Here is a 72,089-nt window from a genome sequence, read left to right as displayed (position 1 = left end):
CTTCAGCCATCTCTTTCAGAGCGCTGGGGTGTAGTCCATCTGGTCCAGATGGCTTATTTAACTTCACACCATTCAGCTTTCCAAGCACCTTCTTGTTAGGAATAACAACTACAGTCACTTCTGCCCCTTGACACTCTCAGATTACTGGCACACTGCTGGTGCCTTCCACAGTGAAGTCTGACACAAAATACCAAAATGCTTGTTAAGTTTATTCTCTATTGCAACCTCTCTGGTGTCATTTTCTCATGGTCTGATATCCAGTCTCACCTCTCTTTTAATCATTGTATATATGAATAAAAATTTGGTATCCTCTTTTAGATTATTGCTTAGTTTTTTTAATTACCTTCTCTTAGTTTTTAAATGCTTCCCAATCCTCTAACTACACACTATTTTTTGCTAGATTATATGCCCTCCCTTTTGCATTTATTCTACCTTTGACTTCCCTTATCAGCTATGGTTGCCTCATCCTCACTTTAGAATACTTCTGTGGGATGTATCTATCCTGTACATCTGAATTACTCACAGAAACTCCAGCCATTGCTGTTCTGCCATAATTGCTGCTAGTGTTCCCTTCCATTTCCATAGATGCTGCCTGGCCTGCTGAGTTCCTCCAGCATGTTGTGTGTATTGCTCGTGTAAGAGGTTTCTTCTTTCATGTTACTTGCTAAGGCTAATAAAATGGCTTCTCTGTAGTGTTATAATAAAATGGCTTCTCTGTAATTTTAACTGATGAGGTAATGTTCTCTGTAGCAGCATGTTTGGGTTATAATTAGTGATAACGGGACTTGTATTTGTTTGCTAACCAATTGGGATAGATGTTATTCTTTCTTGTGTATCTGAAAGCTGTTGTTTGAGTGGGATTTGGGGGAGAAGGCATGAGGAGGATGAAGAGAGAAGATGGGGCTTGAGGAGACGGTGGCCAGACCCGCTGGGCCTGGGCTCGGGGCGGGAGCCCAGGGTCGACGATGAGTGGAGGAGGATCAGCGAAAGAGAATCCGTGAGCTCCAACGTTTGTGCACTGGACATGTTTATGGGATTATTGGTGCCTTTTATTTGTTTTCCTTTTCTTTTGTTTCTCTACTAACCCCATGCTTAAATATAAAATCTTAATCGTTTAACCCCATGTTGTGGACTGAATGTTATTTTGGGGTACTGGTGTTACACAGGGGACACAACACACAGCATCCACCCAAACAAGAGTGCTAAAGTTTGGCCGGGTAGGGAGTGCCACCCCCGAGATCATGTCACTAGGCAAAATGAGTCTTACACTCAGATTTCCAGCATCAGCAGATTTTCTCTTGTTAGTATCTCCTTCCAATCAACTTTGCCAGTTTCTTTCTCATGCTTCTGTAATTCTCTTTACTGCCTTGTAACACCGGTACATCTCATTCTCAAAGGATGAATTATATTATATTATGATCACGGGCTCCTAATGGTTCCTTTACCTTAAGCTCCCTAATCACTCCTGGTTTATTCCATGGCACCCAATCCAGAATTGTCTTTTTCTCAATGGGCTCAACCACAAGCTGCTCTAAAAAGCCATCTCATAGGGATTTGACAGATTCCTTCTCTTGGGATCCAGCACCAACCTGATTTTCCCAATCTACCTGCATACTGAGATCCCCCACAACTATAGTATCATTGCCCTTTTGTCATGCCTTTTTTTATCTCCCTTTGTAATTTGTACCCCACATCACGGCTGCTGTTTGGAGGTGCTTAAGTCCCATAAGGATCTTTTTGTCCTTGCAGTTTCTTAATTCTACCCAAATAAGGATCCTACATCTTCCATTCCTGTCACCTCTTTCTAGCAATTTGATTTCATTGTTTACCAACAGAGCTATCTCACTTCTGCCTATCCGTCTGTCCTTTCAATACAAATGTGTATGCTTGGATGTTAAGCTCCCAATTATGATCTTCTTTTACCCATGACTCAGTGATGCCCACAACATTATACCTGCCAATTTCTAACAGTGCTACAAGATCATACTACCTTATACCGTATACTGTTGCATTCAAATATAACACCTTCAAGCCTATATTCATTACCCTCTTTGATTTTGCACCCATTTTACACTTTAACTCATCCCACTGGCCGTAATTTTGCCTGATCATCTACCTCTCCTTCCTTACAGTCCTATTACATACAGCTACTACTTACAATGCCTATAAAAAGTATTCATCTCCCTTGGAAGTTTTCATGTTTTATTGTTTTCCAACATTGAATCACAATGGATTTAATTTAACTTTTTGACACTGCTCGACAAAAAAGACTCCTTTGTGTCAAAGTGAAAACAGATTTCTACAAAGTGATCTAAATTAATTACAAATATAAAACAAAATAATTGATTGCATAAGTGTTTCACCCCCCACCCCCTTAATATGACATACCACATCGTCACTGGTGCAGCCAATTGCTTTTAGAAGACAAACAAACACTCCAAGCAACTCTGCAAAAATGTAATTGAAAAGCACAAGTCAGGAGATGGATACAAGCTAATTTCCAAGTCACTGAAAATCCTTTGGAGTACAGTTAAGAAATGGGAAGAATATGGCACAGCTTTAAATCTGCCTTGTGCATGCTATCTGCAAGAACTGAGTGCAAGAAGGGGACTAGTGAGGGATGACACCAAGAGTCCCATGGCAACTCTGGAGGAGTTACAAGCTTCAGTAGCTGTGTTGAGAGAGACTGCGCATACAACAACTGTCGTCTGGGTGCTTCACCAGTCAGAGCTTTATGGGAGAGTGGCAAAGAGAAAGCCACTGTTGAAAAAAAACTCACATGAAATCTTGGCTATAATTTGCTAGGGAGGCCTGAAGTAGGTTCTATGGTCTGATGAAACCAAAATTGAGCTTTTTAGCCATCAGACTAAATGTTATGTTTGGTGTAAGCCAAACATGACCTATCATCAAAAACACACCATCCTTGCCGTGAAGCATGGTGGTGGCTGCATCATGCTGTGGGGATGCTTCACTGCAGCAGGCTCTGGAAGACTTGTGAAGGTAGAGGGTAAGACGATTGTAGCAAAATACAGGGAAATCCTGGAGGAAACCTGATGCCATCTGCAAGAGAACTGTGGCTTGGGAGAAGATTTGTTTTCCAGCAAGACAATGACCCCGAACATAAGCGAAAGCTACACAGGAATGGCTTAAAAACAACAAAGTTAATGTCCTGGAGTAGCCAAGTCAGAGTTTGGACCTCAATCCAATTGAGAATTTGTGGCTGGACTTGAAAAGGGCTATTCACTCATGATCACCATGCAATCTAACGGAGCTTGATCAGTTTTGTAAAGAAGAATGGGGAAAAATTGCAGTGTCCAAGTGTGCAAAACTTTTACACACACATATTCAAGGCTGTAATTGCTGCCAAAGCTGCATCTACTAAATACTGACTTGAACGAGGTGAGTAATTATGCAATCAATTATTTTGTGTTTTATATTTGTAATTAATTTAGATCACTTTGCAGAGATCTGTTTTCACTTTGACAAAAAAGTCTTTTTCTGTCTTTAGTGTCGAAAAAGCCAAACTAAATCCATTGTGTTTTAATGTTGTATAATAATAAGACATGAAAACTTCCAAGGGGGTTGAATACTTTTTATAGGCACTGTATATTTCTATCACTCTGGTTCCGATCTCCCTCCAAGTTAGCTTATACCCTTCTCAACAGCTCTAGGAAACCTGCTTGCAAGGATATTGGTCCCCTTTCTGTTCAAGTGTAATCTGCCTTTTTTGTGCTGGTCATACCTTCCCCAGAAGAGTTATTAATGATCCAGAAATCTGAATCTCTGCCTAGTACACAATTCCCCAGCCAAGCATCAATCTGCCAAATCATTCCATTCTTACCTTGACTGGCACGTGACATGGGCAGCACTCCAGAGATTACTATCCCTGAGGTCTTGCCTTTCAGCTTTCTACTTAACTCCCTATATTCTTTCCTCAGGACATAAACCCTTTTTCTCCCTATGTTATTGTTCCCAATATGTACCATGACTTCCGGCTGCTCACTCTACCCCTTTTGATTACTGTGGGCCCAAACCGAGACATCCATGACCCTGCCAGTTGGGGAGGCAACGTACGACTCGAGTATCTCTTTCATGTCTTCTGTAACCATGAAATCCACTATCACTACTGCTGTCCTGTTTTTCCTCTTCCCTTTTGAGCCACAGAGCCAGACTCCATTGTATGGCTTTCCCCTCATTCCCAATCCCACCAAAAGTAGTCAAAGCCGTATACTTATTATTGAAGGAAAAGCCATGGGAGTACTCTGCAGTGACTGCTTCTTCCCTTTCCTTCTCCTGACAGTCACCCAGTTCCCTGCTTCCAGCAACTTTGGGGTGACTAACTCCCTCTAGCTATGTACTAATAGACAAAGAAGGGAAGAAACTTACTAGAAACTTACCAGAATCTTAACCTCTTCTCGCCTGAACCTCTTGATTTAAAGTCTAAAGCTAACCACTCTAACATTATCCCACTCCAATGATGGCCACTCGACAATGGCAGTTCTGCTTAAATCTCATTCCTTTTTATTGGTTTTTGACAAGTGTCTAATAGACTGTGATGACAGAAGTCCACTGAAAAGGACTGTAAGGCTCCAAGCTCTTTTTAAACCTCACGCTGCCTTACCAACAAGCTACTGCTCATGATGATTGAAGCCCACCGAAATGTCCTGAAAGCCCCAAGCTCTTTATAAACCTCACACCTCCTTACCAACAAGCAGCTGCTGGAGATGACTGAAGCCCACTGTCTCTGTTCACTGGTTCAGCAATTTAAGTGCCATGTTGCCATGCTATTTCCCACCTTGACCAAATGATGTAATTTCTTTCATGAATATTGGAAACATTTTGCTGCCAAGTTGCATTGCCTGCAGATCAACTTTGAGAACATACCAGAACATTGTCTGGAATTATTCAATACCCCAGGCAGTGTAGACTTTGGAAAACTTGGCCACCTGTTTCACAATAGAAGCAAGCACACTATATGGTCTACTGTAAACAGTATTTCTGGGGTGAAGTGAAAGTCAGGGTACATGTAATAACTTGAATAGTAGTCAATAACAGCAGCAGATGGCTCATAAAGTTTATAGAAAACAAAACGCAGACAATGTCATCTGTCACAAGTGGCAGAGTAATTCCTGAAATGGTGGTCTGGCAGAGACATCCTAATGTAATCCCAGGTAACCTGAGGAGCTGTAATGAATCAAAAGACATCTCAGATTGCCTCAGGTTCAAGTGGCTCTGGGAGGCATCACCCATGTCAATACAGCAATCAAAAAAAGCACTATTTCAGTCAACAAGGAATAAAAGTATCAATTGTTAAATTAACATATAATGACTGATCCAGTTGAGAATCCTGACAATATCTATGCTTCTCCGTACATTCAATATCTTTGCCTGTGGCTTAGTTTATAAGTATCAAAGATATCTGCTTGAGCTTTTTCTTAGCATGATTCATAAATCTTCTAGCTGTCAAGTATTTTCCTCTCTCATTTTTAGTAGGATCACAGTTGTTTCCCAGTTACACGTTTGAGCTGAGACAGGCACTGTAGATTCTCACCTCAGAATAATATTACCCCAGCTAATGCCCTGTGCATTGAATAATGTTTCTTTGTACTTTCCCATTTACAAACCACAAATTTAATGCCACCTTTGTTGTAGTGAAATGCAGGAGAAAATAGGAAAAACTGAAGTCATCCAATCAAGCAGAAGATATTGGACATTCTGCCTGTTGTCCAGGAACATCCTAAAATGTGTGACACAAGTAAGTCATAAACTTGACCCACGCAATTTTTAAAAAGATAGTGCAAACATTGATAATGTTTATTGAAGTGTAAAGGAAACTTTATTAGGACCGGATATATGTTGTATTTAGAGGCTTTTGAATTGGTAAGAACTCTTTACTTGGAAGGAATGTCTTTTTTTTGGAAGTTAGTATGTTAAATCACCTTTTGAAGTGAACCACCATTCCTTTATGAAGATGTCCACTATATTAATATAGGAGTGACATTGTAAATTTATTTTCAGAAAAGAATTATTTCTACCTTGAAGTAAGTTTTGATTCATCCACTGTAGGCTCTATCACAAAGCTGACTACATCTGAGTTATGAGATTCTGGTAACTGATTACCTTCCACTCACTATGAATATCAACTACTATTGTTGAATTCTCTTTGATTTTACCATGATGTTGAATTTCAAAACAGGTAAAAGAAATTAACAGTAAAATGGGATCAAAACATTATTCATAATTCTTTAAATCATCAATACAGTTGCTAATCCTATAGTAATGCCAGTCAATTTTGTGTAGAGGTTTGATGGTGATGCTGGCTGTTATTATTACTGTTATATTTTGTAACTCCAAATATTACAACTAATTGGAAGGAAAACAAAGGAGCTGGGAATGCATTTCTGATTTCATTTTCACTTTTAGCTCAACGTGTATGTATGTCATGGTGGCATGATGACGTATGTCATTTACATACTTTTACAAATAACCCATAATGAATTGTTTGAAATCAAAGAATGCTTAATAAAACAATATATTTACAATATTACTGAAATATTAAATGTACAGCACTCCTCCCTGCTTAGCTATAAACTCCAACTCAATATAGAATGCATCTCAATTTATATACACCCAGACATATATAAGTGTGAATGCAAGGGACGGCCCAGGAACAGTTTAGCTGGTGAGTTATTCATTTTGGAATGTGCTGCATTGTGATATACAAGGAGGAAATGGGTGATCTTCTGATTCAGTGTCTGTGTAGTGTGTTCTGCTGACTTTGTTGGCAGTGCATAGTCTAGACTCTGAACAAAGCTTTCTGCTAAGGCATTTGTATCTGAGTGGCATGGTGCAGATGTAATATGTCTTGTTCCTTTCATTTTCAGGAATGACTGAAACTGTTCCACTACAAACTGTGATCCATTGTCACTGTCACACCAATCCTTGAGAAGAGGCTTTTCAACATGTCAACAGTGTGCAAGGCTGTAGCTGAGGCTATTGCGAACACTTCTGGCCGCTTTGCAGCTGCATTCACAAGAAATTTGTGCTTATGAATGGTTCAGCAAAATCTACACAAAACATCTTCCAGGATAATGCAGGACATTCTCAGGGATGAAGAGGTGCTGCACTTGCCATCTTCTCGATGTGTTAGCATCCCAAAGAGCCCATGTCAAGCTGTTCGACCCACTGATCTTTCCCAGGCCACCAGACAAAACTTTGACATAATGCTTTCATTTGACTCTCATGCAGGGATGTGGCATGCAATTGGTGAATGAATCTCCAATTAAGTTGTAGTTGTATCAGACTTTTCTATCCACTTAGAAGCCCAATATGGCTTGTTGGTTGTTGTATCTCACTGTTACAAATGTCAGTCCCATAGGAGTTAAATTCTCTGCAGTATAAATTCTTTGTTATGTATCTGCAGGCTACTGTTCAGTGTCTTTGAAATGCCATTCAAACTCATTTTGTGGAATGACTGAAACAGCTGAGCTAGTGTCCAATTCAAGTTCAAAGAATATGCTGTTTACTTCAGGTGTAAACCATAATGCTTATCTATGATTAGTTTTCGCATTGTAAATCTCAAGGCTACTTAGTCCGGTGTCACTCTCATCATTAACAGATCTTTCATCAACAGCATACAGATTAGTGCTCTTTTTGAAACTGCAACTTGACTTTTTTTTATCATTTTCTCTTGCCTGTGAAGTCCATCTGTTTTGTCTGCCTGACATACTATTTGTATGCGTCCTAATTTGTTGCATTTTCTGCATTTGGCCTTCAAATCTGCATTGATATAAGCCACTGCCACAATGGTGACACAATTTGTTTGGCTAGACTGTTTTCTGTTTAGACATAGCAATTTCATTCATACTCACTTTCATTCCTGACTGCAACTCAATTGTGTCTCTGTCTGCTGTTTCCATTGATACAGTTATTTCAAATGCTCTCTTAAATGTAAATTGTGCTTCAGTTAGTGGCTATTTTTGAATATTTTATTGTAAAATTCCACAAACTAAATGATCTTTCAGTGCATCATTAAGCTCATCGCTAAATGTTCCTGCATTACTTTCAATATCAACAAAGCTAATTCCAGTTGGTTTGGTTGGAGCAGTCAGACATCTAAGCAAACTGTTATGCCTTTAACTCCAAGGCACTCAGCAAAATTGGTGCTCATTTCTCACTGGCTATTTCATTTGCTTCAAAATACTACTCAACTTGCTCAGTATACAATATCCGGTTATCTCTTGTGCAAATCAAATGTGTCAATCTTTCCAACATAGCTAGCTATTTTTGCTTTGTTTTTATTTATGATTATCATCATCCAGTACTCACTGTTTTTGAACCCATGAATTTGTCTCTTTTCTGCCTTTTTTTAAACTTGACCATGTTTGTCCTTTCAAAAGAAGCCTGTGCTACACTATTTTTTTTTTGCTAGACCATTTCTTGCTGCGCCTTTATTAAACTCAAATGTCTTGCGGTGTTTCAACACATAAGTAGTCATTTCATGTTCTTTTAAAACTTCCTTATCACCACTGTTATGTTTTATAACTCAAAGAGACAAAAACTAATTGAAAGGAAAACAAAGAAGCTAGGAATATGTGCCTAACTTTGCCTTTACTTTAAGCAAGGTGTGTAATTATGTTGTGGTGACGCGATGATGTATACCTTCACGTTCCTTTACATTTAACCCAGAATGAATTATTTAAACAACAACAATTTTTTAAATCAAACAATATATTTAACAATATATTTACAATATTACTCAAATATTACTGAAATATGAAATACATATCAGTTCCCATTTTAAAGCTGCAGTTGTTAAATTCTTACTCTACTCAAGAAGAGACGCCCAACCCTCACAGTATACTGCAATACACACATGAAAAAGATATAACTTTCTTTGGCTAAATATGAGAATAATTAGCATAAAATATTGAAGTCTGGCCTCTGTCTGGCTCACCAGTGTCATAATTCTGGTGATATTCTGGACTATAAAACATGCGTTATAAAGCAAAAAAAAACAATGCCAACTGTCTTGTTTTATCTTTTGATCAATTCTCCACCGCCAACTTCCTTCAACAGAAAGCTTCTAATTGACTGATAAATACCTCATTTGTGATCACCTTAGCACAGACAGAGGAGACTGGACTAAACATACAGTAGCTCGACTTCAGGAGCTAGAATTGGCATCAGTGTACCAGATACAAGACTACTTATTGACAATCACAAGCAAAATACTGAAAATTAAGAAATAATATTGGATGGCCTACTGACATATATAATGAGACATTGGCCAGATGAAATGTCAACCTGAAAGTGCTGGTTGAATGTTGCTATATTGAAATCTATATTCATTCTACATCTCTGTTGATGCATAAGTAATATAGATTTCAATTTGGTAATGAAACTGTGTGGTTTTATACATTGCTATATGTTCAATATATCCAGATATAAAAACATACATTTTTATTACCATGTCTACAAAACCATTCTGAGTATGCATTCCCCAACTAGAAACCAAGGGATTCGTAATCTGTTGGGGGATAGATCCATGGTGTTCAGGCAACCAGAGTCATATGAGAAAACCTAGTATAACCTCTGGAAGGTCATGGTATTCTGAGCTCAACTAGAATGAAGTATGGATGCTCAACAGTATTACTTTCTACAAGGAAAGATCCTTCAGATAAAGTGGCAACAGCCCATCTCTCCCTGATGAGCTCAATGCCTTTTATACACACTTCGCTAGGGAAGGCTATAATGTACCCACACAAACCCCTAGATCTCCAAATGACCCCTAGGTCTCATTCTCTGAGGCTGGCATCAGAGTATCCTTCAAGAGGGTGAACAAACAGAAAGTGTCCAGTCCAGACTCTATGCCTGGCTGCGTATGAAAGATCTGTGTGGATCATCTGGTTGGAGCATTTATCAACATATTCAATCTCTCCTGCTGAGGTCTGAAGTTCCCACCTCATCACTCTTACATCAACCTTAATGAGCTTCTTCAAAAGGTTGGCTTTTGACACACATAAATTCCTGCCTCTGGGCTGACCTGGATGAACTACAGTTTGCCTTCCACTGCAAAAGGTCAACAAATGATGTGATATTTCTGGCTCCTCTGGACCATTTAGACAACAGAAATACACACATCCGCTTACTGACCATCAACTACAGCTGGGCACTCAACATAATCATCTCATCCAGACACTTCATTAAGCTTTAAAGCCTGGCCCTCTGTACCTCCCTCTGCAACTGGTTCCTCAACTTCCTTATCTGAAGACCACAGTGATAACATCTCCTTCTCACTGATTGTCAACACAGGTACACCTCAAGGGTGTGCGGTTAGCCCACTGCTCTACTCTCCCTACACTTAACACTGTATAAATAGGAACAGTTAAGATACATCTATAAATTAACTGATAACACCACTATTGTTGGTAGAACCTCAGAATATGCAATCTCAGAATAAATCACAGAGCTTCAGGAGGCGTACAAGCGTGAAATAGATCACCTGATTGAGCACTGTGGCGACAACAGGGGTGACATGGTAGGTTAGCGATTAGCGCTAAACTATTACAGCTCCAGCGTCAGAGTTCAGAGTTCAGTTCCTATGTCATCTGTAAGGAGTCTGTATGTCCTCCCTGTGGAATGCGTGGGAGTTTCCTGGGCACTTTGATTTCCTCGCACAGTCCAAAGACATACCAGGTGGGTTAACTAGTCATTGTAAATTGTCCCGTGATCAGGTTATGATTAAATCGAGGCTGTTGATTTTGCTGGGGTGGCACGGCTCAGCAGTCCAGAAGGACCTATTCCACACTGTATCACCAAATAAACAAATAAATAATAACTTCACACTCAATGTCAGCAAGACCAAGGAACTGACTGGAATTCAGGAAAGGGAAGCTGGGGGAACGCACATTAGTTCTCACCGACAGTGCCAGTGGAGGGAAGGGTGAGCAGCTTCAAGTTCCTGGGCATCAATATCCCGAGCCCAGCACACCAATGCAATCATGAAGAAGGCACAGCAGTGGCTCTATTTCATTAGGAGTTTGAAGAGATTTGGTACATCACCAAAGACTCTTGCAAATTTCTATTGTTGTACAGAGCAAAGAATTCAGACTGGTATCTTCACAGCTTGGTATGTAGCCTCCAGTGCAGGATCAGGTACACAAGAGGTTATAGGCTCTGCTAGCTTAATCATGGGCATAATGTCCCCAAAACCAAGGACAGCTTCAAGGTCTTTATTAGCCAAACCTGTACACCTGCTCATTAATACAAATACCTAATTAGTCAATGATGTGACAGCAGCACACTGCATAAAAGCATGAAGACATGGTCAAGAGGTTTAGCTGTTGTTCATATCAAATATCAGAATGGGGAAGAAATGTGATCTAAATGACTCTGACCATGGAATGATTTTTGGTGCCAGACGGGGTGGTTTAAGTATCTCAGAAACAGCTGATCTCCTGGGATTTTCACGCAATACAGTCTCTGGAGTTTACAGCGAACAGTGTGAAAAAAAACCAGAACATTTAGTGCATGGCAGATCTGTGGGCAAATACAGTTTGTTAATGAGAGAAGTTGAGATGCCATTGGGTTTGTGATCATGAAGTTCTGAATTCACACGAAAATCTTAAGTTCTATCGATATAGGTCCTCCAAGAGGACCAGAACCTTGCCATGGGTTTGGAGTCTTGCATGACTCAATGATCCAGTGCGTTATGTCAGGGCTTTATACTTTGGATCTTGGAAGGGTCACTATACAAAAAAGGCAGAGGGCAGACTAAGTACGGTTCATTGGTCCTCCAGGTGCGAGGGGTCAGCTTGGGGCTAACAACCTTGATTAGTAAAACAAAATCATTATGGAAAAAGCAATGAAGAATCCTTCTAGATCTGAGTGTGATGGTAGTCCTGAGTCTCCACCTGGGACTTGCATGACTGGCAGTAATGAAAACAGAGGAAGCTACAGATGCAATGAAGGAAGCCTTGACTGCCGTCAGAGATGGAGGACCTTCACTGGTAGTTGGTGCCTTAAATGCCAACAGAGTAATGGGCAGTAAATCAGTATCGATATAGGTAGCTACAGATATTCTCACGAAAGAGAGGTTATACTGTAATAACATACTCTTCAAAGGCTAGTTTACCTCCCGGTTTGCCCTCAATGGCAACATTAGCTTCAACTTGCACTACTTGAGCAGTGGGTCCCCCTTTTCTACAAAAACAGAGAAACGTCCTGCTAACAAAGTTGTTTAATTTATTTATTTTTTTCATTTATTTTTGGTGAAGTTCTGCTTTTGGGTGGATGGAGTGGAGGTGCTTGATGAAACAGCCCCCCCCAATTTACAAGGTCTCAACAATGTAAAGGAGGCCACGTCGGGAGCATGGGACATAATAGATGATCCCAACAGATTCACAGGTGAAGTGTTGCCTCACCTGAAAGGTCTGTTTGGGACCCTGAAGGGAGTTGAGGGAGGAGCTAGTTTGGCAGGAGTAGCACTTAGGCCACTTGCGGGGTTAAGTGCCGGGAATGAGGTTAGTGGGGAGGAATGAATGCTCAAGGTAATCATGGAGGGTGTAATCCCTGCAGAAAATGGAGAGAAGGGGAAGAGGTAAAGATATGTTTAGTGGTAGGATCCATTTGGAGACGGAGGAACTTGCAGAAGATGGTGTGTTGAATAGGTAGGCTGATCGGGTGGTGTGTAAGTACAAGAGGAACAAAACCTGGCTGTTCTGCTGGCATATCTTTTTTTTCAGACTATTGATTAAATCTCATTGTAGACAAGTATTAGATTTTGATTTGCTGTTCTTGTCATTTAGGAGAGATTTCCACCAGGAATAAAACTGCTGGGAAGAGCATGCATTCCTTCTGCAGGCAAAGTCAAGTGCGCACATCATTGTCTGTACTGATTTCAACAGCACAGAACCACTTTTTCTTTGGAATTGTGTAATTGCATTTCTAGTTCACAGTATCCACCAATAACATTTAAGTGGATGTGGTGCTATCTCTTATGACCAACGTTATCTTTCATTCTCAAAATCAATGCCATTCCAAACTCTTTAAAATTTTCTCTGCAATCCTACTAGCAGGCTAGAATGTAATGTTTGCCCCATCTTCATCGTCTCTGTCTTTGCTGGCAGAGATGATGGAGTACTTTTTTTTTGGTACGTCATCGAATGTGATTTTAAAAATGAAATCACTTTATATATGGCTTTTCTCTTTTATTCTTTTCTTTATTGTGGCGTGTAGCAAAAAGCTTTGGGATATTGGAACTTTAAGCATCAGTTTCTTCCAGTTCTCGAAAGAAAAGCGAGTTCTGACGAGAGAGGAGACAAGTACCAATCCCAGGACATTACCATTCTGATCCATTGTAAATAATTAACACAAAAATCAGACTGAGTTCATACTTAACTGAAAGTGCAAGAAATTATCTTTTATTAGTAAAACCCTGAACAGAAAAAAAATCAAGTGATTTCAATGAATCATTTCTCCTTTTCAGTTATAATTATCTGTTTAATGAATGATTCCTGCAAATGAATAGAGAACTTGTAACTCTGGGCCTGTGGTGAGTTTTTGTCAAACTTGGAATAAGTGTGCAAAGTTTGTGCTGGTTGCTCAGTGTTCTTTCCTGACCTTAGTTAATTGCCTGCGTTTCAGATGTCTTAAATTTTAATATTCCATTATTTGTATTATATTGAGTAGCATTTATTCCTTAATTGCATTTTTAAAACATTTTCTGCCTCTTCAATAATGAATTTTGCCAGTGTGTACTCTGCTATTCTTTTGGGGCACCATGATGTCTCAAGTGTAATAAGCTTAAATCTGATGCTCCTCAACACTGAACTTTTGATATATATTTTTTTCATTTTGCCTTTGAATATAATCTTTAATTTTCCATCAATGAATTTAAAGACAAATTACTGTGGTAGTAGCAGATTATTAAGAGTTTATTTGACAGCATTGAAACTGCTCCCTTCCCCAAAATGGACTCAGCAGTTAATTTGATGTAATCTAACATAAGGCTCTATGCTAATACTAATGCAAGTGGTTTGCAGTTCCTTACACCTTTAGTGGTGAAAGACACAATGCCATGAGCTTCTGTGTTGTCTATTTTTTTCAAGGCGACCATAGGGACATCATCAACCCCATTGTAATTACTGTATGTAAGTAATGCATGTAATTGACAAAACAAAAATATCCAACCTTACTTCATTTTGAATGTTTTTTATTCTGATTCATATTCATTAATTTATCATGTACATTGAAACATATAGTGAAATGTGCTGCTTGCATTAGCATCCAACACAACCTTAGGGCATGCTGGGGCAGACCACAAGTGTCGCTACACAATTTGGCACCAACATAGCATACTGAAATGCTCAGCAGAACCATGCAGAACTCAACAAGTGACAAAACAATGCCCCCCCCCCACACACACACACACAGACACACACGCACTCTCACACACACGCACACACACGCACACACACGCACTCTCACACACACGCACACACACACAGACACTCACTCACGCACTCTCACACACACACGCACACACACACACACACACATACAGACACTCACATACACACACACATTCACACTCACACACACACACTCACTCACATACACACACACACATTCACACTCACACATACACACTTACTCACATACACACACACATTCACACTCACATACACACTCACTCACATACACACACACATTCACACTCACACACACACTCACTCACACACACGCACACACACATTCACACTCACACACACGCGCGCGCACACACGCATACACACGCAGACACACACACTCACACACACACACACGCACACACTCACTCACATACACACACACACACATTCACACTCACACACACGCACACACGCATACACACGCAGACACACACACTCACACACACACGCACACACAGACACTCACTCACACTCACTCACACAGACACACACACACAAACAGACACACACACACACACACACACACACACACACACACTCACACTCACACACACACACACACACACACGCAGCCCTCCATGACTCCAGTCTCTGGTAGACTCAGACACAGAGACAGGAGTTCCACTGTAGGATTTTTCAAATAATTCTGTGGAAGTTTCTTATGTTTCAGAAAAGTTGTAGCAACTCATTTATCGGACAACAAAAAAAATTAACACAAAGCCCTTTACGTAATTACGTAATCATCACGTCAGACCAGCCTCTTAAAGGTTGTGAATTATGTACACTTCCACCAGCAATGTTACCCTACAAAGCCCCCAACCCCCCCCCCCACCCCCCGCCGCCACAAAAATCACTAAAACAAGGCTGTCCAGAGCTTGGGATGAGCTGCTCGGCTCAGGTTCCAGTGGTGAAGGAACAGCAGGTGCCTCTGACTCGTCCAGAGGTGTGATGACACACTCATGGCCATGTCGCGATGGCAGGGGCATGGTAGCGGAATCCTCCAAATCCTGGTGGGCCTGTTTAAGGTGATCTACCATAATATGTTCAGGTTTACCCCTCTTATCTATGATGATAGTCTTTTCTCCCCATTCCAAAACACGTAACGTGCAATCGGAAGGGGGCCTGAGGGGATTTGGGTGTGCATCATGGTGGACGGAAACAAACGAAGCACAATGTAGGTCAATGGGAACCCAAGAGTGCTGTAGGCCATGATGGGAGGTAGGAATGAGAGCAAGGGAATTGAATTTACTGAGCAGGGTGGAATGCTGTTGAGAGGCCGGCCAGGCAGACATGATGTCAGGAATGAAATCACCTGGCACTTCTAAAGGCTGCCCGTATACCAACTCAGCCACGGACGACAGGTCCTCTCTTGGAGCTGTTCTGAGCACCAGCAGGTCATCACTCATCAGTCAGGAAAGCCCTCAGAGCAGCCTTTGAGGAGCAGTGAAACTGCTCACATAAGCCATTGGACTGCAGGTGAATCACCGTGGTGTGACGTAACCTAAAGCTGAGGTTCTGGGTCATCACAGCCCAGACGTTTGATATGGATTGAGGACTGCGCTCAGAGATAACATCAGATGGGGTGCCAAACCGAGTAAACCAGGTGCTTATGAATGCCTTAACCATGCCTGTGGACAATGTCAATGCTAGAGAGATGATCACTGGCCACCTGATGATATGGTCCACCATGGTAAGGAGGTGTGTGAAACTGAAGAGGTCCCACGAGGTCCACATTGACACGGTCAAACCATCGCTCAGGGAGCTCAAAAGGTGCTTATGGTGCTTGAAAATGACGGTTAATTTTTGCCAGCCGGCACTCCACACAGGCTGCAGTTCAACCACGCAAGTCCCTTCTGAGACCACGCCAGACAAACTTTAGTGTAACCAGTTTCTGTGAGGCCTTCTGGCCCAGATGCGAGAAGCCTTGCATGGAGTTGAAAACAGTCCATCTTCAGTTTGTGGGCACGATGGAGCGGAGGCCAACGGTTGAGACGTCGCACAGGAGAGATGCCCCAGCTTCCCTGAATTTAACCTCAGCCAACCACAGGCCAGTGGCTGCTGTTCAGTAAGCCTGGACCTCAGGGTCATGCCGGCATGGTCAACCCTTATATGTATGACCTCAATGGCTGGCTGTGAGAGGCAACCAGCCACAGTGTTATTTTTCCCCTTGACATGTTGTATATCAGTTGTGAACTCTGATATGTAGGCCAGATGGCATTGCTGCTGTGCAGACCAAGGATTCGATGTTTTGGCCACCATATGCACGAAGGGTTTGTGGACAACGAATACTGTGAAATGTCAACCCTCTGGAAGAAAATGAAAATGGCCGACAGCCAGATCGAGACCAAGAAGCTCATGGTCAAATGTGCTGTACTTCCTTCTGGGCGGTGGGGGGATGAAACTGCTGGCTGAAGAAGGCGAGTGACTGATACTCACCTCCAACCAAGTGTTTGTGCACAGTGTCCACAGCATAGTCTGGGGAATCAGTAGTAATGGCTATAGATGCATTGGGGAATGGGTCAGCCAATAGGGTCATATTTGAAAGAGCTCACTTAGCATCATCAAATGCCCTGGTCATGTCCGCTGACCAGTCAAGCACTTGATTAGGGGTATTCCCTTTAAGCGCACTATACAGGAGAAGTGTCATAAGGGGGTGGCTGGGAACAGACCCAAGTGCAAGACACAGACACTGAAGTACTAGGGACAGGACTAGGATATAGGGCGATGGCAAGGACATGGACAGGAAAAGCTAGGAGCCCAGGCTTGGACTCCGAGCCAGAGACTGGACAAGGACCCAGTACCTGGGTCTTGCCTCTGGCTCGGACCCCAGAACTAGGCAAGGATGAGGCTTGGCAGGCAAGCAGGACAAGGATGGAATCTTCAGCCTTGAGGCTAGAGACTACAGACTTGGCTTGGCAGGAGGCAGGAGGCTGGAGTCTTCAGGCTAGAGGCGAGAGACTTGGCTTGGCTTCGCAAGAGGCTAGAGGCTAGAGACTTGGCTTGGCTTGGCAAGAGGCTAGAGGCTAGAGTCTGGAGTCTTCAGGCTCGAGGCTAGGCAGGAGGCTGGAGTCTTCAGGCTCGAGGCTAGGCAGGAGGCTGCAGCCTTCAGGCTCGAGGCGAGGCAGGAGGCTGGAGTCTTCAGGCTCGAGGTTAGGCAGGAGGCCGGAGTCTTCAGGCTTGAGGTTAGGCAGGAGGCCGGAGTCTTCAGGCTTGAGGTTAGGCAGGAGACGACGCAAGGCTTGGCAGGAGGCTGGAGACTAGAGGCGAGGTGAGGCTGGAGGCTGGAGGCAGGAGACTTCGGGCGAGGCGAGGTGAGGCTGGAGGCTGGAGGCAGGAGACTTCAGGCGAGGCGAGGTGAGGCTGGAGGCAGGAGACTTGAGGCGAGGCGAGGCTGGAGGCTGGAGACAAGGCTGGAGGCTGGAGGCAGGAGACGAGGCGAGGCAAGGCTGGAGGCTGGAGGCAGGAGATGAGGCAAGGCAAGGCTGGAGGCTGGAGGCAGGAGACGAGGTGAGGTGAGGCTGGAGGCTGGAGGCTGGAGGCAGGAGACTTGAGGCGAGGCTTGGCAGGCTCCTCCTGGGTAGGGCGCGGATCTCCTGGACAGGGCGTGGATCACCACCCGACAGAGGCAAGGGACAGGAAGGGACAGAACCAACCCCAGGTAACGGCAAGATGGCCTGGCTTACCTGGGCGGAAGCAAGGGACATGAAGAGAGCTAGGTACAGGGTGGCTCCAAGACAAGACTGCAGGCGAGACGAGGCGAGAGTTACCGGCAAGACAAGGCAAGGCTTCTGGCAAAGCAAGGCGAGACAAGAACTTCAGGCGAGACGAGAGTTACCTGCAAGACATGGCAGGGCTTCAGGCGAGGAAGCAGAAGACAGAGGAAGGGATACAAGGAGTAAGGACAAGAACAATCCAGCAGCCACGCCTGGGTCTCTGAAGGTATTTATGCAGCCAGTCCCAATGAGTATCAGCTGCCTCAATTAGCTCAACAAGAACAGAAATAGGGTAGATAGGAAAACCTGGAGCAAGGGTCGATGGACCGGACCGTGAACCGGAATATGGACGTCACAGACTGGACCATGACAGGAAGCATTATTTTAGCACTCATGGAATGAAGAGGTGGTTCTTCCAGCAAGCATGACTGGTCATAGAGGCTTCTCCAGGGTCAACAAAAGGTTCTACCATTCTACTTAAACATACATTTAATGATTGCAGGATCCTGCTAGATGTTAAGATCTCAAAGAGCTGCTGCTCTACAGCATCTGTAAGTTGATCACTGGCAGAGATAATGAAGGAACTGAGCAACATGTTGCTGCCCAAGTCGTTGGAGGCTTACAGTCAAATGGCAGGAGGTTGTCATGGTCGCTTCTCTTGTGATCGCAAGACCCCTTTGGAGATAATTAATTTGGTATGCTGCAAGTTCGATTTGCTGATTTGTTGGATGTGAGCAGGGGCAGGCTCGGTTGTAGCGTGGACTCGGCCCGAAGCCACGGTGTTGCCTGTTTGCAGCCACCTGGAGTGAGGGGACAAAGATGCCGCACTTCACCGGGGGCGGTGCGACAGGATGACCAGAATGGAGTTGGAGCTGCCCTCCCAGGGTTTCGCTCAGTAGAAGACAAGCTCTGTTGCGGCTGATTGCAGATTTTTAGTGCCACTCATTGGACTCAGGCCTGAAGATGCAGGGCTGATTGTTTTTCAGCCGCTGAAGGTGAGGCATCCGAGCCTTCGTGTTCTACTGGGAGTGGTATAGCGCAGCTGTGGTGACTGAAGATTTGAAATGGATATATGCATATTCACTGTTGCTGTATTTTCACTGATATTCTATGTGGGTTTCTTGACTCGTATGCATCAAGCCACAGCGTTGCGGGGTGGTGAGGTGGGCCTTGGGAATCTTATTATCTGATTGTGATCTCGTGCATGCTTACTGTGTGTGACCATTGGTAATGTGTTTTTGCACCTTGACCCCATAGTAACGCTGTCTCGTTTGGCTGTATTCATGAGTGTTCATATATGATTAAATCACAATTAAACTTGAATTGAATTGAATTGAAATTCACCATTCCTAAAAGCTCCTGTTGTTTTTTAGTAGTACATGGTGGTGGGAAAGCCATACTAGCGGCTACTTTTGATGGGAGAGGCTTCACACCTTCTGTGAAAATGTGATTACCAAGAAAGTCAATGGTTGCTAATCTAAACTCGCATTTTGCGGGGTTAATAATCAACCCATGTTGGCTGAAGCACTTGAAAAGTGTAAGGAGATAGGATAAGTGTTCGGAATTGGATGCACTGGTGACAGGTGTGCCATCCAAGTAAAAAATCTTAAGTTGTTTTATACAGAGTCCATCAGCTGTTGGAAAGTCTGTGCTGCATTTTTCAGTCTAATGGGATGCACAGAAACTCAAAAAGGCAAATGGGGTTATCACAGCTGTTTTAGGAATGTCCTCCAAGCATACACACACCTGATTGTAGCCTCTAACTAAACTGACTTTGGAAAAATTGACTTTCCAGCTAAACATGCTGAAAAGTTTTGGATTTGTGGGACCGATATCGATCAGGGAAGGGGGTGGGGTGGTGTTAACGTTGATAAGGTGTTGGTAATCGCCACATGGGTGACAGCCACCATCGGACTTAAGGACCAAATGGAGGGGCAAAGCCCAGAGGCTATTCAACCGACGTATACTGCCAAGTCTTTCTATGTTGGCACGCTCAGCCTTTGCCAGCTTTTCTGGGTCCTGTCTACATGTAAGGACATGGACAAGTGGGCCAGTTGTGGAAAAGTAGTGCTCGACCCCATGTTTTGTTACTGTCATAGATAATGTGGGTTTGGTGAGATTTGGGAATTCACCCAGCAGTCGAGTAATCTCACATGTGGTGGTGCATGCACCTGACAGAGTCGTGGGAAACTTACTGGACGAGCGGGGTAATGATCCAAAATCTTTGATATCCACAATCTGGCAGTTCTTAAGATCGACCAACAGTCCTTGGGCATACAGGAAATCTGCATCAAGCAGAGGTCTAGCCATTTTAGCCAGGACGAAATCCCATGTGTAACATCGCCCACTGAGAATGTGTCCCTTGTCGTGCCCTGTAAGTCTGGATCTTGCTGCTGCTGGCACCCGTCAGTGAGATTTCGTTGCTCTTTGCCTTCTCATCAGTAGGTGACGCTGGCAGTACACTCAGTTGAGCACCCACATCACACAAGAAGTGTTTCTCTGAAAGGGTGCCCGTAATGAACAGTCGACAACCCTGGCAGCTGAAACCCACAGTGTTCACAGACCTCTGGGATCCAGATGTGTTGGCACTGTCAAAGCTGCAAGGTGGTCGGTACTTCCCAGCATTCCTACCAAAGCGATAATGGTAAAAACACAGGCCCGGTATTGTCTGTTTGGTAGCTGTGGGCCTTGTATTAGGGGCGTTGCTGACCGGGCTTATTGGGGTAGATAAAGGAGGAGGAATGATGCATTGCTGCCTGGTTGAGTGTAGACTATCAGCCATTTTAGCCATCTCCCTATAGTCGTTCACGGATGCATTAGCGAGGGCCATGCAAACTTGATCACACTTGCTGCATGAAGAATTCTTTAAAAATAAAACCAAGATACCCTTTGGTGTGCTCAGACACTGATAGGCCAAAAGTCAGTAAAAGATGAATTTTCAGTGATGGGTATTTATTGTGTTCAGTCGGGTGTTCTAGTAGACTCACCACTCTCGCAGCTGTGGAGTTGCTGAACAACATTATTACATAGAAATATTTGGCGTTGTCGGTGGAGATTTCTTGAAGCATGAATTGAACCTCTGCCTGTACGAACCAAGAGACGGCATTTTGCTCTGAAAAGTCTGGCAGTTTCAAAGCGACTGCATTGGGCAGTATGTTCAATAATTTTGGAATTGTCCAAGAGCATCAGGGTCACTAATGTAGGTTTTCGCAAATAAAACGGCGGGGGCATTTTATTTCTCAGAAAAACTGTAGCATCTCATTTATTGAACACCAAAATACTCAACCCAAAGCACACTAAAAATCCTTTATATAATTACGTCATCAGGTCAGACAAGCCTCTTAAAGTGAAACCCCAGCTCAATGTTGTGAATTATATGCATTTCCACCAATTACGTTAACCTACACTGGACTTCAGACTGCTAGACCCAGTGCTTTTACCATCAGGCTTTGACTTCCAGACATCCAAACAGTCTTTGGGTTTTGATCTTCAGTATCAACCTCAGGACTGAATGATGATAGGACCCTAAGCTCCAGGCCTTGAACTGTGGACTCACCAACTCATATACCGAGGGGTCACTGGCCCTTATGCCTCTTGTCTGCATGGACATCCGATCCCAGGACCAACTGACCTCGGCGACTCACTGACCCAGTGAGCCACCAGCCCACAGCCTCGCTGGTCCATCATACACAGCACATGCCAGCCCAAAAGTCATGGATGCCCTCTGTCACATGGCCACATCTCTGTCCTTCGAGCATGGAACAGAGGCCTAGAATCCAAATGTCCTTCATTGCATGTCACACCAATGGCCTTCAAGCGTGGATTGTGGAGCAAATGTCTGGACTCTGCCTCGACTTCCAACTCCTTCACATCCCTGTCCCTAAACCCGAATCTGACTTCTAACTTGCACACATTGCCATCTCTGAAAGCTATCCTGATCCCTACTCCTCCCTCTGTTCCCTAACCCATCCCTATGATCTTACTGTAAGTCTGAACCATGACCTTGTGGAGACCACAGACTACAGTGATACTGATGCTATTTTGGACAGTTTCATTTTTATTGAGCATGCTATTTTTTCATGCTGAATCCTACTCTGTACTGTGTGATATGGATCGTTAATAGGAAAACAAAATGTACAATTTTCTTTTGCAGATAATATAGATTTCCTTTGGCTTCAATACAAAGTGAGTGTAAAAGCTAATAATAGCAGAGTTTACGAAATGTTCTAAATGCTAAGCATGGCACTATCAGACAAGAGCACTTGTGTTGTGCAAACAATTATTAACATAAAGGATGTAATTTCAATGCTTGATGTTTTCTTTTGATAATTGACAGGGCAAGATAGAAATGAAGCTGCCCTTTTACTGGCCTCACTGACGCATTCTGTTTCATTATCAAGCTAATATTTAAACTGAATCTCTGTTATTATCATTGCATTAACCAAGGCAGATTGAAAAGGCTTTGCATGCCACCAGATGAAATACTGGGCAGCTGCAAACGTCACAGAAGTTCTGTATGTGGTCTGCCAGCCCAAGTGATGGACTTTTATCAAGCAAATTAGAATGTTCCTCAATGGTTCCAATTGCCTATCATTAATATTCCATATCCATTCCATTTACTGAACTAATTAATGGTGTTGTGATATTTACAAAAATGCAGTCATCTCAACATATTGCACAGTACAAATTGACTAATAGACTAATATAATTATCATTATTAATTTGTTTTTTTGTGTATATGATCAAAAAATTATTACAGCCAATTGTCTAGAAGTCATGGCTTCTGCTTGATGTGGTGTCTTTTTAGTAAAAGGTATTGGAAATACCTTTTTTTTTAAAAAAAGGGTTTTGAATACAACCTTGAAGCAATGCTGGCTGATATTACAATGATTTGTGTTAGAAGTTCTCTCAGCAAAGCATTTAGTCGGAATGCAAGATGCTCTTCAGTAAACTTCGTTGTGTGATCTCTCAAACTCAATGTAACAGCTATAATCTCCATATAAGCCATTTGGAAAGTTAACTCCCTACTGATGCTGTGGTCAGCATATACTCTTGGTAAAATCCATTAACATTCTATTCTAACATGTAGTAAGTGAAAAATGGTTGAAATACATTGGCTCACTTGAAAGGTGGGATTGGTTTATTTTGCTGAGTTCTTGAGGAGCACAATAGCTCTTCTCTATCATCTGGACACAGATTCTGGTAACCCATTTTCTATTCCTGTCCATAATACCTCCAGGGAAATGACCAGCAGAGGGAATGCTGTCCCTTTGAATTGAACATCTCAAGATGATTAGAGATCATATTAAAGCCCCTTTAGAAATGTGCTTGTACATGGTGGAAAACGATTCATTTTTTTCACTTTTTTCCTCCTGCCATCAAATTTCTGAGCATACCTCATTATTTTGCTCTTATTTGGACTATTTTATTTTTATATGTTTTTATTGTAATTTATTGTAACTTTTGCGTATTGTACTGTACTGTTGTGAAAACACAAATTTCACAATATAATATGATTCTGATTCTTACTCTTTTTGTTTGTGGGTTATACGTAATTTTAAATAATGAAACAACACCATCTGCCTTTCTACAAGTTGTATCAGATATTTTATCTCATTGAATGCTTTAATCAAAAGCAGAACATCAAAATTCTTTGTTGGCTGAACACATTGTCAAGAAAGAGACAGATTGAGAAAGTCTCAGGTCTGTGCTGAGTTACCAAGTTTATAATCATCAAACTTAGAAAACCACCCCTGTTGTAGTAAAGTCTCTGGGACAACGATCAGGTGAGGTGATTATTTGTTCAAAGTGGAATGCTCTCTCCCTCAAGGACACAGATGAAATATCAGAAGTAGATAGATGCATATTAACAGGGGCCAACAGTGCTTTCCTTTTTCCTTTACAGATAATACCATATAATTTGCAATCGACTGGAATGGAAAGAAAACCAGGTTCTGTTTTCAGTCCTGACGAAGGGTCTCGGCCTGAAACGTCGACTGCGCCTCTTCCTATAGATGCTGCTTGGCCTGCTGCTTTCACCAGCAACTTTGATGTATGTTGCTTGAATCTCCAGCATCTGCAGAATTCCTGTTGTTTCTGTTTTCAGATCTATCATTTTAGGCTGTTATCAGCACTGATCTGGCAATATATATTTCACTTAGTCTGGCACGGGTGAAGTAAATATTGGAAGTACTAGCATATCAGGCAGCATCTACGAAGCAAGAAGTACGATTAGTTTTCCAGCCCTTTTGTTGGAAACATGAAATGTAGACAATTGTTGTTGCCTCAAGATTCACCATGTTGGAGAAGCTCTCAAGAATTACTTATTATGATGCGGTTATTAATCCTTATAGTCTTTGGGGACTCTTGTCACGTTCCTGATTTTAAAAAACCGTGAGAAAAAGGATCCTGAGTGCATGTAGGAAAATGAGCTGTTATAATCAGAAAAACAGCTGTGTTTGATGAAGGAAAATATCTGGTGCTTAAAAAGAACTAGATGCTACAACAAGGAGGTATTGGGCTGGGTCCTGACAACAACCTGAAACCAAAAGGACAGCAGATCCTGCACAGAGCCAAGTATTAATATGTCCTGTTCTTGGAGTCAGCTCTTACAATTCCCAGACTCAACACCATCGAGGACAAACCGATACTTAAGAGGCATTTCTATAGTCACATCAATAGACAAGGCATACATGGATATGGTCCTAAAGTGAGCAAATGGAATTTGCGTAGTCGGACAACAGAAAGGGGAGCAATCATGCGGTGAGTTGAAAGGCCGTTGATGACTCTATGATTCTTAAGCAGCTCATTTAACCAAGATGCCAAACATACACTCTTTCCTTTCCCACTGCACACCATGGCTACACTGTCACTACTACAAAAGGCACTGCTGTTTTTAACAAGACTACTCCAAAAGCATCTCATACTCTCAGAACTTCTGCTACTAAGAGCAGCAGATACATATGATCACAATCACCTCTGCTTCCCCTCTAAGCCACCTACTATCTTGATTTGGAAATAAATTCCTTTATCCTCACTGTAACACAGTCCAACAGCACTGCAGGAGAACTTGACCAGAAAGGCTGCAGTGGTCCAAAATAGTAGTCCGCTACTGCCAAGAGCAATTGGAGATGGACCATCAGTGCTGGCTTTATCAATGATCAGCAAGTCTTGAATAATATGCATAAAATTTTGGTTATTTTCTATAAAGTTAAGGACAGATCCATCTCAAGGTAGTTGATAGTGAATCATTTAAATTGAACATGTGGGAGAAGGAGCTGTGAAACTTGGAATAAGCCATGGAGCTGGAAGGTGTGACGGAGACTTTAGTAAATTTTTGAAATCCGTTTATTTTAATTTACCTGTAGTTATAATAGAGTGGATCACATTCATCTCTAGTCCTGTCTAATTTCTCAAGACGATCCTTCAACAGATGCTTGTTTATATAACTCTGTCGTACACATTGGCCCAATATATCTAATTGAAGTGTGCAATAATTTAGGAGTGGAGATTGGCCCCACTGCAACAGTAAAACTAATGCCTAGCATTTGGATTATATGTACATCAAGTTAACTATTTCTACCCCATGAGATTACGAAGACAACTTTTGTTAAATGATTCACTGTCTACTTGTTAAGACGTGTAATAATACATTTGTATTGACTCGCTTCTTTTTACTAATGTTCCTGATGCAGTTAGATTGGACTGGGAAATGTCACATAAAAATATTCATCCCGAATAATAAAGATTAGCTTGGACGCATACACATTTGCCTGAGGGTTGCAAATTCAAGTTGAAACCATGGGCAACGGCTGCCATCTGACAGGCCAGAGATCAGCTCCAGTTAATGATATTGCATGATGAATAAATCCAAAGCATACATGACAGTGGTGCCTTTATCAAAGTGCCCTTTCACATGTGCTTCTCGCTGCCTTTCTGGACCCCAGCATTCGATGCCCTTTTAACATTTCACATCTTTTGCAAGCAGCCTCTGATGTGGCAAAAAGTGCTTTGATGTATGCTTGCTCTTCAGTGCTTGAACCTGCGGGCCTGCCTGAGGATCACATGGAAAATAAAAACTACGACACCCTGTAGATTAGTGTTCTTAGCAACCACATCTACCTTTACTTGCACGTGAGCTCTTCAGTGCTTTGGAATGCTACTTTCAAGGCAATTGGATAATAATTATAATCTTTTACCTTATTTGACATTGTAAATGAAGAACAATAGATAATTAGGAACTTAGTGACTGTTGTAATTATGTGGTAGTCACAGCTCAGAAACAGGTCTTCATTCAGAACATCTGGTCTTTGTGCTGAATGCTAGCCTCTTCCTATTCTACTATAGGCTGCGTTAGGAAAACATTTTGCTCTTTATCTGCTAGTTTGCACCTCCACTTCCCACTAGACCAGTCAGAGTCAACAGTTATCCATGGGAAGGAGGTGTTAGTTATGCTGCTTTCTGTGGTGACTTTGTTATTAGTATGAAATGCTTCATGTTCTGACATTCGTCATGTAAAGAAGTTGTTACAAAGCTCTTTACAGATTTAGATCAACTGGGTAGTTTAGCATTTAGAGTGAAGAACTGGACTGTGACTGCCACTTGGACAATTACCTGCTGCTTTCATATAATCACAGCTTTAGTGCAATTGTCTCCAATTTTCCACTGCTATGACCATAAGACCATGAGATCATGTTTTGCTTCTTCCAATGTTTGGCTATTGATTGAAAGCATGGAAAGGAAAGCCAAGATTTGTGAATTCATCACCTGGTCAAACCACCCCACAAGCTCTTCTTATTTACAAGGTTTGAAACTTGATTTCTGTATATCTGATCTCCTATGAAGGGATGGACATTGAAAGACATCTTGAATAAAATGAAGCAGGTAACCTGATTGCTAATGTTTCACCTGCACGTCATAAGATCATGATGTAGGAGAAGAATTAGGCAATTTTCCCCATCAAGTCTGCTCCACAGTTCAATCATGGGTGATTTTTATGTGCATGCAGCCTGGTACAGCCGTTCCAATCTATTCTTACTTTCTTCTTCTTACTTTTTAACTTACGCTATTTCTTGTATTTTTTTTCTCATGGTAACACGTCGAAGCTGCACCTTCTCTAACATGCTGGTAGAGAGAGTTTTATTTGGGTTCTTTTTAGCGCTGGAAAAGGTTACGTCCCGACACGTGGGACAGAAGCAAGGTCACATTGTGTATTCAAGGGACCAGCTAATACCAGCCGGTTTAGTGAGCAGAGCGGCGGACACCCCTGCTGAAATCCAGAGGAAAACACACAGAGGGGGATCACAAAGTCGAGGAAAGAGGACTGGGTCGAGACAACAGAGACTTATGGAGAAGAGGAGTTCAGTGGGTAATACCATTGCGGCTGACCGGAAGTGCACTGAGAGCGGTAAGCGTAAAGGAGTTGGGTGCTTACTGATCTGGTCAACAACAGATGGTGCAATCCGGGTCATATTACGATCGAGGAACATGTTTGTAGACCGGATATTGAACTTTTTACTGTTGGACTTCGGCCACATTCCACCGTGATACAACACTTGGCGGCACGGGAGGTCGTTCCTGCCTGTGGCCATCGAATGTGCAGCTCCTCCCGTGGAGGGTCAGACATCCTGAGCCAATAGACTGGTCCTGGACTTATTTTCCATCTGGCATAGTTTGCATTTTGTTGTTTGATTGTTTGTGGTTTTTGTATTGCTACATTTACGCTCTATTCTTGGTTGGTGCGGCTGTAACAAAACTAAATTTCCCTCGGGATTAATAAAGTATATCTATCTATCTATTTTGTATCCCTCAATACCATTCTCCTGCCTTCTCTGCATAATCTTTGATGCCTTGACTAATCAGGAGCCTATCAACCTCTGCTTTAAATGTACTCAAAGACTTGGCCTCCATGGCTGTTGATAGCAATGAATTCCAGAGGTTCACCACTCTCTGGCTAAAGGAATGCCTCCTCATCCCTGTTCTAAATGGACCTCCTTCTATTCTGAGGCTGTGCTCTCTGGCCCTAGACTCTCCTGCTATTGGAACCATCCACTCTATCGATGTCAATATCACACACACACACACACACACACACACACACACACACACACACACACACACACACACACACACACACACACACACACACACACACACACACACACACACACAGACACACACACACACAGACACACACAGACACACACACACACACACACAGACAGACAGACAGACAGACACACACACACACACACACAGACAGACAGACACACACACACAGACACACACACACACACACACACACACACACACACACACACACAGACACACACACACACACATACACACACACACACACACACCAGTCCATGTTGCCTCACTGTATCCAAGCTGCGGAGCAGCCTCATGTTACAGGTTGGAAGGTACCCGGTACCCTACTTGGTACTTAGTAACTGTTCAATCTCTAACCTCTCCAAAGCCCCATAGTTTTGATCAAACTGGCCCCTCACTATGTAGCTAGCTTCCAACATAGCTCAGCATGACATGACCATTTGCAATGATCCTGGATTTCAAATAGCCTTCTTCCCACAAATCTTATCAGCTCCAATACAATGGGAATGTGTGTTTTATAGGATACTCTGTTAATTCTGGATGCATTGGATGCTATGTCCGATCTTGATGACTCTTCCTGTATCATGTTTAGCACCTTCTGAAAGCTGTGAATGAATTTTTGAATAGGGAACATTTTTATTTCCTTCGTAATTTACAAAACTAATTGAAGAATAAAGTTTTATTATGAACTATGTTGGATCTGCCTGCTTCCATTTTCATTTGCAATAAGATGGAATGATGTCTGTCATGACAAGTGCTGTTTATGACTGTGTAAATTGCTGAAAATTGTTATGTCTTGATGAGTGACTTCAGCCAATACACCAGCGTGACATGCAGCTCAATAACACATTAATGCCTATGTACCATTTAATCTCTTGTGCCTATTCCAGCACTCAGTGAGGTTACGACTGCTGTGTGAACTTAGTCAATATATTTGCTTTTGCCCATATTCTTTGGTTAACAGATACTGTTTTTTGATTTGAAAGTAATGACCTACGTAGCAACAAATGGCATTCGTAGAGACAGAGAGGAATACAGCATGGAAACAGATTATCCTGTCCATTGAGTCTGCACCAACCACAAACCGCACATTTACACAATCCTTAAGGCCAATTTATACTTCTGTGTCAAATCTACGCCATAGGTACGGCATAGCCGCGTACCCTACGCCGTAGCCTGACGCGCACCTCCCCAAAAATGTAACTACGCGTCGCAGCGACGCAAACTGCAACAACTGTGATTGGTCCGCTTGGTAGCATCGCATTTCCTCCTACGCATTTTCGGTTGCTTCTTCTTGTCAAATCGTCAAATCTACCTGCCAATGTCTGAAAATATTTGAAACGCATTTTGTCGTCCGTGTCTGTTAGTGGCTCGACAAGCACAGAAAATTCACTCTCCTTCTGCCTCAATCCGTTCAATGGTCGTACACACCATCTCCCCCGATGTCTTCTCTCTTTTCTGCATTGCAGTAATTTCAATAAAAGTAACTCTTGTTCAACATTTATTAGCTCCAACCCCAACATGATGCGCTCAGTTTCAGTCACCATTGTTTGAAGTACACAAAGAAACTCAACATGAAGAAACTCAACACAGTGGCATAGAAACCCCACCACCAACTAGCATTTTGGCGGTGAATTTCAGAGCGACGCAGACACACCAACTCACAAGTATAAATGTTTCACAACGGCGTAAGCCACTTGCATAGGCTACGGCGTAGAGCCTACGCAGAAATGTAAATCAGCCTTTACATCAATTACACAGCTCCTCCAGATTCTAACGTTGGCTCATAACTTCTCACTCAATGTCAGCAAGACCAAGGAACTGACTATAGACTCCAGGAGAGGGAAACCTAATGTCTATGAGGTAGTTCTCAAAGGATCAGAAACTAAGTTCTGGGTGTTACTATTTCCGAGGGCCTGTCCTTGAACCAGCATGTAAGTGCAATTGTGAAGAAAGCACAGCAAAGCCTTAACTTCCTTAGCAGTCTGTGGCGATTTGGCATGACATCTAAAACTTTGACAAACTTTTCTTGATGTGTAGTGGAGAGTGTATTGACTGGCTGCAACACAGCCTGGTATGGAAACACCAATGCCTTTGAAAGGAAAATTCTGCAACAAGTTCTGGATTCTGCCCAGCACATCATGGGTATGAGAAACTAATTGAAATAGGGGCAGGGGAAACGTATCTACTTAATGAGGCACTCACATATGATGTGGTGATGTAATGGCATATGCAATTCACATACGTCTTACATATAACCTATAACGAAATATGTAAAGAATGCTTAATCAAATTATATATTTACAATATTACTGAAATATTGAATACACAACCGAAAGTACTTGCTGATCCCCCCAACCACCATGGAGCACATCTAGATAAATGCTGTTGGAGGAAAGCAGCATGCATCATCCGAAATCCCATCCACCCAAGTCATGCTCTCTTCTTGCTGCTGCCATCAGGTAGAAGGTACAAGAGCCTCAGGACTCACGCTACCAGATTCAAGAGCCGTTACTATCTCCCAACCATCAGGTTCTTGAATAAAAGCAGATAATTACACTCACTTGCCCCATCATTGCAATGTTCTCACAACCAATTATCTCACTTCAGAGATTCTTTATCTCATGTTGTCATTACTATTTATTTATATTTGCACAGTTAATTGTCTTCTGCACTCTGGTTGATCTTTCATTGATCCTGTTATAGTTACTATTTTAAAGATTTGCTGAGTATTCCCTTTGGAAAATGAATCTCAAGGTTGTATATGGTGACATATCAATCAAATCAAGTTTAATTGTCATTCAAACCATACATGGACACAGCCAAATGAGACAGTGTTCCTCTGTGGCTGACGTGCAAAAACATACATCTGCATTCAAAATAGCAAGAAAGGAAAAAACAAATTTTTAGACCAAGTTCCCGAGCAGCAAGTCCCACAAATTGATGGTTCCCGCAGTCTTACATGTAATTCCACTGATCCAGCACTGGATGGCAGCACAGCTGCGAGATGCCACTCCCAACCGAATCCAGATTCCATGCTGCAACACAATCCCGAGGATTGAGGACTAGTCCTAGCTACAAGGTGAGACTGCTGCCTTGCTGCCTGTCACATCACCAAAGAAGGGAAGCTGGCCTGTGGCAATCAACGTCCAACAGGGCCTTATGATTGCAAAATAACACGTCCAAGACAGTCCCTTGCGATTCCTTTGCATGCCGCCTTTGCCCCAACTCCAGTGCCTCTGTGTAGCAAGCAGCAACACGGTCTCCACTCAGGTCAGTTTTTCCAAACCCAATCTGGCTTCTCCTGCAGCCCGATGGTCTGGCTCAAATCCCCTGGCTGTCTCCTCTGAACAATGAGCAGCTCACTGATGCTGTGGGCCTGCGGTATAGGTAGTTACTGGAGTAAAGAATAGTCTTACAATGTATAAAAACACATTTAACAAGGAAACAAAAGCACCTTTGGTTGGCTCCTGAGAGGCTACTGTGTGCATACATGCCACCATCTTACTGGAAGAAGCCTGTCCAATTTCTCTCTATACCCTTCCTCTAGCACCTATCCAATCTCTTTCATGTGTGTACTTCAATAATAAAATTTATTTTGGACTCTGGACTTTGGTCATAACTCAGGGCAAATTGTAGTGGCCAATTAGCTGACCAAGCTGGATATCTTTAGGAGATAGGAGGAAACAAAAGCCGCCAGAGGAAACCCTTGTGGTCACATGAAGAATGTGCATACTCCATGCAGATAGCATCTAAGGTCAGGAGCAGTGTTTCTACTAGCTGTACCATTGTTTTGCCCATTCTCCTTCATGGGGAAGTTCCAAATTCCTATCCGACTCTGCGTGTGGAGGTTTCATCCAACTTCAATCCTAAAAGCATGGGCTCCAACTTTTGGTCTATCCCCCTGTCAACCAGCAAGAACTTTCGGTTATGTATTCTATATTTCAGTAATATTGTAAATATATCATTTGATTAAGCATTCTTTACATATTTTGTTATAGGTTATATGTAAGACATATGTGAATTGCATATGCCATTACATCACCACATCATAAGTGAATGCCTCATTAAATAGACACATTTCCCCTGCCCTATGCTTTTCTTTCGATTCATTTCTAGAGTTACAGAACATAGCAGTGGTGAACAGGAAGATTTAAAATGAACCCAAGATGACTATCTTCATGTTGAAGCACTACATGTCTTTCTTCGGAAGAGGAGAGCGAGACGTTTGAGTTTGAGCACATTTTTTTTGGAAGGGAAGAGAGACATACAAGTTTTTAAAAAAAGGCAGATATGGATGAAGTTAACAGGCAATGAGAATGGCAACAGGATCATAAACAGTGAGTATTGTGTGATAATAATAGCTCCAATCAAAGATAGACATGTTTGATTGCACAAAAGATAACTGGGGGGTGTATGCTGAATGGATTGAGCAGTATTTTGAAGCAAATGTAAAAGCTATGTGAAATGAGTGCCAGTTTTGCTGAGTGCCATTGGTGGAAAAGCAGACAGTTTGCTTAAAAGTTTAACTGCTCCAACCAAACCAGATGAAATTAGCTTTGCTGATGTCATGACTGAAAAGCAGCAACATTTAGAACGGTTGTTGATTGTAGAATGCTTTAGGTTTCATAAGGGGAATACAAAAGAAGGGACTTCTATTTTAGAACATATGGCTGAACTGAAGAAATTGTGCAAGCATTGACAGTTTGGTGATGTGCTTAATCTTGTACTGAGAGATTATTTAGTTTGTGGAATCTTGCAAGAAAGCATTCAAAAATGGCTCCTAACTGAAGAACAACTCACATTTAAAAGAGCAGCTGAAATCGCTGTGTGAATGGAAACAGTGGATAGAGATGGAATTGAGTTACACCCAGGGATGAAAGTAAACATGAACAAAATTGCACATCTAAAGAGAAACCGGCCTGACCAAATAAATGGTGTTACCATTGTAGTAGGGGCTCACATAAATCTGAGCAATGCAGATTTAAAGTAAAACTTGCAGAAAATGCAAACAATTAGGACACAGAGCATGTCAAGCAGACAGAAATAAACTGCACAGGGAAAAGATAAAGATTAAAAGTCAAGTTGTAGTTTCCAACAGAGCACTAAGCTGCATGCTGTTGATGTAAAATCTGATAATGATGAGAGTGACACATGACTGAGTCACACTGAGATTTACAATGTGAAAACTAACAGGAGACAAGCAATACGGCTTACACCAGAAGTTAATGGCAAATGAATTAAAGTGGAATTTGATACTGGCTTGGCTGTTTCAGTCTTTCCACAAAATGAGTGAATGACATTTCACAGATACTGAAATGAAGCCTGCAGCTATCCAACTAAGAACTAATACTGGAGAACAGGTAACTCCTGTGGGAATGATATTCATAAAAGTGAAATCCAACAACCAACAAACCACATTGGGCTTGTATGTAGTGAAAACAGGAGGGCCAGCATTGTGGGGCTGTAATTTGCTTGAGACAACTACAACTTGATTGTAGATCCATCCACCATTTGCATGCCACATCCCCTGCAAAAGAGTCAGCTGAAAACGACTTGAGAAACATACTGGATGATGCCACAGCAGTGTTCAGGGATGGCCCTGAAAAATTCAAGTATGTCAAGGGTGAAATAGAGTTAAATGAAAAGCCACTCCCAAGTTTTACAAAGCCCGTCCGTTTCCTTATAATATCTGAGATAAAGTAGCCAGTCAGCTTGATCACATGGAGGCTGAAGGCATTCTTTCCAAGATTGACTGAATCTTGGTCCCAGGAGCCAAGAAGAATGAATCTGTCAGGATCTGTAGTGATTTTAAAGTCACCATCAACCCAGCACAGAAAGTAGATCAACATCCTATGCCCAAGATCGAGGATATCTTTGCAAATTGTTCTGGAGGGAAACACATCAGCAAAGTGGAGTTGGCTGAGGCCTAACCACAGGTGGAGATGGAAGAAGAGTCCGAAGTATTTCTCACCATAAACACTCAAAGGGCTTTATCACTCTTATAGGCTTACTTCTGGAGTACCATCTGCATCTGCACTCCGGCAGAACACTATGGACCAGGTGCTGCAAGGCTGCCCAGGCACTCAGTGTTACCTGGATGACTTCCTTGTTACTGGTGACGATGACAAGGAATAGCTCCAGAATCTCAAAACAGTGTTAAAAGGTTAGATTATGGGCTCACCCAAGCACAAGGCAACAAGTGTGAATTCTTTAAGCTAAACATCATTTACAGTACTGTGGTGACATTATTCATGAACACGGATTACAGAAAGGTGCTGAGAAAATTCAAGCAGTGGTGGATGCCCCAAGGCCAAAAGATGTGTCGTCCTTGTGGTCCTGTTTAGGATTTGTTGATTGCTATAAAAGGCTCCTGCCAAAACTGACTACTGTGCTCCACCCCTTGAATTCATTACTACAGATTGAGAAGAAATGGAAATGGACAAAGCAGTGTGAGGTGGCTTTCCAAACAGCAAATAAAATGGTGACTTCAGAGACTATACTTATACAGTATAATCCACATCGTCCAGTCAAGCTCGCCTATTGCACTTCGTCTTACGGTGAAGATGCAGACATGTTGCATTTTATGACTGATGAAAACGAATGCCCTATCGCTCATGTTCCTTTGCTTCATGTTCCCTTTCCACTGCAGAGACAAATTACACACAGACTGTTAGAGGGGGCTTGGGTCTAGTTTGGTGTGTAGAACATTTCAATCAGTACCTGTATGGGAGAGAGTTTGCACTCGGTACTGGTCATCAACCATTAGTGTCCATTTTTAATCTACAGAATGATGTTCCACTAACAGCAGCAGAAAAAAGTGCAGAAATAACTCTGTTTCTGGGAAGACACTGTTAGGTAGCATTTTGAAGTTAGGTTATATAGTAAAACATTGACTTCAGCAACCAGTCTCTAGACGTGAATGTGGATTGTAGATTAAATTTAAAATGCAGCGCTTGGAGATATGGACAGCAGTTAGCTGGAAAACCAAACAATGCTGATTAACAATCATTTGGGGTGTCTGGAGTGTGGATGCGAAGAAGGAGTTGTGTAAGTTCAAAGGAAGCTTTGCAGATACACTGTAAATATAGAATTGTCCATTGATCTTCAGCAGCTAATATGTCGTGCAATATTGGGTCAAACTTGTCTCTTCCTCCAGAGAGTGTCCCACTTTGTTGAATAAAAGACTGGTATTATATCTGCCAGCTGCATCTCTCTGGTGACTTTGTTCATGTTACAACAGGCACAATTACAAGGTTGAATTCAAGAGGACAACTAATCCTGAAAATGCTGATTTATAAGTAGATACCTGAAAAAATTTATTAAAGCGGATACTGCTCTTGATGTATTAGAATCATAGAGTTATAGAGAAGTACAGCTCAGAAGCAGGCACTTTGGCCCATCTATTCCATAGCTGTTTACATGGCCTTAGACCACCTGGACAATACAAACACCTATGTCTGGATGCTGTTCATCAACTATAGCTCAGCATTTAACACCATTATTCCAACAATACTGGTTGATAGGTTACAGAACCTGGGCCTCTGTACTTCCCAATGCAATTGGAAGACCACAATCTGTGCGAATTGGTGATAATATCTCTTCCTTGCCGACGATCAACACTGGGGCACCTCTTTCTATACCCATAACTTTGTGGCTAGGCATAGCTCAAATATCATCTATAAATTTGCTGATGATACAACCATTGTTGGTAGCATCTCAGATGGAGACGACAGGGCGTACAGGAGCGAGATATACCAACTAGTGGAGTGGTGTTGTAGCAACAACCTTGCACTCAATGTCAGTATGAAAGAGCTGATTGTGAACTTCAGGAAGGGTAAGACAACGGAACACATACCAATCCTCATAGAGGGATCAGAATTGGAGGGGGTGAGCAGTTTCAAGATCTCTGAGGACCTAACCTGGTCCCAACATATTGATGCAGCTATAAAGAAGCAAGACAGTGACTATACTTCATTAGGAGTTTGAAGAGATTTGGTATGTCAACAAAAATACTCAAAAACCTCTATAGATGTACTGTGGAGAGCTTCTGATAGGCTGCATCACTGTCTGGTTTGGGGGAGGGGAGCTACTGCACTGGAACGAAAGAAGCTGCAGAGGGTGTGAATTTAGTCAGCTCCATCTTGGGTACTAGCCTCCAAAGTACCCAGGACATCTTCAAAGATTGGCGTCTCAGAAGGGCAGCATCCATTATTGAGGACCCCCAGCACCCAGAGAATGCCCTTTTCTCACTGTTACCATCAGGAAGGAGGTACAGAAGCTTGAAGGCACACACTCAGAGATTCAGGAACAGCTCCTTCCCCTCTGCCACCTGATTCCGAAATGGCCATTAAACCGATGAACACTACCTCACTTTTTAAATATATATTATTTCTGTTTTTGCATAATTTTTATCGATTCAATATACATATATTGTAACTGATTTAGTTATTTACTTATTTTTAGTTTTTTTCTATATTATGTACTGGATTGAACTGTTGCTGCTAAGTTAACAAATTTCACGATACATGCCAGTGATAATAAACCTGATTCTGATTCTAACTCACTGAACTGTCTTTGCAAAACTTCATCACTTGTCCTATTAGGTATCCATAGAATAATAGAACCATAGAACACTACAGCACAGAAAACAGGCCATGTGGCCCTTCTAGTCTGTGCCGAAACTTTATTCCGGTAGTCCCATTGACATGCACCCAGTCTATAACCCTCCAGACTTCTCCCATCCATGTATCTATCCAATTTATTCTGAAAACTTAAGAGTGAGCCTGCATTTACCACATCAAATGGCAACTTGTTCCACACTCCCACCACTTTCTGAGTGAAGAAGTTCCCCCTAATGTTCCCCCTAAACCTTTCCCCTTTCACCCTAAAACCATGTCCTCTCGTATTTATCTCTCCTAATCTAAGTGGAAAGAGCCTACTTGCACTTATTCTGTCTATACCCCTCATAATTTTGTAAACCTCTATCAAATCCCCCCTCATTCTTCTACACTCCAAGGAATAAAGTCCTAACCTGTTCAATCTTTCCCTGTAACTCAACTCCTAAAGACCCGGCAACATCCTAGTAAGTTTTCTCTGCACTCTTTCAATCTTACTGATATCCTTCCTACAGTTAGGTGACCACAACTGCACACGATACTCCAAATTTGGCCTCACCAATGTCTTATACAACTTCCCAATAACATCCCAACTCCTACACTCAAAGCTTTGATTTATGAATGCCAGGATGTCAAAAGTCTTCTTTACAACCCTGTCTACCTGTGACACCACTTTCAGGGAATTATGTATCTGAACTCCCAGATCCCTTTGTTCCTCCACACTCCTCAGTGCCCTACCATTTACTGTGGATTTCCTACCTTGATTTGTCCTTCCAAAATGCAACTCCTCACACTTGTCTGCATTAAAATCCATCTGCCATTTTCTGACCCATTTTTCCAGTTGGTCCAGATCCCTCTGCAAGCTTTGAAAGCCTTCCTCGCTGTCCACAACACCTTCAATCCTAGTGTCATCAGCAAACTTGCTGATCCAATTTACCACATTATCATCTAGATCATTGATATGGACAACAAATAATGATCCCAGCACAGATCCCTGACGCACACCACTAGTCACAGGCCTCCAGTCTGAGAAGCAATCATCCACTACCACTCTCTGTCTTCCCCCACACAGCCAATTTTGAATCCAGATTACAACCTCTCCATGGATATCTAGTGTCTGAACCTTCTGAACTAACCTCCCATGTGGAACCTTGTCAAAGGCCTTACTAAAGTCCATGTAGACAACATCCACAGCCTTTCCTTCATCTACTTTCTGGGTAACCTGCTCGAAAAACTCTACAAGATTCGTTAAACACAACCTACCACGCACAAAGCCATGCTGACTATCCTTAATCAGCCCTTGGCTGCCCAAATACTTGTATATCCGATCTCTCAGAACACCTTCCAATAATTTACCTACTACTGATGTCAGGCTCACCGGCCTGTAATTACCTGGTTTACTTTGGAGCCTTTTTTAAACAACGGAACAACATGGGCTGCTCTCCAATCCTCCGGCACTGCACCCGTGGCTAAGGGCATTTTAAATACTTCTGCCAAGGCCCCTGCAATATCTACACTAGTCTCTCTCAAGTTCCGAGGAAATATCATGTCAGGCCCGGGGGATTTATCTACCTTCATTCACTGTAAGGCAGCAGGCACCTTCTCCTCTTAATATGTATATGTTCCATGACACTATTGCTTGTTTCCCTTCCTTTCATATACGCTATGCTAGTTTCCTGAGTAAAGACTGATGCAAAAAACTGTTTAAGATCTCTTCCATCTCGTGAAGCTCCACACATAGACGACCACTCTGATCTTCTAGGGGACCAATTTTGTCCCTTACGATCCTTTTACTCTTAATATACTTGAACAAACCCTTCGGGTTTACCTTCACATTATCTGCCAAAGCGACCTCATGTCTTCTTTTTGCCTTCCTGATTTCCTTCTTTAGTATTTTCTTACATTTTCTATACTCTTCAAGAACCTCATTTGTTCCTTGTTGTCTATACCTGCTATATACTTCTCTCTTTTCCTTAACCAGATCGCCAATATCCCTTGAAAACCAAGGTTCCCTATGCCTGTTAACTTTGCCTTTAATCCTGGCAGGAACACGCAAACTCTGCACTCTCAAAATTTCGCCTTTGAAGGCCTTCCACTTACTGAACACATCCTTGCCAGAAAATAACTTATCCCAATCCACTATTCCTAGATCCTTTCTCATTTCCACAAAATTGGCCCTTCTCCAATTTAGAAACTCAGCTCGAGGACCAGATCTATTCTTATCCATAATTAACTTGAAACCAATGGTATTATGGTCACTGGACACAAAAATGTCTGCCTACACATACTTCTGTCACCTGGCCAATGCAAATCAAAAGTCTCCCTATTTTGGTAGAGATGATCCAAAGGGAAACCAGACAATACCTCACAATGTCTCAGGTCTAACATGGCAACCAAAATGGCTGGAATGTGGAACGGAAATTCGAATTCCACCATTATTAGAAGCACTGGGATGAACATGCCAGTGATTGCAGGAGGTGGAGGGTTTGCCTTATGTAGGGATTGAGAGAAGTTCATCCAAGCTGAGAGCTAAAGTGTTGGAGGAGCTACACGCTGGCCATTAATCATTGGCTCAAAGTTTTGTCTGGTGTCCTGGGATAGATCACCAGAATGAGCAGCTTGCCATGCACTGTTTGGGATGCAAACACGTCCAGAAGGTGCCAAGAGGAGAGCTTCTCCATCCCTGGGAATGTCCTGCATTGCCCTGGAAGAGGATTTATGTGGATTTTACTGGACCATTCATTGGCACAAATTTCTTTGTAGCAGTGGATGTATCTACAAAACATTCAGAATTGTTCCCAATGATATACCTGCTGATTGCTATTTGAAATTCTGCTAACTGTGGTGGCATGAGCAAATTTATAGATGGTGTTTGAGCCGAGTTCTTCATAGTTGCCCTCAAATTGCTTGGAGCATACACAAGCGTCCACTCATTGTATCTGCACAATAGTCACTGCAAATCTCCTCCAAGGGATATATGTGGAGTACAACAGCAAAAGTATTTTGTAAAATGGCATCCATTATTGTTGGTTCACCATAGATATTTCATCTTTATGCTTGGGGTTGTGCTGCTGCTCTCAAATTTGCATGTTTTGGGTAAGAAGTGCTGTTCCTTTAAAGCTGTTGTCACCAGCACATGTGAAACTCCACATGTTTGTAGTATGCACCCCATTGAAATCTGCTCACCTTTACCGAGGGGAAGGGGCAGGGAGAAGAAAGGAATTTTGTCCACTGCAGCCATTATCATTCATAAAATAGTTCAAGCAATTAAACCTGAAGAACATTTCACTATCACGAGGAATTCTGCAGATGCTGGAAATTCAAGCAACACTCATAAAAGTTCTGGTGAACGCAGCAGGTCAGGCAGCATCTCTAGGAAGAGGCGCAGTCGACGTTTCAGGCCGAGACCCTTCGTCAGGACTAACTGAAGGAAGAGCTAGTAAGAGATTTAAAAATTGGAGGGGGAGGGGGAGATCCAAAATGATAGGAGAAGACAGGAGATGGAGGGATGGAGCCAAGAGCTGGACAGGTGATTGGCAAAAGGGATATGAGAGGATCATGTGACAGGAGGCCCAGGGAGAAGGAAAAGGGGGAGGGGGGAAAAACCCAAAGGATGGGCAAGGGGTCTAGTCAGAGGGACAGAGGGAGAAAAAGGAGAGAGACAGAAAGAATGCGTGTGTATAAATAAATAACAAATGGGGTACGAGGGGGAGGTGGGGCATTAGCGGAAGTTAGAGAAGTCGATGTTCATGCCATCAGGTTGGAGGCTACCCAGACGGAATATAAGGTATTGTTCCTCCAACCTGAGTGTGGCTTCATCTTTACAGAGTAGGCCGTGGATAGACATATCAGAATGGGAATGAGATGTGGAATTAAAATGTGTGGCCATTGGGAGATCCTACTTTCTCTGGCGGACGGAGCGTAGGTGTTCAGCAAAACGATCTCCCAGTCTGCGTTGGGTCTCGCCAAGAAATAGAAGGCCACATCGGGGGCACCGGACGCAGTATATCACCCCAGCCGACTCACAGGTGAAGTGTCGCCTCACCTGGAAGGACTGTTTGTGGCCCTGAATGGTGGTAAGGGAGGAAGTGTAAGGGCATGTGTAGCACTTGTTCTGCTTACACGGATAAGTGCCAGGAGGGAGACCAGTGGGGAGGGATAGGGAGGACGAATGGACAAGGGAGTTGTGTAGGGAGCAATCCCTGCGGAAAGCAGAGGGGGGGATGGAAAGATGTGCTTAGTGCTGGGATCCCGTTGGAGTTGGCCAAAGTTATGGAGAATAATATGTTGGACCCGGAGGCTGGTGGGGTGGTAGGTGAGGACCAGGGGAACCCTATTCCTAGTGGGGTGGCGGGAGGATGGAGTGAGAGCAGGTGTGCGTGAAATGGGGGAGATGCGTTTGAGAGCAGCGTTGATGGTGGAGGAGGGGAAGCCCCTTTCTTTAAAAAAGGAGGACATCTCCCTCGTCCTGGAATGAAAAGCCTCATCCTGAGAGCAGATGTGGCGGAGACGGTGGAATTGCGAGAAGGGGATGGCATTTTTGCAAGCGACAGGGTGAAAAGAGGAATAGTCCAGATAGCTGTGAGAGTCAGTAGGCTTATAGTGGACATCAGTAGATAAGCTGTCTCCAGAGATAGAGACAGAAAGATCTAGAAAGGGGAGGGGTGTGTCGGAAATGGACCAGGTAAACTTGAGGACAGGGTGAAAGTTGGAGGCAAAGTTAATGAAGTCAACGAGCTCAGCATGCATGCAGGAAGCAGTGCCAATGCAGTCGTTGATGTAGCGAAAGAAAAGTGGGGGACAGATACCAGAATAGGTTTGGAGCATAGATTGTTCCACAAAGCCAACAAAAAGGCAGGCATAGCTTGGACCCATATGGATGCCCATAGCTACACCTTTAGTTTGGAGGAAGTGGGAGGAGCCAAAGGAGAAATTAACTAAAAGGCAGGCATAGCTAAGACCCATACGGGTAACCAAAAAACATTTCACTATAATATCTTACAAGCTGCTTAGGGCCTTTGTTCACATTCCAAGAGAGAAAACTATGTTGAAATCAAGACAGGAGGGAATGGTTTTGGCTCTTTTGTAGGATTTCAAGGCTTAGTTTCTAGTGACTGAAACAAAGAAAAGATGCAGAATATGGAAATATGAACCAAAAGCAGAAAATATGGGAGATGCTCATCATGTCAGGCAGCATCTGTGGGGAAAGAAAAAAGTCAACATTTCAGGTAACATACATCAAAGTTGCTGGTGAATGCAGCAGGCCAGGCAGCATCTATAGGAAGAGGTACAGTCGACGTTTCAGGCCGAGACCCTTCGTCAGGACTAACTGAAGGAAGAGTGAGTAAGGGATTTGAAAGCTGGAGGGGGAGGGGGAGATGCAAAATGGTAGGAGAAGACAGGAGGGGGAGGGATAGAGCCGAGAGCTGGACAGGTGATAGGCAAAAGGGGATACGAGAGGATCATGGGACAGGAGGTCCGGGAAGAAAGACAAGGAGGGAGGGGTGACCCAGAGGATGGGCAAGAGGTATATTCAGAGGGACAGAGGAAGAAAAAGGAGAGTGAGAGAAAGAATGTGTGCATAAAAATGAGTAACAGATGGGGTACGAGGGGGAGGTGGGGCCTTAGCGGAAGTTAGAGAAGTCGATGTTCATGCCATCAGGTTGGAGGCTACCCAGACGGAATATAAGGTGTTGTTCCTCCAACCTGAGTGTGGCTTCATCTTTACAGTAGAGGCGGCCATGGATAGACATGTCAGAATGGGAATGGGATGTGGAATTAAAATGTGTGGCCACTGGGAGATCCTGCTTTCTCTGGCGGACAGAGCGTAGATGTTCAGCAAAGCGGTCTCCCAGTCTGCGTCGGGTCTCACCAATATATAAAAGGCCACATCGGGAGCACCGGACGCAGTATATCACCCCAGTCGACTCACAGGTGAAGTGATGCCTCACCTGGAAGGACCGTTTGGGGCCCTGAATGGTGGTAAGGGAGGAAGTGTAAGGGCATGTGTAGCACTTGTTCCGCTTACACGGATAAGTGCCAGGAGGGAGATCAGTGGGGAGGGATGGGGGGGACGAATGGACAAGGGAGTTGTGTAGGGAGCGATCCCTGCGGAATGCAGAGAGGGGGGGGAGGGAAAGATGTGCTTAGTGGTGGGATCCCGTTGGAGGTGGCGGAAGTTACGGAGAATAATATGTTGGACCTGGAGGCTGGTGGGGTTGTAGGTGAGGACCAGGGGAACCCTATTCCTAGTGGGGTGGTGGGAGGATGGAGTGAGAGCAGATGTACGTGAAATGGGGGAGATGCGTTTAAGAGCAGAGTTGATAGTGGAGGAAGGGAAGCCCCTTTCTTTAAAAAATGAAGACATCTCCCTCGTCCTAGAATGAAAAGCCTCATCCTGAGAGCAGATGCGGCGGAGACGGAGGAATTGTGAGAAGGGGATGGCGTTTTTGCAAGAGACAGGGTGAGAAGAGGAATAGTCCAGATGGCTGTGAGAGTCAGTAGGCTTATAGTAGACATCAGTGGATAAGCTGTCTCCAGAGACAGAGACAGAAAGATCTAGAAAGGGGAGGGAGGTGTCGGAAATGGACCAGGTAAACTTGAGGGCAGGGTGAAAGTTGGAGGCAAAGTTAATAAAGTCAACGAGTTCTGCATGCGTGCAGGAAGCAGCGCCAATGCAGTCGTCGATGTAGCGAAGGAAAAGTGGGGGACAGATACCAGAATAGGCACGGAACATAGATTGTTCCACAAACCTAACAAAAAGGCAGGCACAGCTAGGACCCATACGGGTGCCCATAGCTACACCTTTAGTTTGGAGGAAATGGGAGGAGCCAAAGGAGAAATTATTAAGAGTAAGGACTAATTCCGCTAGACGGAGCAGAGTGGTGGTAGAGGGGAGCTGATTAGGTCTGGAATCCAAAAAGAAGCGTAGAGCTTTGAGACCTTCCTGATGGGGGATGGAAGTATATAAGGACTGGACATCCATGGTGAAAATAAAGCGGTGGGGGCCAGGGAACTTAAAATCATCGAAAAGTTTAAGAGCGTGAGAAGTGTCACGAACATAGGTCGGAAGGGATTGAACAAGGGGTGATAAAACAGTGTCGAGGTATGCAGAAATGAGTTCGGTGGGCCAGGAGCAAGCTGAGACAATAGGTCGGCCAGGACAGGCAGGTTTGTGGATCTTGGGTAGGAGGTAGAAACGGGAAGTGCGGGGTATGGGAACTATAAGGTTGGTAGCAGTGGATGGGAGATCCCCTGAGCGGATAAAGTCGGTGATGGTGTGGGAGACAATGGCCTGGTGCTCCTTAGTGGGGTCACAATCGAGGGGTAAATAAGAGGAGGTATCCGCGAGTTGTCACTGAGCCTCGGCAAGGTAGAGGTCAGTACGCCAGACTACAACAGCACCCCCCTTATCAGCGGGTTTAATAATATGGTTAGGATTAGTGCGGAGGGAGTGGAGAGCAGAGCGTTCCGAAGGAGTGAGGTTGGAATGGGGACAAGGTGCGGTGAAGTCGAGACGGTTGATGTCCCGTCGGCAGTTGGCAATAAAGAGATCCAGAGCAGGCAGAAGACCAGAGCGGGGTGTCCATGAAGAAGAGGAGGGTTGAAGACGGGAGAAGGGGTCATCGGTGGGGGTGGAAGAGTCCTTGCCGAAGAAGTAGGCTCGGAGACGGAGACGGCGGAAGAAAAGTTCCGCATCGTGGCGAACACGGAACTCCCTGAGGTGTGGGCGAAGGGGGACAAACGTGAGGCCCTTACTGAGAACAGAGCGTTCTGCCTCCGACAGTTGAAGGTCGGAGGGGATGGTAAAGACCCGGCACGGATGAGAGCTGGGATCAGAGGGGGGAGGGGGGAGGCTGGGGGTGTCAGTGGAGAGGGGAGGGTTGGGGTGAGAGAAAGATGGAGCCTCTGAGGGCCCAGGAGCTGACGGTGGGATCTGAGGAAGACGGGGCTGTGGAGTGGTGTTGGGGGAAGGGGAGACGGGAGTCACAGCAGCAGCACATAAAGACCCGGCCTGGAGTTCAAGGCTGGAGTCGCAGTTGGTGGTTGCGCAATCACTTCGAATGTGTCCATGGTCGTTGCTGGAGTCCGGGTTTTGAATATGCCCTGAGGTGTTGGAGCCGCCGAGATCAATGGCAGGGGCCGCAATTTGAAGTTCATGCTTGCTAGCGTCGGGGCCGGCAGGCTCTGGAGTCCGTAGATGTAGGATCTTGCGATCTTTGCCTAACATGACAAAGTCAAAAAAACGGCGATTGCGGGCGTGAATCCGACGGAGGATGAAATAACGGGTAGGACCATTACAGACGGCGAAGAAAGTGTCCCAAAGGTGTGGAAGGGTCTGGGATAGGGACACCAAATACCTCCTCATGGCGGAGAGCGTCGCCTTCAGAGCTTGACGGGAGAAGCGGCGAGAGGCAGAGTCAATAAAATGTGAGTACCTGGGATCCTCAGAAGGTCCAAATTGAGAGGCTTGGAAACGAATCCTAAAGCCAACTGTCATTCTCAGGTCATTGATTCACCAAGCTTCAGTCTGTTCTTCTTTATTTTCATTTACTTTCAATTGCAAAAGTTGGCAGTAGTTATATGGAGGCTACTTAAACTGGAAGACAAATGTCAGGAAAGGCTGATGATAGGACAAAATTGAAGTCAACTGGATGACTTACAATGTAAAAGGCAGACACAATCGAAAAGGGTGAATACAGTACTGAAGGTGTTATATTTGCATGTGCGCATATATGGAATAAGGTAGATGAACTTGTAGCACAGTTAGAGATTGGCATGCATGACATTGTGGGCATCCCTGAATCATGGCTGAAAGAAGATTATAAGCTGGAAACTTAATGTTAAAGGATACACATTGTATCAAAATGACAGGCAGGTAGACAGAGGGAGTGGGGTGCTTACATTGGTAAAAATGAAATCAAATCATTAGAAAGATGTGACTAGGATCAGAAGATGCAGAATCATTTGGGGTAGAGTTAAGGAACTGCACGGATAAAAAGACCCTGATGGGAGTGAAATACAGACCAACAAACAGTAGTAAATGTGTGGTCTACAAATTACAATGGATCAGAAATCCATGTCAAAAGGGCAAAGTTACGATAGTCATGGGGCGGGGGGGGTGGATTTCAATATGCAAGTAGATTGGGAAAATCAGGTTGGTGTCAAATCACAAGAGGGGGAGTATCTAGAACATCTACAAGACACTTTTTTAGAGCAGCTCATGATTGAGCCCACTAGGGGATCAGCTATTCTGGATTGGGTGTTGTGCAATGAACTGGGATTGATTAAACAGCTTAAGGTAAAGGAACTCTGAGAGGACAGTGATCATAATATGAGAGAATCCACTCTGCAATTTGCAAAGGAGAAGCTGAAGTCAGATGTATCAGTATTACAGTGGAGTAAAAGGAATTACAAACCCATGGAAGAGGAGCTGGCCAAAATTGATTAGAAAGGAACATTAGTAGGGATGATGGCAGAGCAGAAATGGCTGGAGTGTTTGGGAGCAATTTTGTAAGGTGCAGGACATATACATTCCAAAGAAGAAGAACTGTTCTAAAGGCAACATGATAGAACCATGGCTGACAAGAGAAATCAAAGCCAACATAAAAGCCAAAGAGAGGGCATATAATAGAGCAAAAGTTAGTGGGAAATTAGAGGATTGGGAACTTTTTAAAAACCAACAAAAGGCAATTAAAAAGCTCATTAAGAAGGGAAGGATGGAGTACGAAGGTAAGCTAGCCAATAATATCAAAAGGGATACTAAAAGTTTCCTCAGATATACAAAGTGGAAAAGAGAGGTGAAAAAAGAGATATTGGATCACTGGAAAAAGAGGCTGAAGAGGAAGGGGGGACAAAGGAATGGTGGAAAAACTGAATATTTCGCATCACTGTGGAAGACACTAGCAGTATACCAAATGCTTGAGATTGTCAGGGGGCAGCAGTGTATGAAGTTGCCATTACTAGGGAGAAGGTTCTTGGGGAAACTGAAATGTCTGAGGTAGATAAGTCACCTGTACCAGTTGATATATACCCCAGAGATCTGAAAGGGGTGGTTGAAGAGATTGTGAAGGCATTAGTAATGATCTTTCAAGAATCAATTGATTCTGATATACTTCTGGAGGACTGGAAAATTGCAAACGGCACTCTACTCTTTAAGAAGGGAAGGAGGCAGAAGAAAGAAAATTATAGGTTAGTTAGTTTGTCCTCAGTGGTTGGGAAGATGTTGGCATCAATTGTTAAGGATGTGGTTTTGGGGTACTTGGAGGCACATTATAAAATAGGCATGATTTTCTTAAAGGAAAATCTTGTCTGACAAAGCTTTTGGAATTCTTTGAAGAAATAATAGGCAGGATAGACAAAGGAGAATCGGTTGATATTGTGTACTCGGATTTTCAGAAGGCCTTTGATAAGGTGCCACACATGAAGCTACTTAACAAGTTAAGACTTCATGGTATTACTGGAAAGATAAAAGCATGGATAGAAGATCGGCTGATTGGCAGGAGGCAAAGAGTGGGAGCCTTTTCTGGTTGGCTGTTGGAGACTACTGGTGTTCCACAGGGGTCAGTGATGGAACGATTTCTTTGTACATTATATGTCCATGATTTGGATGATGGAATTGATGGATTCATGGCAAAGTTTGCAGACAATATGAAGATAGGTGGAGGGGCAGGTAGTTCTGAGAAAGCAGGGAGGCTACAGAAAGTTTAGACAGATTAGGAGATTGGGCAATGGAGTGGCAGATGTCAGGAAGTGCGTGGTCCTGCACTTTGGGTGAAGAAATAAAAGTGCTGATCATTTTCTAAATGGGGAGAAAGCTCAAAATTCTGAGTTGCAAAGGGTTTTGGGTGTCTTCATGCAGAATTCTCTAAAGGTTAATTTTCAATTTGAGTCAGTGGTGAAGAAGGCAAATGCAATGTTAGTATTCATTTTAAGAGGATTAGAATATAAAAGCAAAGATGTAATGTTGAGGCTTTTTATACATTCTTGATGCCTTACATGGAGTATTATGAGCAGTGTTGGCCCCTTATCGAAGAAAGGATATGTTGTCATTGGAGGGGTTTCAAAGGAGATTCACAAAAATGATTATGGGATTGAAAGGCTTGTCATATGAGGAGCGTTTGATGGCTCTGGGCCTCTACTGACTGGAATTCAGAAGAATGAGGGGTGCTTCATTGAAACTTATCAAATGTTCAAGGCTTTGATAGAATGTATGTGGAGAGGATGTTTCCTCTGGTAGGGAGACCAAGTCTAGAGGACACAGCTTCAGAATAGATTAGCATCCTTTTGGAATGAAGATGAGGAGGAATTTCTTTAGCCAGAGAATGGTGAATTTGTGGAATTTGTTGCCACAGATGGCTATGGAGGCCAAACTATTGGGTATATGTAAGGCAGAAGTTGATAATTCTTTGATTTATCAGGGAATGAAAGGATAGGGGGAGAAGGCACAAGATTGGGGCTGAGAGCAAAAATGGATCAGCCATTATGAAATCGTGGAGCAGACTAGATGGGCCAAATGGCCTAATTTGGCTCCTATATCTTATGGTCTTATGAACTAAGGCCAACAAATTTCCCACAGCCTACATTACAAAATGAGCTAGAACACAGCATTGAAGATACTCATAGCATTGTCTGATCTGAGAATCAGGATTACCAAGTTTGTTCAGCAAGAGACACCTAAGCTAAAATACTGGTCATTATCATTGTTTATGGGTGAGTACTAGATGTTACCTTTCTTATATTATGTAGCAACACTTCAAAACATTCCATCAGTGGTAAGAGATGTCCTGAAAGGGATAGCAAAGGCACTACCCAAATGTCTATTCAAGCAAATTTCTTTTTCATCTTCTCAAGTATTTCTATATTATCTCGATTATGAAACAAAAAATAAGAACTGCAAAAAATACTATAAGTACAATCTGAAGATTGGGATGACCTCATTTGTGTCTTTGCAATATATTTGAGACTGTGCTCTTTAAATCATGTGAAATTGTTAATAAAATTGTTTCCTATTCTGTCGAGTTACAGCAGTTCAGTGAGAGAATGGTAATGACTTCAAATCACCACATGGTGGAACCAGAGGCTTACACACACTACACTAAATCTTACACTAAATCTCTTACTAACTCTTCCTTCATTTAGTCCTGACGAAGGGTCTCGGCCTGAAACGGCGACTGTACCTCTTCCTAGAGATGCTGCCTGGCCTGCTGCATTCACCAGCAACTTTGATGTGTGTTGCTTACACACATACCCAGCTCTGTCTCTGAAAAAAAAAGTGACACCTTCTCCACCCCAACTTTTTGTGTTTCACAAGGACCACTCTCTTTATGACTTTTTGGTCCACCCAGCCCTCCCCACTCACCCAGTCCAGATCCCAGGCACTTTCCTCTACAACCCTAGGAAGTTGAACAGGTGTCTCTTTACCACCTCCCTCACCGCCATGTAGGTACCTAACCAATCCTCCGAGGTGAGGCGGAGGTCCATCCGCAACTGGTCCAACCTGGTCTTCTCACAACGTGGTCTTCTCTATACCCATGAGTCCAAATGTAGACTAGCTGACTAGTAGACTGGTTTTATGGAACAACTGTATCCTGTCCACATCAGCCTTCTCCAGCTTCCAGTTTCATGTCATTTTAACTGTCCTTCCCACTCCTACACCAACCTGTCTCAGCTGTTTCCATTGCCATAGAGAGGCTAAATGCAAACTGGGAGAACAAAATCTCATATACCATGTGGGTAGCTTAAACACTGAAGTTTCTAATTCCAGGTAACCCACATCCCAGTGCTTTCCTCCCACACAACTCACCTGTTCACTTAGTTTTCCTCCCCTTTTGATCATCCCTCCCATCGCCTCCCTCAACCTTGTTCTATTTCTCCATCTAATTCCACCTATCAACTACTAGTCTCTATTCATCCTGATCTTTCCATTTCTCCCTCAGTTCTGGTTCAGGGACTCAGTCTCTAACACTGATTTACACCCACGTGCTGCTTAAACCACTGAGTTCTTCCAGCATTTTGTTTTTTTATAGGTTTCTGAACAATTAAGAACATTGGGGCAGGTTGTACTAATTGTGTGTTACAGTGCATTGGCTAGCTACTGTATGGGTAAACAGCCCCACTGCCTCGTGGGCAGCCTCAGGAGAGGCGAAGGCTACCGGAGTAAACCCAGACAGCAAATCCAGAGTAGAGCCCCTAAGGCGGTTGGACATCATTGAACATCCTTCCAGCAGTTCCTGCAGCCAAGCTGGTGCCAAACGTATTGCTTCATAAGTTTTCCTTTGTACCACACTGGTGAGGCTGAGAGGGGGATCTTGACAGCTGGGCATCTCAGGGTCTCCATATCTTTCACCCAGGCTTGTGATGATCATCACCACTCATTGCCCTTCGAGACAGATGGATGCCAACCACTACAACAGTGGGTCTCTGACTTCCACACCTCTGCAATTTAGATATGGGCTTGACAACCTGGATTAAACAGATTGTTGCAGTTAACTTACTTTTTACTTTACTCAATATTAATACTTTGAATAATATCATGTTTGTAATTTATGTTTTTAATTGTTTTATTTTCATTTTAATCTAGTTCAACAGTTTATAAATGACTACAATCTAAAAAGAAAGTCTTTGAGTTGGTAAAGAGTGTGGAGGCAGGGTCTGGGATCTGCCTGCTGAGACCGAGCCCATCATGGTCTGCTCCATATCATTGGATAGCTACAGCTACAAGGCTTGGAGGCCAATTTGATCAGCAAGAAGTAAACATGACCTGCTGGAGAAGCGCAGGGGCAGACTCGACAAAGCATGATCTTGCTGCTGCAGTAAGTCTGATAGATCTCTAACTAAAAATCCCACAATCCTACGGTATTCATCTGAGCTGTAGGTGGCTGACTTCTCCACTCTCACGATTTAGCAGCAACACACCTGAACCTCTGTTACACTCACAATAAAAATTCTGTAAAAACCTGCACGCCAGTGGTAGGGAGTTCGCAAAGTAGAGCAAGAACTTCCAGCACAGCTGCAGTTTAGTGCAGTGTTGTTCATAGCAAATGGCAAAGCTTAAGCTTCATTTCCACCTAGAGATTGGAATGCACTGCCAGGAAGAAGAGCCACTGCCATCAGTTAAGATGTATTTGGTCAAGAATGTAAATCACCCGGGTGCTGGAACAGAGGATTAATATGGATGCCCACTTGTTAGTGTGGACATGGTGGCCTCATTCCAGGCTGTCTTATTCTGTGACCTTATTTCACTAATAGCCAGTGGAATTGTAAACCAGCATCAGTCAACATCTTAATCATTGTTTGGGAAGCAGGATGGAAGGAAAATAAATCACTTAAAAAGGAAACAAAGAGAGGCCACAAAGTCTGTACTTGTACGGAACTCTTTCATACACTTGGTAGAGGAAACGGTTAAACAATATTTAAATATTTGCATATATGTGATAAGGATTGCCAAACCACTCATGTAAGTGCTCTACAGCCAAGTTGATTGTAACAGTTTGTATTTACATAAATGCCTACTGGAGCAGGTGGCTTGCTTTGTCTTTTCTTGCTGGAGTTTTCCTTGGCTCAACTCCAGCCACAAGCCTCAAAGAAATTAAGAGTGATTCTCCATTCTTTAGGTAAGCTGCACACTTTACATTCAGTTACCTTTTCCATGTCAGGAGTGGCTCCACTCTTTTAAAAGCCACGAAAATTGCTATTAGAACAGGGTTTATCTGAACATGTCTTCAATAACTTACGAACGCAGGTACAATTTAGACGAGGAGCAGGTGTTTCTTTTCCTCAGTTCTTAAGTGAGAATGGTGTAGTAAATCACAGAATAATGAAAGTGGGGAATCAGGGTTCAGTGAAATCCACGCTGAAAGTAGTCAAATGGGTTGCTCAGTTTATTTCCTTACTCATGCCGACAATAATGACTGATTCAGTATGTTTTGTGTTAGGTTAAGGGTTGTGAACTGATTAAATCTGGAGCTCTCGTTGAGTGTATCAAAGACATGGTATCAGTGATGTAGAAAGCTTCAATACGACACAAGACCTGCCCTAGTGTTGTCTGTTTGATACAATCGGTAGATAACACAAAGGCCTTTCTTTCAACATGTCTGCCTGCCTGAACTGGGCCTGTATCGGAGACATTGTTGCTTCCGTTTACCTCAATGAAAATGGAAGGCAAATAGTCTTGCTGGAATGGGTTAGCTGGTGCAGAGTGCCAGATTTATTCTACTGTGTCATCCTGAAAGCCCATTGTAGAGTTTCATCCCACCAGACAATTGAAATAAATCCTGTAGATGTAGGATTTGTGTCAGGAGTCACTGGCAGAAGCAAGGGTCCTGTGCAGTACAAAAATATAACAAGGCCACCTGGTCCTTTGAACCTGCTCTGCCATTCATTGAGATCATGGCTAATCTTCTACTCCATTTGCCTTTGATTCCCTTTATGGGCAGAAATCTATCCATAAACATGAGAAAGTCTGCAGATGCTGAAAACCCAGAGCAACACACACACACACACACGATGCTGGAGGAACTCAGTAGATCAGGGAGCATCAATGGAAATGCTGGACATTTTGAGCAGAGACCCTTCTTCAAGACTGAGAAGGAAGGGGGAATATGCCAGAACAAAAAGGTGGGAGGAGGGGAAGGAGGATAGCTGGAAGGTGATAGGTGAAGCCAGGTGGGTAGGAAAGGTCAAGAGCAGGGGAAGAATGAATCTGATAGGAGAGGAGAGTGGGCCATTAGAGAAAGGAAAGGAGGAGGGGACCCAGGGAGAAGTAATAGGCAGGAAGAGGTAAAAGGTCAGAGACGGAATGAAAAAATATCGATATTCATGGCTTCAAATTCCTTGGTGTCCTCATTTCCAAGGATCTCACCTGGTCCCTGAACTCCTCCATCCTGATCAAAAAGGTGCAACAGCGCCTTTATTTCCTGCGGAGCATGAAGAAAGCTCACCTTTGTCCCAGGATACTGACGGACTTTTACTACTGTACCATTGAGAGCATACTCACCAACTGCATCTCAGTGTGGTATGGCAATTGTCCCATATCAGACCGCAAAGCACTCCAGTGTGTGGTGAAAACTGCCCAGTGGATTATCGGCACCTAATTGCCCATCATTGAGAACATCTACCATAAACACTGCCTGGGCAGGGCGAAAAGCATTATCAAAGATGCATCTCACCCTAACCATGGACTTCTTACTCTCCTCCCAACCGGTAGGCGCTAAAGGAGCCTCCGCTCCCACACCAGCAGGCACAGGAAGAGCTTCTTCCCTGAGGCTGTGACCCTGCTGAACCTCTCATCACAGCGTTAAGCAGTATGGTATCCATATTGTACTGTCTCAGTACTTTTATATTTGTGTGCTGTAGCACTTTTTTTATTTCACAGTTATTTTGTAAGTAACACTATTCTTTGCATTTCTGGTCAGATGCTAAATGCATTTCATTTGCTTTGTATCTGTACTCGGCACAATGACAATAAAGTTAATCTAATCTAAATCTAATCAGACTGAAGGCCACCCAGTCGGGATACAAGGTGTTGCTCCTCCACCATGATGGTGGCCTCATCTTGGCACAAGAGGAGGCCATGGACTGATATGTCGGAATGGGAATCGGAATTAAAATGCTTGGCCACTGGGAAGTTTCGCTTTTGGTGGATGGAGCAGAGGTGCTCAATGAAGCAGTCCCCCATTTTATGTCAGGTCTCACCAGTGTAGGGGAGGTTGCATCGGGAGTACCGGATACAATAGATGGTCCCAGCAGATTTGCAGGTGAAGTGTTGCCTCACCTGGAAAGACTGCCTGGGGCCCTGAATGGAGGTGAGGGAGGGGAGTGAGGTGAATGGGCAGGTGTAGCACTTCAGTGCTTGCAGGGATAAGTGCCAGGAGTTAGATTCATGTGAAAAGACAGATGGATAAGGGCATCTTGGAGGGAGAAATCCTTGCGGCAAGTGGAAGGGGGTGGGGATGTAAAGATTTGTTTAGTGGTGGGATCTCATTGTGGATGATGGAAGTTGTGGAGGATGATGTGTTGGATGTGGAGGCCGATAGGAATGTAGGTAAGGACAAGAGGAACTGCCACTCTTAGGGTGGTGGGAAGGAAATCTATCCATCTGTTTTTGGATGAACTCAAGAGTTTATCTTCCCCAACTCCCAGCCCTGGAGAGAGAAATTTACAGATTCACCACTCTCTGCATGAGAAAATATCTCCTCATCTCAGTTCAAAATTAAATGTCTCTTTTCTGAGACTCTGACTGTGTGTTCTAGACTTCTGAACAAAGGGCAACATCCTTTCTGCTAAGCCTGTTAAGCCCTGGAGAACTTTATAGGTTTCAATGAGATATGCATTTATTCTTTGAAACTTTAGAGAATATAGACCTGTTCTACTCAGTTGTATACCACAAATGTCATCTCTGTAAAAAATCTAGGGATTCCTCATTGCAATAATATCTTTTCTTTTGTAACTTTTCAGTGGGCTGCAATTACCTCAAGAAGTCGATCGTTGGTGAGGTTTAAAGAGAGCTTGGTGCCTTTTCGGACTCTTCGGTGGGCTGGAATCATAACGATCTCCAAGGCTCTCAGCAGGGGCCAATAAAAAGAAGGGAGGTGTAATCAGAACAAGCATTGTTGGAGAAGACAGCATTAGAGTGGCCGAGCTTTGGCCCAACAGCTTGGGCGAGAACGGTCTCCCTCATGACTACATCTGCAAGAAGTGCAGAAACTTCAGCTCCTGGCTGACAAGGTCAAGGTACAGGAGCTGGAGCTAGATATACTCTTGATTATCCAGAAGGCTGAAAACCTCACAGACATCATCTTTACTGGGGTGGTCACACCCAAAAGTGCAGCTTTCAAATACAGATCAATGACCGCCAGGAAAAATAAGGGGAGAAAGCAGTCAGTGCAATGTTTCCCTGTGGCCATTTCCCTCAGCAACAAGTATACTCCTTTGGATACTGCTGGACAGATGGCCTACTAGGGCACAGCAGCAGGAGCCAGGCCAGTGGCACTGTGGCCAGCTCTGACGCTCAATAGGGAAGGGTAAAGTCAGGTAGAGTGACAGTGATAGGAGACTTGATAACTAGGGGGATGGACAGGAGATTCCGTGGCTGTGAAAGAGATGCCAGGATGGGGTGTTGCCTCCCAGGTGCTAAGGGTCCTGGATGTCTCAGAGTAACTGCAGAAGATTCTTATGAGGGAGAGTCATGGTGGACATTACAGTAATGACATAGATTGAAAGGGGTAAGAGGTCATGCACAGTGAGTACAGGGCGTTAGGGAAGAGGCTGAAGACCAGGACCTCCTAGGTAGTAACTTTTGGATTACTGTCTGTATCACGTGCTGATCAGGGCAGGAAATGGATGATAGTTCAGATGAATGAATGGATGAGGGAGTGGTGCAGGGGTCTGGGTTTCAGATTTCTGGATCATTGGGATCTCTTCTAGGGAAGATATGACCTTTAAACCTGAACCTGAGGGGAACAAGTATCCTTGCTCTTAGGTTTACTAGAGCTGCTGGGGAGCAGTTAAACTAATTGGCAGGGGGATGTGCACTGAGGTGGTAGGACAGAGGACGGGGCTGCTGGTATACAAGGTGATGCATTGTGTAGTGAGACTGAGGATGGACAGGAAGATGAAAGGGCACAATTACAGTCAGTGGGATGAGTTGAAGTGTTACATGGGAGCAACTCAAAAAGAGTGAGGGTGTTAATATTTGAATGCACACAGTATACAGACTAAGGTGGATGATCTTGTAGCGCAGCTAGAGATTGGCAGATATGATGTTGTGGGCATCACTGAGTCATGGCTGAAGGAAGATCAGAGTTGGGAGCTTAACATCCAAAGATACACAGTGTATCGAAAGGACAGGCTGGTAGGTAGAGGGGGTGGTGTGGAATGAAATGAAATTCTTAGAAAGAGCTGACATAGGATTGGAAGATGTAGAATCATTGTGGGTAGAGTTAAGAAACTGCAAGGGTAAAATTACCTTGATGGGAGTTATATTCAGGCCTCCAAGCAGTAGCCAGGAGGTGGGCTACAAATAGAAAATGCACGTTAAAAAGGAAATGTTATGATAGCCATGGCAAAATTTCAATATATAGGTAGATTAGGAAAATCAGGTTGGTGCTGTTTATGGATCCCAAGAGAGAGAATTTGTAGAAATCCTACAAGATGGTATTTTGAGCACCTACTAGGGAAAGGGAATTCTGGATGGGGTGTTGTGTAAAGAATAAGATTTAATTAGGGAGCTTAAGGTAAAGGAGGCTTCAGGAAGCAGTGATCATAATACGATAAAAATCACTCTTCAGCTCAGGACAGAGAGGATAAAGTCACCTCACTATCAGGTAGGGGTAAGTGGGCCTGATGAGGTGACTGAAGATAAACAGATGGTAAGCTGCAACAGCATGTTAGTGCCAGGTGAAAAAAAATGCAAAAGCTGCCCAAAAGTTGTGACAAAAGAAGCATTACAAATACACAAATTAAAACAAACATGTATGCACAAAAATTACAAATATATAGGAGCTTTCTCCACAATACACTTTGTGGTTAACTTACCAATATAACTATTCACCAACGGTCAAATCCAACCTCCACACCTCTCTAACAAAGCCAGAGTGAGGGTTTAAATCTGCCTCCACCTGACCTAGAAGGACCAAGAAATTCTACTGTTGGTCTGGGGAAGGGGGGGGTTAATCACATGACCAGGCCGTAATAATTATTTCAGATGCAGAAATGGAACATTTTAAACACAGGTTCTAACACCCCACAGTTTTATTCCACAACAAATGCCTTAATTAAACTCATAGATTAGTGTCAACATGCTAAGATTAGTATAAAAGTACAATGCCTCCCCCCACCCCCTCCGTGTTGTTGTTTGTGTAGGGTGTAGTGTGCCTGCTCCCACTAACCCAGGCATTATTTTAGGACACTCCAAACTGTCCCTAGGTCTTTTGGGGCCGTTCTGCAGTCTACAAACTGATATAACGGTGTGAGTGAAAATAAATGAAACTGTTTGAAAAGCCTGTGTCGAGAATCCTTATTCTTATGAGTTACACCAGCAGAGAATGTTAAGCAAAGGGATTGTTTTGATTAGCCAAAATAGTGATTGTTTTACTGTTGGGGTGTGTAAATGGTGAATTCCCAAGAACTGCAGAACGAGAGGGAGTGTGAACTATTGGGAAAACTAGACCAGGGACAGAACAAGGAGGAATGACTAATTAGGCAAAGTGGGAGAATTAGCATTGCCCACTTGTTCTATCACATCACCACCCCACCCCCCCACCTCACCTCCTCTGGATTGCACAAGGTGGACAGTCTGGAGAGTTAGTATGCCATGACGTTGTGCTGCCCTGCCTTATGACGGATGTTGAAATAGAACGTTTGTAGAGCCCGGTACCACCTCATGGTCCGGGCATTGTGGTCTTTCACGGAGTGAACCCAGATGAGTGCCTTGTTGTCAGTCTCCAGAATGAATTCTCCGTCTAGCAGGTAATACTGGGGGCTCTCCAAGACCCATTTTATGACAAGAGCTTCCTTCTCATCAATGGAATACTGAGTCCCCATGGTAGCAGCTTACGACAAAGGTATAATACCAGCTGTTCTTCTCCCTTTTTCCCCTGGACCTGGACTGCTCCAATCCCAACTGCTAAGGCATCAACTTCAATGGTGAAGTCTGGGCTGATGAGGACCGGCCGGGAACACAAGGTTTCCTTCAGCATCACAAAGGCTTCCTCACATTCTTTAGTCGACAGAACTGGATTCTTTGCAGACTTCAATGTCGGTTCTGTTAGTGGGACTGCAAAGGTGGCAAACTGAGGGATAAAATGGTGATACCACCCGATTATCTCCAGGAAGGACCGGACCTGTTTGTTCGTGTGGGTTTGGGGACTATTTCTAATGGCTTCAGCCAGTGGCTGAACTAGTCTTCACCCTAACAGGTAGCCCAGGTACCATGTCTCAGCGCAGGCTCACTCACAGTTCTGGATGTTCAGTGTCAGTGCCAGCAGCTCAATCTTCTTCAGGACATCCCCAGTATGCTCCAGGTGGTCCTCCCAGCTGGTGCTGAAGAGGACCACATCATCCAGGTAGGCCACACAATGCTCCTTGCATCCCCTCAGCACACGGTCAATCAGCCGTTGGAAGGTCCCTGGGGCTCTATGCAGTCTGAATGACATGACAGTGAAATGAAAGAGACCAAAGAGGGTGCTGAATGCGGTGTATTCATGAGCGTCCTTTGCCAGCAAGATCAGCCAATAACTCTTGCAAAGGTCAAGGATGGTTATAAACTTGGCATGGCTCAACCTTTCCAGCAGCTCATCAATCTGTGACATGGGGTAGGCACTGAACTGGGAGATGGTGTTGGTTTTTCAGAAGTCAATGCAAACCCTCAGGGACCCAATTGGCACACTCACTACCAAGCTGCACCATTCACCCTCTGAGGGCTCGTTCACCCCCAAGTCCAACTTGGTGAGGATCTCAGCCTTGAGGCGTTCCACCAACTCTCTGAGGCTCGATACGGTCACTGCCTGATGGAAGTGTTGCCCTTCAAGTGAGTAGTGTCCTCTGCCATTGTTTTTCGGCCAGGGCGAGACTGGAAGAGAGAGGGGTACTGCAGGAAGACATGGTTCAACTGTTGTGGAGGGGTCAGATGGCCCAGGTTGGTCTTTGGAGGAGCACTCCAAGACTGCAGGTCTTTAGTCATCTCTCCCCCATCTTCCTCCAGCTCAAGTACAGCACCCCAGTGGTGGCTTCTCCTCCGCTGGCAGCAGCCACAAGGCAGTGCAGACTCCAGGAGGATTCCTGGTTCCAGCAACAGTGCAGTATGGAGCATGATCTGTACCTGGCAGTGGAGCTGGACAAGGCCCTGCTGGATCACAATACGGAGCAGGAGGAGGGTCTGCAGCACCAACCAGGAGCAGATGCAGGAGATCGAGTATGCCACCAGGCAGATGGAGTTCCTCCAGCAGACGAGTGAGCAACACACCAAGGTCTACGAGCAACTCGATGTGACAGCCCACGAGTTGGAAGTGACCAATCAGAAACAAGTTTTGGAAAGCAAGGCATTAGAGAACAAGGTAATGAACCTGACAGAGATGGCAGAGAGTCTCCAGTCCCACATGGATGAGCTGTAGCAGCAGGTCAAGGATTTGAGGAGCAGGTCCTGGCAGTAGTCAGGGCAGAGGAGGACGGCGCAGAGCTCCCCCTGTCTAAAGGAGCTGTGCGACTTCCTAGGGTCACTGGAGGAAGACCAGGTGCGAGCTGAGGAGCGGGAGCGGCTGCGATGGACCGTGTCGGTGCTGCGGAGCCAGCTAACAGCCGAGAACCAGCACACTGTGCAGTTGGAGCAGGAACAATGTCTAGTGCTGAGCATGAGCATGACCTGGCTGCCCTGCACGACTACACATGGTGGCTGGCTGAGCTGCAGCGCTAGAGCACCGAGTCCCAAGACCAGGTCAGTCTGCTGCTCTATCCGGAGCTAGAAGCGATGCCTGGCCCAATAGCCCAGGCCCAGACATCGGCCCCACCGACGACCCAGTACATGGACACCAACTGACATGCCAGGCAAGTGAAGGTGGTGTGGTGCTGTGGTGTCTATCCGCTCAGTGTGGATGAGCAGTACAGCGTGCTCCTGCAAAGTACAATGAGCTCCTGAGACACTGCCAGTGTCCCAGTGGTGGCTTCTCCCTCTCCAACAGAAGCCACAGGACAGAGCAAACTCCGGGCCAATGAGGCCCAGAGCCAGCTGCCCGCCACTGCCCGCCCAGAATGCTGCTGGGAATCAGACCTGCCACCATTTCCACCTCTGGTGACAGCCAGCCTGAGTACAAGGGCCTCTTCCAGGAGATCTTCAGCTGTATCCAGAGGACAAAGGGGGAGATCGAGGAGAGCCGTTCCAAGTGCAGACAGGGCTAAGTAGCAGAGTGGCTCCAGTTAGAGGAGTAAGCAGGAGGGGGCTGGAAAAGAAAACTACCATTACGGAGGCAATAAATCTCAGACTGGAAACTGCCCTCATCTAATTTATTCAACAAAAATGATTTATTGCTTTCTTTTTTCATGAGGGTGGGGGAGAAGCCATTTTGACTTGAGCCAGATAATTCACTTGGATGTAAATACCTCTAGTCTGTGACTGGGAATAATTTTTCCTCACTCAGAGAAAATGGATCTGGTGTTTTTTGTTACTACAAGATACATTTCCAAAACATAGGAATAAGAGCAGAAATTCTACTGTTTGCGTGAGGGGATGGGGAGAAAATAATCATGTGACCAGGGCATAATAATTAATTCAAATGCAGAACGGGAACATTTTAAACAGAGATTCTAATACCCTACAGTTTTATTCCACAGCAAATGCCTCAGTTAAACCCACAGATCACTGTCCACATGCTCAGATGAATATAACAGAATAATGCCTCCCCACCATTGGTGTTGTCTGAGTAGGGTGTAGTGTGCCTGTTCCCACTAACCCAGGCATTACTTTAGGATGTCCCAAGCTGTCCCTCAGGTGTTTTGGGGCCATTCTGCTGTCTACAAACCGATATAACTGTGTGAGTGAAAATAAATGAAACTGTTTGGAATGACTGTGTCTAGAGTTCTTATTTTTATGAGTAACAAACCAATAGAGCATGTTAACTGAAAGGATTGTTCAAAACTAATATGTTCCAAACTGTCTGACTAATCTAGTGTGTGCAACTTCATCAAAAGCCTTCCAAAAATCCAAATATACCACATACTGTACATTTATTCCTCCTTATCTATTCTACAAGTAACATCCTTGAGGAATTTCAACCAGAGGAACAATCTCAGAATCTATCAAATTGTGTATTCACTGCCCCTATACCCAGCTCTTTAAAATCTTGAGGATGAGATTCATCAAATGCTATTTAATTGCATCATTTTATGTTTAGAAAGAAGACAGATGTATCTCTAACAATTAATTTAAATAATCTAAGGAAACAGTCAGAAAATGTAATTAATTCAGTTGGCTTCTCTCCTGTGCTGGTCTGCATGGATGGCAATATTGTAAAACAGATATTTATTTGCAAAGTACATTCCTCGTCCTCAAAATGTCCCAAAAGAATTTCTTGCCAATCCCTGGCCACTGCTGTGGCACAGGTGAATGTAGCCGTTACGTTATGCGCAGGAAGATTCCAGCAAGGCCAACTTCTGACTCATGAGAGCAGTCGGTTCAAGCGTTTAAAAAGCATGGACGATGGTGGAGAAGGTAGTGCTGCTGCCCAACATTTCAGACAGCTTTGGTTTGATCCTCACCTCACGAGCTTGTTTTCAACAAAATAAACTTCATTCATTATAGAAAAAATATTCACATGAATAACCCGTGAAATGCCTTTTCATTCTTTATATTCATAGTCAACGCTTTCCATATTGTTCTTTTACATTCCAACACATTAATAGCACTGATAACATGCGTATGGCCACCCTGGGTAGTATACAACTCCATTAATTGGCCCCTTGCTTCCGTAGCAGAAGAGCCCTATGTTGTGGTCCTTCCCCACTGAGACCTTGCATGGGCTGTACCCAGGCTTGTACCTCAGCACGTATTCCTGCAGCCTGGAATGTGCCAGTCGACAGCATTCCTCCATGGACATCTTGATGTGCTGGCAGACCAAAGCCCATCAACCACAGCACAGGCCCCTGCATCTTCCTCTGCACTTTCTTCACAACCCACCGTCCGCAAAGAGGTGGGCTACTGTCTCTTCCCAGCGGCAGTCATCCCACGGGCAGTGTGCAGTGGGAGTGACACTCTGGGCATGCAGGAAGGATCTGACTGGGAGCACCTCATTCTCTGTCATCCAGCCAAGCTCCTGGTGCCTTTTGGTGAAGTCTGGTAAGGAGGCATTCTGCCAGATGTTCTGGGCGGTCTGTTCTGGGAACCACACCACAGTGTCCATAGAGTCCTTCTCCTGCAGTGTCTGAAGGATGTTCTGTGCTGACCACTGCCTGACGGACTTCTGGTCAAAGGTGTTGGTTTAGAAGAACTTCCTACAAGGAACAGGTGGTACGGCACGGTCCAGCCGACTTGGACGTTGTGCAGCAACGAGGCCAGACCCATCGTTCTACTTCAGGAGCTGACTGGCTGTCTGTGTGGTGCTTGCACATTCTTGTTGTGACCACAATAGTTTTCCTGACTGCACGGGTTTCCTCGCACACCTCAAAAATTACCGGTCCATGGGTGAATTGTCAGTTCGATAGGCTTGTGCAGGAAGCTCATAAGTTCGTGGGCATATGAGAGAGAGGTCTTTCCAGAAAAATAAATGGAAATGTATTGCTCTCTGAGCTGACAGTGACTCAATGGGCTGTAAGGCCTCTTTCCTTATCATGAAAGATATATGAGGATATATCAATAGAATGAAAAAAATGCAATTAACAAAATATATAAAAAACCTAAGAGAAAGTTTTCATTGTCCAAGAAGACATAATGAGCAGTTCCATTCAAGGTTGGGCTTTTGGCCACACTTAGTGAGGTGACTCCAGTTGTGAGCCTCGAGCTATGATAGTGCAGCTGAGTATGAGAGTGTAAATTGGTTTGCTTCCACTAAGAGATGCTCATCTACCATTGTTCCCATCTGAGCTGTCTGCTGCTGCTGCTTCCTGCATGTCTCTTTCAGCCATTGTTCGCCCATTTGTAGGATCGGAAAGTCCGAACTGTTTACACAACACACAGAACTGCCAGCATTTGTATTTGGTGCAATAGCACAGACGTCAGAGCGCTGAAAGAGTGGTAGGCTGCAACCACAACTTGGCAATGGATATCCGCTCGACTCTATTTACTTACCAGGATCTACAGTTGCAAAGTGCTGTGCACAGCACCTGTTGTTACTGATTTTTTTTTATCTCTGTCATTCCTTGTTGAAATGGTCACTCAACTAAACTGACTTTATATGAGCCTCTTAAAATCACTACGGCTCTAAATCCTACTCAAGATGCTTCCATGTTGCCATTACGTAATTCCAGTGCAGCCAAAGGTCACGGAGAACTGGATCCCTTATAGTCCATATCATCATCAATTTGCAGAAGAAAAGCTTCTCTGGCTTTGATAATTTATTAACGATATCATTAATCATGCTCACTTCAGTCTGCCATTCACAAAGGGAAAATATATATCAATTGCTACTCTATGGGGGTTACTAGTCCAAGTCACCTAATTTGTAATCCAGATCATGAATGTAAAACCCAGTGACCAGAGTTAAAATCCCAACATGGCAGTTGTGAAATTTAAATTCATGATTCAAGAATCTAGATTGTTTAATGTAATTTCCAGTACACAAGTGAAAGGAGAATGAAATAATTGTTACTCCAGATCCATTGCAACAGCACAAGAACACAATAAGATAAAGAACACTATAATAAAAACACAATAAATATAAATACATGAGATGGCTTATACACATTGATTGATTGTATGTCTGTAAAGCGACTGCACGTACTGTAAGGTGACTGATAAAAATGATAAAATGGTGTTGTGGAGTGTATGGGGTTGGGGTCGTGGGTGGAGGTGTTTATAGACTAACTGCTTGAGGAAAGTAACTGTTTTTGAGTCTGGAGGTCCTGTCGTGGATGCCATGTAGCCTCCTCCCTGATAGGAGAGGGACAAACAGTCCATGAGCAGGGTGTTTGGGATCCTTCGTAACATTGCTGGCCTTTTCCCAGCACCTTTCTGTGTATATCTCCTCAATGGCAGCAAGGCTAGTGCTGGTGATGCATTGGGCAGTTTTCGCTACACATTGTAGTCTTCCTGTCCACTGCAGTGCAGTTTCCATGCCATGCAATGAAGCAGAATGTTAGAATGCTCTCTGCAGTGCATTTATAAAATGGCATGAGTATGGATGTGCAAAGTCCAGCTCTCTTCAGCCTCCTGAGAATGTAGAGGAGCTTTATTGCTTGTGTAGGATGTGTTCTGGGACAATGAACGTTTGTGCTAGATGTGCACTCCCAGGAGTTTGAAACTGCTTGGATTTCAATGATTGCCATATTGCCATTGTAAAGTGGGGTGTGATATTACATGTAATTGTCGGAAAAAGTATGTGAACCTTTATTCTCAGTAACTGGTATGACCCCCTTGTACAGCAATAAGTTCAACTAAACGTTTCAGGTAGCTGTTGATCAGTCTTGCACATCAGCTTAGAGAAGTTTTAGTCCATTCCCCCTTACAACACTGCTTCAACTCTAGGATGTTGGTGGGCCTCCTTGCATGAACTGCTTGCTTCGGGTCCTTCTATAGCATTTCTATAGGATTAAGGTCAAGGACTTTGCTCCAAACCACAAATTATCTTCTTTTTAAGCCATTCTATTGTAGATTTATTCTTGACTTTTGAATCATTGTCTTGTTGCATTATTCAACTCCTATTAAGCTTTAGGTGTTGGACTGCTACCCTGACATTCCTAAAATGTCTTGATACAACTTTGAACTCATTTTTCCCTCAACAATTGCAAGCTGTCCATGTCCTGAGGCAGCGAAGCAGCCTCAAATCATTATGTTCCTTCCACCGTGCTTCACAGTTCGGATGAGGTTTTTGTTTTGGTATGCAGTGCCCTTTTTTCTCCAAACAAAGCAATGTACATTTCTGCCCAAAAGTTCAACTTTGTCTCATCTGTCTATAGAACATTGGTCTAGAAGCATTGTAGAACATCCAGGTGGTCTATTGCAAACTTGGGACTTGCAGCAATTTTTATTTTTGGAGAGCAGTGGTTTCCTCCATGGTGTCTTTCCAGGAACACCATTCTTGTTCAGGGTTTTTCTTATAGTGGACACATGAACAGAGACTTTAGCAAGTTCTAGGGATTTCTGCAGGTCTTTTGCTTTTACTCTTGGGTTCTTTTTCACTTTGTTCAGCATTGCACTTTGTGCTCTTGGTGTGATCTTTGCAGGACACCCACTCCTAGGGAGAGTAGCAACAGTACTGAGTTTCCTCCATTTGTAGACACTTTATCTTACTGTGGACAGATAATCTCGCAGGTCTTTAGAAATGTTTTTGTAGCCTTTTCTAACTTCCATGAATCTCTACAATTCTTCTAAGGTCCTCTTAAAAGTTGTTCTGATGGATGTATGGTGCACATTAACAGATCTTTCTTGATAAAAGCAAGCTCTGTCAGTAACCTGACTTTGTGTGTCTTTTTTATAGGGGAGGGTGCCTCTGCAACCCACTTCTCCAAACTCCTCTCATTGATTGGAACACCTCACTCCAAATAAATTTTGTAGAAGGCATTACTCCAGAAGGTCATATACTTTTTCTAACAAATGCCTGTAATAGAGGATATTTTTTGTCAATAACTAAATGAACAAGTATAATATTTTTTGTGTCATTTATTTAATTGGGTTCTCTTTATCTAGTTTTAGGACTTATGTGAAGATCTGATCGCACTGTAGGTCATATTTATGTAGAAACAGAGAAAATTATACAGGGTTCACAAACTTTCTAGCACAAACTTTCTTTGTAAGTATCTTATTTTCTAGGTGTGTCAGTACCAGGTGAATGACAGATGCTATGTCATAGAGCAGTTCGGTTGGTAATCATATTGCTGAGTCCCGGTATGGCAGGAATGCAGCTTTTGATAGCTGCCATTACCAGCCATTCAAAGCACCTCATGGTGTTTGGTGTCAGTGGCACTGGGCAGAAGTCATTTAGTTCTGAAGGTGTAGAGTTCTTTGGTGCACAGATGATGGTGGTTGACTTGAAGCATGTGGGTACAGCAGCCTGGATGAGTGAACTACTGAAGCTGTCCATGAAGACATCAGTGAGCTGGTGTGAACACTACCTGAGTCCTCGGTGGCCTTATGGGGGTAGAATCTCTGCCAAGACCTTCTCATGCCTGCTGCTGTTTCAGACATCGGTTGTTCACCTGCAGGGTGGTAGCATTCATGGCTGGTGTGGTGTTACATGCCTCAAAGTGTGCATAAAAGTTGTTTAAAGCATTGGGGAGAGAGGCGTCACTGGTGTAGTTGACACTAATTTTCCTTGTCTGGTCTGGTATGCCCTTGATGCCCAGCACACAGTATATTCCGGGTGTTGTATCTGGCAGGTGTTCCTGTATTTTTTGTGTGTAGGTGGCCTTTACCCTCTTGATGTCTAAGACTAGATTTCTCTTGGCTGCTCTGAGAGCTATTCTAATTCCAGATTTGAAGGCAGTACCCTGAGCTTTTAGTAGGGTGCACACCCTTACGTTCAGCCGCAGCTTTTGGTGGGGCCATGAAAAGACTGTTCTCGAGGTACTGAAGGCATCTATACACTTATAGATGTAGCCGGTGACAGATGATGCATATTCCTTAAGGTCTGTGTTTTCCCCATCTGTGGCAACCTCCTTAAACATCTGCCAGTTAGTCCATTCAAGACAGTTCAGAAGCAGGGGAATTGCCTCATTAGGCCATACAGTGATTGTCCTCTTGACTGGTTTCTCCATTTTTATTAGCAGTCAATATGCTGGGATTAACATTATTGAGATTAGGTCAGAGAGGCCAAGATGAGGCCATGGGATGGCTTTGTAAGTACTGAATATGTTTGTGTAAAAATAGTCGAATCTGTTTGTTCCCCGAGTGGTCATGGCGACATGTTGATGGAATTTGAGAAACATGTCCTGCAGGTTAACATGATTTAAGTCTCCTGCAATTATGAAGAGGCTGTCCGGGTGCTTGACTTGTAGAGAGCTCATGATGCTGTAAAACTTCTGTGATGAACACAACGGTAAACTCCCTGAGTGGTAATGTGGCTGGCAATTAATTGTAAGATGCTCCCTTGCCGCGGAACAATGACTGCTAACTACAGATGAGTTTGTGCACCAGCCTTTGTTAATCTACTCGCAGAGCCCACCTGCTTTGGAATTCCCTGACAGGGAACCTCAATCAATGCAGAACAGAGTTATCCCGCACAGATGAAATGCCGAGTTGGGCATGTTGTCATTTAGCCATGTTTTGCTTAAACCAGAATGTAACGGCTTCTCATCTCTTTCTGAATGTTCAGCTCGTAATCAAATTAATCATACTAATAAGGATCACAAAAATACAAAATTACATGGTAGGGTAGCATTTCACACAATGCTATTATATCGGAGTTTGGAGTTCCATTCCAAAGTCAACTGTAAGGAATTTGTGCATTCTCCCCATGAACATATGGGTTTTCTCTGGGAGCTCCGATTCCTCCCACAATCCAAAGGTTCAAAGGTTTAAAGTTCAAAGCTCAAAGTAAACTTATTCTCAAAGTATATATATTTGTTATCATATACAACCCTGAGATTAATTTTCTTGCAGGCATTCACAGTAAATACAAAGAAACACAAAAAATCAATGAAAGATTGCACACAAGAACATGGACAAATAACCAATATGAAAAAGAAACTGAACTGTGCAAGTACAAAAAGAAAAAAAACAATAAATATCGAGAACATGACATAAAGAGTGCTTGAAATGGAGTCCATATGTTCAGTGTAAAGGTGAGTGAAGTTATCACCTCTGGTTCAAGAGCGTTAAGGGCTGAGGGGTAATAACTGCTCCTGAGCCTCCTGAACCTCCTGGACTGCTCCTGATCCTGAGGCTCGTGTAGCTCCATCCTGTTAGCACCAATGAGAAGAGAGAATGGTCTGGATGGTGGGGGTTCTTGATGTCTGATGCTGCTTTGCTGCGACTGCACTCCATGTAGATGTGCTCAATGCTGGAGAGGGCTTTACCCGTGATGGACTGGGCTGTATCTACTACTTTTCGGATTCAAAGCATTAGTGTTTACATAGCAGGCTGTGATGCAACCAGTGGATATGCTCACCAATGCACACAGCAATTTTGTTAAAGTTTTAGATGACATGCTGAATCTATACGAACTTCTAAGAAAGTAGAAGCGCTGTGATGTTTTCCTGTTAATGGAATTTACGTGGTGGACTCAGGACACCCCGCAAAATCCTGATTCATCACCGCCTTTGATTCAGCCATTGACAGTGATGTCATCAGTAAATATGGCATCCGAGCTGTTCTTAGCCTAACAGTCCTAAGTATAAAGAGAGTAAAGCAGGAGGTTAAGCACTTAGCCTTGCGATGAACTTCGGAGATTGTAGAGGAAATGTTGTTGCCAATCCAAAACGACTGGGGTTTGCAAGTGAGGAAACCAAAGATTCAGTTGCCAAGGAGATATTAAGGCTTAGGTCAGAGCTTATTAATTAGCTTTGAGTGGGTGATCGTATTAAATGCCGAGCTGTAGTCAAAGAAAAGTATCCTAATGTATACATCTTCACTATCCAGATGTTTTAGGGTTGAGTGAAAAGCCAATGAAATGGCATCTGCTGTCAACATGTTGTGACAGTAGGCAAATTGGAGTGGATCCAAATCGCTTCTCAGGCAGGAGTTGATATATTTTATCACCAGCCTCTCAAAGCATTACATTACAATGGATATAAGTGCTACTGGACAATAGTCAATGAGGCAGGTCACCACTTTTTTCCTGGGCACCGGTATAATTGAAAGTGGCTTGAAGCAGCTGGGTACCTCAGATTGCCGAAGTGACTGGTTAAAGATCTCAGTGAAACTCCAGCCGGTTGATCAGCACAGGTCTTAGTACTCCCATCTGAGCAGAATGCTTTCTGTGGGTTTATCCTCCTGAAGGATGCTCTCACTAAAATCCCAAGGTCATCAGGACCTTGTCTTGACAATCATATAGAACATTAAAGGCATTGAGCTCATCTGGGGACAAAACCTTGTTGCCACATATGTCACTTAGTTTCACTTTGTCGGAGCTCATAGCATTCGAACCCTGCCCAGCTGTTAAGCATCCTTCACTGATTTAAGCTTGGTCTGAAACTGCTTCTTTGCATGTGAGGTGGCTTTCCAGAGGTTGTACCTGTACCTCTTGTATTTTACCTGGTCACCAGACCTGAATGCCACTGATCTGGCCCTCAGCTAATTATAGATCTCATGGTTCATCCAGGGCTTCTGGTTAGGGAAGACCCGGAATGGTTTTGTGGTAATACACTCATCTGCGACTGTTTTTATAAAGTCTGTTTAATGGAGTCAGTGGTGATTTACTTTCATTTTGGGTGTCTAGAGTGTTCATGTGAAGATCTAGGCCACCATCTTAAAGTCGGTTAATTGGTTACTGTAAATTGTCTTGAGATTAGGCTAAGGTTAAATCAGTGGTTTGCTGGTGGCACAGGGAAAAAAGGGGGCATAAGGCCCTATTCTGCACTGTATCTCTAAAATAAATAAATAGATAGATAGATAACAGAAAATAGATAGTTTACAATTCCTTCCGGGGATTACACAGTCTATAGAGCTGACTCAAATGTTCTCTGAAATGATCACTCATTGCACCGTTACTGCAAAGTTCATACAGTGAAAAAAATAACACATGAAGAACTGCTCACATTTACTCACTGCACCTAGCATATGCTCAGAATCTAGTGCATATGCTCAGAAAAAATGAAAGCCCTTTAGAACTGAGGTGAGTGAGAATTTCTTTAACCAGTTCTGTGCTACTCTTTGGTTATGGAGGTTGGACTCCCAGCAACGGCTTCTACCAAATATTGTTGGACCTGATTCTTCAGCTGGGTGGTGAAACTATGGAATTTGTTGTCACAGAGAACTGTGTGGGTCAAATCATTGGGTGTATTTAGGGTAGAGATTGATAGGTTCATGATTGGTAAAGGGGTTAAAGGTTACAGAGAAAAGTGAGGGGGAGGGGGTTAAAACAGGGGTCCCCAACCTTTTTTTGCATTGCGGACCGGTTTAATATTGACAATATCCTTGCGGACCAGCCGACCCGGGGTAGGGGGGAGGGGTAGGGTTGCCAACGGACAAGAGTAGCAGTCCAGTACGCTGTTTATCCCGAGAAAGACTACAATGACCATGAAGCCTTGCGCGGGCACCAGCGCGCATGCATGACTTGCGAATGTACCTGCCGATTTCTCTCTACAAATCGTTTTTGGCGATTCTGTTCGGGGGAGGGGCGCGGGAGTGTTAATCACGACCGGTATATAAGTGATTAAGTAGCTAATGCACTCAATTTTGTTTCTAAAAGGGTTTATCTAACGAATTTAATATTAAACTCACAGCACGTATTTTCCTCGCATGAATATAGTGATAAGTCAATTATCAGGGGAGCTTGAAGTAAGTGCTGAACGAACTTCCAGTAGAAGTGGTAGAGACAGGTTCGATATTATCATTTAAAGAAAAATTGGATGGGTATATGGACTGGAAAGGAATGGAGGGTTTTGGGCTGAGTGCAGGTCGGTGGGACTAGGTGAGAGTAGCGTTCGGCACAGACTAGAAGGGCAGAGATGGCCTGTTTCCGTGCTGTAATTGTTATATGGTTATATAAGTAAGTCAATAGCATCACAGCATTTAAGTAACGTTTGGATATTAAACACACAGCACATAATTTCCCTGTATGACCATATAAAATCATTGCAACACACCAACATCGCTGAATCAGTGGAAGCCCTGAGCTTGTTTCCCTGCAACAACACGGTCCTATCGAGGGGTCATGGGAGACAGCGATACTTGAAGGGGGTTCCTTATGTCCAGTCTATTCCGCTATTTAGTTTTCGTTGCATTCATTGCAGAGATATGTTGGAAATGGAAGAAACGTTTTCAGTGCTTTTGTGGCTATCTCAGGATATTCAGCCTTGACTTTGATCCAGAATGCCGGCAGAGATGTTATGTCAAACATACTTTTCAGCCCGCCATCATTTGCAAGCTAGAGGAGTTGATCTCCTTCCCGCGCTGACATGGATGGCGCGCGGGTAATGACCTCGTGTGCGTTCAAGTTCAACAGGGCGTGACAGGGAATGAGGAAATGTGCAGCTGACTCATAGCGCCAAATCATATCGTTTCCTCGCAGCCCGGTTCATGCTCTGCGGCCCAGTACCGGTCCGCGACCCGGTGGTTGGGGATCACTGGGTTAAAAGATGGAACAGATTTGATGGGCTGAAATCCCTATTTTTGTACTTATATCTTATGGCCTCATGAATTTGTACAGGGCCAAATCATTTCCAGCTCAGTCCCTTTGGCAATGTCCTCCTCACAAAGTTTTTGAGAACTAACATTGATATGGGAGTGCTATTCTACAGACAGTCAAGTGACAGCCTGAAGTGGTCAAACTCAGTCCATGTGCCATGTTAGGGCATATTCTGGAGTTATGGTCTGCAGCAAGTATTATTTCAAGGGCCATCAGTCTTCAGATCTGAATGTGGGTTATAGATTAAGTCTAAAGTGCAGCTCAGAACAATAGTGTCTTTGCAGCTGCAGACTGCAGTCAATTGCAAACCAATGAATGCACTCCAGAGTCAATGGTGATTAACATTCAGTTTGGTGTCTGGAGTGTTGGTGTGAAGATCTGGGTGTTTGAAAATTATATACAATTCAAAGGATGCATTGTGGATACATTATAACTATAGAATTAGCCATTGATCTTTAGCATATCAAACTGTCATATAATATTGGATCAGGCAGGCCTCGACCAAAAGTGTCTCCAATGATGCCTGCTTGTTGTGCTGAATAAAGACTTTTCTGTCTCCAGCTTCAGTGCCTCCTGGTGATATTGATCACAGTCGCATACTCCTCCACCATGATTCCTGGGTGCATCCTGCCCTGCCAACAGGTTAACTCATAAAAGATAATACTTGGAGTCTTCAACATTGATTCCAGACCCCATGAAGTCTTGTGGCAATAGGAGACATGGGGGAAAGAAGCTCCTGGTATCTACCTACTATCCTATTCAGATGAAGAATTATGTCCAACAATACTTAGAAAAAGCCAAAGCTGGAAGTCCAAATTCCATTACTAAAGAGCAGCTTAGTGGCACAGAACTGGTTTAGTCCCAACAGGCATAGCCACCAATCTGGTCTAGGGTAGGCACAGACAGAAGCAGCAGAGAGATAAACCTAATTGACCATGTCCTCACTGATCTAACTGCAGCAAGCAGTAACAGGCATGACAATCTAAACTCCCTGTTCATCAGCATTGTGCGAGGACCTTCACCAGAAGACTGAAGCAATTTAAGGATCTAGTTCACCACTACCAACCCAGAACATAAAACATAGAACAGAACAGTGCTGGAGAGGCCATTCAACCCTCAAATGTTGTGCCAATCTTGATGCCAATTTATACTAAATGTCCTACTCCTGTATATCATCCATATTTGGGAGTGGATCTTAGGAGACAATGGCGTCTAACGGCAACTCTTTTGCCTGCATCTTCGGTA

At 43.6% G+C, this 72,089-nt stretch overlaps 1 pseudogene; it reads left to right on the top strand.

Annotated features, from left to right (window-relative positions):
• The first annotated feature begins 20,703 nt into the window (after window positions 1–20,703).
• LOC134353471 (cerebellar degeneration-related protein 2-like) lies at window positions 20,704–59,838 on the top strand (annotated as a pseudogene).
• The last annotated feature ends 12,251 nt before the right edge of the window (window positions 59,839–72,089 follow it).

Source organism: Mobula hypostoma, chromosome 11 (assembly GCF_963921235.1).
Source record: "Mobula hypostoma chromosome 11, sMobHyp1.1, whole genome shotgun sequence".
In the NCBI taxonomy this organism is placed as follows: Eukaryota; Metazoa; Chordata; class Chondrichthyes; order Myliobatiformes; family Myliobatidae; genus Mobula; species Mobula hypostoma.
Note: the sequence above shows the minus strand (reverse complement) of the source record. Positions and strands in the feature narration are given on the sequence as shown.